This window comes from Muntiacus reevesi, chromosome 2 (assembly GCF_963930625.1).
Source record: "Muntiacus reevesi chromosome 2, mMunRee1.1, whole genome shotgun sequence".
In the NCBI taxonomy this organism is placed as follows: domain Eukaryota; kingdom Metazoa; phylum Chordata; class Mammalia; order Artiodactyla; family Cervidae; genus Muntiacus; species Muntiacus reevesi.
In genome coordinates, this window is record NC_089250.1 from 42,733,320 (window position 1) to 42,794,071 (window position 60,752).

General features: G+C 39.7%; 2 protein-coding genes across 3 annotated transcripts; both read left to right on the forward strand.

The window, feature by feature from the left end:
* Positions 1–6,931: 6,931 nt before the first annotated feature.
* Positions 6,932–22,152, forward strand: LOC136157856 (prostaglandin F synthase 1-like). Of its 2 annotated transcripts, none has more exons than XM_065919616.1 (9): positions 6,932–7,015; positions 9,859–10,026; positions 10,862–10,978; positions 11,812–11,958; positions 12,309–12,431; positions 15,128–15,237; positions 18,042–18,207; positions 19,742–19,824; positions 21,910–22,152. In XM_065919616.1, exons 1-9 carry the CDS (start codon positions 6,932–6,934, stop codon positions 21,950–21,952), a joined length of 1,041 nt encoding a protein of 346 aa, XP_065775688.1. In that variant the 3' UTR covers positions 21,953–22,152. The 2 variants fall into 2 exon arrangements, with proteins under 2 accessions (XP_065775688.1, XP_065775689.1); XM_065919617.1 differs by having other exon boundaries at positions 11,812–11,889.
* Positions 22,153–35,868: 13,716 nt separating this feature from the next.
* Positions 35,869–50,435, forward strand: LOC136157857 (dihydrodiol dehydrogenase 3-like). The gene is made up of 9 exons (XM_065919618.1): positions 35,869–35,952; positions 38,271–38,438; positions 40,407–40,523; positions 41,846–41,923; positions 42,335–42,457; positions 44,977–45,086; positions 45,974–46,139; positions 48,430–48,512; positions 50,393–50,435. The coding sequence occupies exons 1-9, from the start codon at positions 35,869–35,871 to the stop codon at positions 50,433–50,435; spliced, it is 972 nt and encodes a 323-aa protein (XP_065775690.1).
* Positions 50,436–60,752: the final 10,317 nt, after the last annotated feature.

Here is a 60,752-nt window from a genome sequence, read left to right on the forward strand (position 1 = left end):
CATCCCTCACTGACGTCCAGCTCTTCACTTCGCTTGCCTCTGATGCCACCCGGGGTGCAATCAGAGTAACCTTCTGGAATGCTTCCCAAACTTAGACTTCTGAGGGAAACATTCGTCACCTGAGTGCCTGTGCACGGCCCTGAGTACATTCCTGACCACAATAAGACCGATACAAACATGAAACTGAGATGTTCCTTCTAAGCGTCACCACACCGGTATAAGAGCCTCCTCTGGTCCACTAAGAGCCAGTGTTACCAAAGGAAAAAAAAAAAAAAAAAAACATTGCAGTTCTAATCCGAGTAACCTTTAACCTTAGAGATGCTTTTGGAGTTAGAGCTCCATCTAGCTTCCGAACTTTCCATGCCTAGCGAGGCTAGGCGCCTCCTGACTACCAATCCAGGTTTGAGACCTAGACAACAGTACAGTAGCAACATAGATCACAAGTCCCTGGAAAGTCTATGATCCAATAGATAAGGTTAGTACTCCTAATTCCCAAGGAGTTATGAAATGGTCAAAGAGACCGAAAAGTTTGACTGAGAAAGGAGAGTTCAGTCCACACGCTTTGCCCATTTCTGGTCGGTTCCCGAAGGAGACATTGGTAGCCTCTTGGCATTGGCAGGTCGGTATAAACCCCCTGACAGGTTTCTGCCATAAGCCTTATGAGGTCGCCATGGAACCGCAGAGCAGGGCTCCTCACTTGCTTCACACAGGGCATTTCATTCATTCACACAAGCACACCGTAGAGTTAGTAAAGTACAGCAGAAAACATGCTCGCTAGGAGAACAAAGAATTAGAGCTCCAAGCATCCTTACCTTGTCCTGAAGGATCCCGGACGAGCCCCCAAGATGAAAGGTTGTTGCTGAATGATAAGACGCGGGATTCTTGGCCTCCAGAGGAGACGAATTCAATCCGGGGCCAGAGACGAGGCTGGATCGCTCAGAGCTTTTGTGTAATAAAGTTTTATTAAAGTATAAAGGAGATAGAGAAAGCTTCTGACATAGGCATCAGAAGGGGGCAAAAGAGTACCCCCCTCCTAGTCTTTAGCTGTATGTTATATAGTCACTCACAGTCTGTTAATGAAAAGAAAGGAATGTCATAAAATTTAGAATGGCACCAGATAATTCATCCCTGGCCATAAAACGATTGACTTGAATCTTGTAGAAGAGCAGAATGCCAACAAATAGTTCTGTTTACATAGATTAGGGGAACAATACCTGAGTAAGTAAGTTAGGCGGTTTGGCGGAACCAACTTGAAGATAGAGTCTGGGGTTCATTAACATAGCTTAAGACAACATTTCCATATGAAAAAGAAATGTATTGGTTAACTCAAGGTTTGAGAGTAGTTAGCTTTAGGTGAGACCAGGTGTCCTGGCAAAACAGCATGTTAAGAGAAACCTCCTTTTAAATTTGTATAGAGAAGGAAAAACAGATCGCTGGTTTGTTTCTTCCTGCCGCTTAAGAGAGAGACAAATGTCTGGCATTTGCAGCCTCTTTCCTCCATTTGGAGACCCCTGGCCTTCCTGCCTGCTACCCTCTCAAAGGGCAATGCCAAAGAACATTCAAACTACCACACAAGTGCACTGATCTCAAATGCTAGCAAAGTAACGCTCATAATTCTCCAAGCCAAGCTTCAATAGTATGTGAAACGTGAACTTCCAGGTCTTCAAGCTGGATTTAGAAAAGGCAGAGGAACCAGAGATCAAATTGCCAGCATCCAATTTGATCATCAAAAAAGCAGGAAAATTCCAGAAAAACATGTACTTCTGCTTTATTGATAACACCAAAACCTTTGACTGTGAAGATAACAATAAACTGCGGAAAATACTTCAAGAGATGGGAATACAAGACCACCTTACCTGCCACCTGAAAAATCTATATGCAGATCAAGAAACAACAGATAGAACCGGACATGGAAAAATGGACTGGTTCCAAATTGGGAAAGGAGTTCGTCAACACTGTATAATGTCACCCTGCTTATTTAACTTATATGGAGAGTATATCATGTGAAATACCAGGCTGAATGAAACACAAGTTGGAAATAAGACTGCCAATAGAAATATCAATAATCTCAGATATGCAGATGAGACCACCCTTATGGCAGAAAGTGAAGAAGACCTAAAGAGCCTCTTGATGAAGTGAAAGATGAAGTGAAAGAGGAGAGTGGAAAAGTTGGCTTAAAACTCAATATTCAAAAGGGTAAGATCATGGCATCCAGTCCCATCACTTCACAGTAAATAGATTGGAAACAATGGAAACAGTGAGAGACTTCATTTTCTTGGGCTCCAAAATCACCACAGATGGTGACTGCAGCCATGAAATTAAAAGACACTTGCTCCTTGGAAGAAAAGCTATGGCCAACCTAAGTAGCATATTACAAAGCAGAGACATTACTTTGCCAACAAAGGTCTGTCTAATCAAAGCTCTGATTTTTCCAGTAGTCATGTGTAGATGTGAATTACTATAAAGAAAGCTGAGTGCCAAAGAATTGATGCTGTTGAGCTGTGATGTTGCAGAAGACTCTTGAGAGTCCCTTGGACTGCAAGGAGATCCAACCAGGCCATCCTAAAGGAGATCAGTCCTGAATATTCATTGGAAGGATTGATGCTGAAGCTGAAACTCCAATACTTTGGCCACCTGATGCAAAGAATTGACTCTTTGGAAAAGACCCTGATGCTTGAAAAGATTGAAGGCAGGAAGAGAAAGGGACTACAGAGGAAGAGATCATTGTTGGATGGCATCATCAACTCAATGGACTTGAGTTTGAGAAAGCTTTGGGAGTTGGTGGTGGACAGAGAAGCCTGGCATGTTGCAGTTCATGGGGTCGCAGAGTCAGACAAGACTTAGCGACTGAACTGAACTGAGTGTGGTCACACCAGCTCTCCTTTAGTTACTGTGTGCATAGAATGTCTTTTGTCACTTTTTCCTTTCAAAGAACTTGTGTCCTTAGAATTACAGTAAATCACTTATAATGACAGAAATGCTATATATTTTTAAAAAATCTATTCTGACAAAATATACTATTTGAACATGGAGTTAAATTTATTTACATTAAAAGTAATGACTGATAGGAAAATACTTTGTCTTTTTATTTTTTTTTTGATGTGACTTAGTTCCTTATTTCCTCCATTACCACTTTCCTTTATGTTCAGATGATTATTCATAGTGACATCTTTGATTCTCATCTCTTTTATATTTATGTTCCATATACTCTATTTTATTTTCTTTGTTGTTACCATAGGAATTGCATATAACACTGTTAAGTTACAATAATATATTTTGAAAAGACTAGAGAAACACAGTGAGAACTTCAACAAAGAGCTAGAAAATATAAAAAAGACTCAACGAGAGCTGAATAAGACAACAAATGAGATAAAAGTACTTTCAAAAGAGTTAACAACAGGTTAGCTGATACAGAATAATGTGTAAGCAACCTAGAAGACGGAATAATGGAAATCACTCAATCAGAACAGTAAAAAAAAAAAGCAATTGTTCACAAGCGTGGTCTCCTGGGACAACATCAAGTGTAGTAACATTCACATAGCAGTAGTCCTAGGAGAAGAGTGAGAGAAAGATACAGAAAAATGCATTTGATGAAATTATGACAGAGAATTTCCCAAACCTAAAGAAAGGAAAAGACATCCAGGTGCCAGAAATACAGAGAGTCCCAAACAAATGAAACCGAGGAGACCCACACCAAGACTTAAAGCTGTCAAATATTAAAGAGAAAATTTCAAAGGGAGCAAGAGAAAAACTGAGTCTCATGTAAGGGAATCCCCATAAGGCTCTCAACTGATTTGCAACTGAAATATTGTAGGCCAGAATGGAGTTACAAAATATATTTAAAATACTGAAAGGATAAAAATATCTACAGCCAAGGACTTTCTACCCAGTGATATTGTCATGCAGAATTGAAGAAGAGACAAAGAGTTTCCTAGAGAAGCACAGCTGAGATCCTCATTAAACTGACCCTACAGTAAATGGTGAGTGTCAGCCTCTCAGGCACGTCAGACTCTTTGCAAGCCACCCCATGAACTGTAGCCGGCCAGGCTCCTATGTCCATGGGATTTCCCAAGCAAGAATAATGGAGTGGGTTGCCATTTGCTTTTCCAGGGAATTTTCCCAACTCAGGTATCAAACCCAGGCCTCCTTCACTGCAGGTAGATTCTTTACCAACTGAGCTACAAGGGAAACCCAGATCTTTCAGAGTGTGCATGAACTTAAATGACATCTGTTTTAAATAGATAGATACAGTTATGAAGGACAGTCTTTTCAACTACCAGTGATGGGAAAACTAGATATCCACATCCAAAAAGAAGTTGGGAGTTGACCTTATAGAAAAAGGAACTCCAAATGCTTCTGAGATCTAGACATACAATATACAAGTATGAAACTTGCAAAAGAAAACCTCTGGAAAAAATTTCTCATCATTGGATATGGTCACAACTTGGGGGATTTGACACCAAAAGTACAGGCAATAAAGAAAAAATTATTATTAGTCTTTATCCAAATTCAAAACTGCTTCACACTGAAACAAATTACCAGAGGGGGGAAAGACAAACCACAGGATGGAAAAAAAAATCATTGCAAATCATATTTGTGATAAAGCTGAATAGAATAACATTTTCTGTCAACACTTTACACACATTGTCTTTGCTCAACTGACAGACATTACATGGTATCCCTTAGTCGTTTTTGTTTACTATTTCCATAATATTATTCCTGGTTATGCCTGCCGATTGATACAACATTGAGATTTTTTTATATTTAATCACTATAATTGAGTTTATCTTGAATACCACCTCTTCTCTCTTAAACTCAGAATGTTTTCTATAGTGTTTGGATTTATGCCTTGAACTAATCCTTGAGCTAATCTTCGGCCATCTAGGGTTTGGAGCTGAGGTTCTTGCAGATCTCCTTTGTGTCCCCCTGGGTTCACAGCAGTATGGGGTCGTGACCTCCTGGGGTCATCCCAGGGCTGCAGTGCCCAGTGCGTGGTGTGCACGGGTCTCTCCAGGGAGGACCTCTGAGCCCCTGTCCCCCCTTCTCATCTGGGGCCCTCCTGGGGGCTCAGTCCTGACCTGACAGCTTCTCTTCCCTTCCCACCCAGCTCTGTGAGGACAGTTCTGTACAGCCTTGGAGTGGACGAGGCCTCCTGCTGCTGTCGTGTGTTTTCAGGTGATGTGACCCTGATGTGCTTCTGGGGGAGCTGTGCTCAGCGTCCTCATGCCCACCTGGAGCTCCTCCCTAGGACAGCGTGTGACACTCACTGTTCGCTAACTGTGGCTCCTATGACTGTTGAGGAAGAGTTGGTGCCAATTTATTATCTTCCTTTCCTGGACCATGGTTTCCTTTTTCTTTTTTTCTTTCTTTCTGCTTCCTTCCTTCTTTTCTTTCTGTCATGTGTGTGTGTGTGTGTGTGTGTGTGTGTGTTCCTCTGTGTGTGTGTATGCATTCATCATTGGGTACTGAAACAACAGGCAACTACTCACTCTTGGTTGATTTCCTCCACGTCATGACTGGACTTCGCTAGTTAACTTGGCAGGCTCCTTTCCTGGGATCAGTCCAAAGGAAAGCTAAGGGCTGCTCAGTTTATGTCTGAGTCAACATCTTGCCTGGCCCATGGGTGGCTATTTTATTCCCATGAATATATGGCTGTTTTTGAACGCCCTATATCCCCCAAATCCACAGGCCAGTTCTTCTCAGGGTTTTACATGGTTTAGTCTAGGTCTCCACCCTTAATCCTTTGTCCCTGGTCCCACATATGTATAGTCCCCCTGCAGCTGTAATGAGACACGACAGCTGCTCTTCAGTTTAAGCTTCTTTAGGTAAAGCAGACATTCATCTTCAGGCTGTCCCCAAGTAGGTTGGAACATTGCATTAAGGCTTTCTGTGATCACTCTGGTTTGAGGGAGCTGAGCCGCTGCTCTTTACAGATCAAGATTGCACTGCCCCAGGCAGGAGGAGGGTACAGGTGAGTAAAACCACTGCGAAATGTCCTTCCATCCTGTTCCGGATTTTTCATAATTTTGTGTTCACTTTGTTGCCATAGATTTTGTTTGACTGTTCTCTAGCGCTCATATGATATTTTTCATCTGGGTTATGATTGTTTACTCATGTTTCTAAGGGAGAATTCAATACATCCTAGCCCACCATTTTGCTCACGTCACTCTGTTAAATTTTATTTGGTTTCACAACGTTTCATGATATCAGTGCCCCACAATTTCCCTTACTCATTCCAAAGTTGTTACAATTTAACTTGCTTACAAGTTTTTCTTTCATGGATAAGGTTGAGCAAAATAGCAAAGTATATAAAATATGTATAATTTACACTATGATAGCTTTCTAAAAGTTATATAACTAAGTTCAAAGTATAAACCCTCTAAGAGTCTGCTTGCACACTGCACATGGTATCCAAAAACTGGCCAGAATGTGTGGTTTTGGTGTCCTTTTCAGGATTTCACCACTGTCAGGTCTGTAAAGCAAAATAATTTTGCTGGTGGGAAAAATAAAAGGCAAATTTATTTTCATTTGAAGTTTTCGTTCTTTATGAAGGGATAAGATTTTTTTAAATGCTTATTAATCATTCCTTTAAATTGTGTGACTGTGCGTATTTGTACCATAAGATTCAGCTTCATAATTAGAAAAATGGAAAAAGATTGCTATGTGGAAATTTCTAGTCTAATATACAGTTAATGCCTGTTCAGCCAACCTCATCGAAATGTATCTTAAGATTATACTGATAAAAAACCCAAGCAAGTTAACTGGCTTTAATTCTCTTTTCACTCCATGGGAACTGATGTAATCATGCTCCTCCTACAATGTATCTGCTAACATTGGACAGTGCAGCTGGGGTGTTACCTTCCTATTATTTATAACCTGTGAAGGCAGAAGAAAAAAATCAGAGTCTGCTTACTCAGAGGAGCAATAGGCAATGGATCCCAAATACCAAAGGGTGAAGCTTAATGATGGCCACTTCATTCCTATCCTGGGATTTGGAACTTATGCACCTGAGGAGGTAAGAGTAGTGGTTGTGGGTTGAGATATAAATAGTAGTGGATGTGACATGAGAGGAAGGGGACTTGGGTTGTCAACCACTGAGCTCCTGTGTGACTCTGGGAGGATCGCGTGGCTCCAATAACCAGGATGGAACCATGCCCTGTGAATCGGGAGAGAGTATCCAGTCTCCACTCCGCATCAGGGTCTGAGGCTGTGCTCACCTGCAAATTTCTCTGGGTTCCCCTCCAGTTTCCTTCTCTTTCCCAGTTTGGCAGAGAGGTGAGACTCGGCTGTCAAGAACACTGACTGTCAGCTGCTTTTCTTTGAGGGGCATTGTAATGGTGGGATTTCTCTGTATGTTTCATTAATTTCAGAACACTTTCCTTCTTCCAAAAAACATGATCCAGAGAAGTATTTGAGGTGGAAGGTCCTGAAGATGAGGTGACTGAAAACTAATGGGAGAGATTGCTTTTCTACTGTGAGATACCTGCTCAGTGCCAGGCAAGAAACACTCCAGTGTTTTGCCCGGTACTTCTGTTTCTGCCTGGAAACTTCTTCTAATGGAAAGTATAGCTTCATTAGAGGGGGTAAGCTACATTCTTTCAGGCAAGGTTTCAATTGTAGCATTTGTATTTTATTTTTACTATACTCTTCAGTCCTTGTGCATAAGAGGGCCTAGTGGACAAGACTCTAGACTGGAAGCCAGAAAATTGGCTGTCCATCTTGTCCTTAAGAGTATGTGGTTGTAACAAGGAACTGGTCCTTAAAGTTTGAGTTCCGCTGTTTTCATCTACAAACAGAAGGAAATATTCAGAATTACTTTGGAGATAGAAGACAGTGCTTGTTTACTCTGTAGAGCAAATTGGAGTGAGGGTAGGGAAAGGTTCAGGCTGTTATTGAAGCTCACCGGTTCATTACTCAATACATCCCTGAGTGCCCCTGCATTTAAGGAAAACCGGGCCTAGAGCCAAAAGAGGGCAATTAGACCAAGGATCTACCTCCTTGAAAAAGGAAAGATTCTAAGTCACATAAAAACAAATGGAATATTATTCAGCCTTTATAAAAGAAGTTATCCTTTTTGCCATTTGCAACAACATGGAGGAACCTGGAGAATATTAAACTAAGTGAAGTAAGCCAGAACTAGGAAAACAAATACTGCCTAATCTCTTTGTTTGTGGAATCTAAACAAGTGAAACTCAGAAGCAGAGAGTAGAGGAATGGTGACCAGAAACTGAGTACATGCTGGGGAAAAGGGCAAGGTAATGGTCAAGGATACAGACCTCCAGTTATAAGTTATGAGATGTAGTGTAGAGCATGGTAAACATAGTTTAAAAAATGGATTCTATTCATGAGATTTGCTAAGAGACCTGATATTAAGTATTCTCCTCACAGCCAAAAGTTATCCATGTGTGAGGTAACAGATCTGTTATTAGCATGATTGTGTTAATCATTAACAATGGATCCTTATTGAGAACATCGCTTTGTACAACTTGAATAGATACAGATTTTAACTGGTGTCTTCTATGTGGCTTCACTGGTAGACAGAGGTCCCAGAAGCTTTCACCTGGTCTCTTGATGCTTTTCAGCTCAGTTCAGTCACTCAGTAGTGTCCAACTATTTGTGACCCCATGGACTGCAGCTTGCCAGGCTTCCCTATCCATTACCACCTCCTGGAGCTTGCTCAAACTCACGTCCACCAAGTCAGTGATGCCATCCAACCATCTCATCCTCTGTTGTCCCCTTCTCCTCCTACCTTGAATCTTTCCCAGCATCAGGGGCTTTTCCAATGAGTCGGTTCTTCACAGCAGGTGGCCAAAATATTGGAGTTTCAGCTTCAAAATCAGTCCTTTCAATGAATATTCAGAACTGATTTTCTTTAGAATGGACTGGTTTGATCTCCTTGCAGTCCAAGGGTCTCAAGAGTCTTTTCCAATACCACAGTTCAAAAGCATCAATTCTTTGGCACTCAGCTTTATTTATAGTCCAAATCTCACATCCATACATGACTACCGGAAAAACTGGAACTTTGATTAGACAGACCTTTGCTGACAAAGTAATATCTCTGCTTTTTATTATGCTACTGAGGTTGGCTTCTTCTTCCAAGAAGCAAGCATTTTTTAATTTCATGGCTGCAATCACCATCTGCAGTGATTTTGAAGCCCAAGAAAATAAAGTCTGTCACTGTTTCCATTGTTCCTCCATCTACTTGCCATGTAGTGATGGGATTGGATGACATGAACTTAGTTTTTTGAATGTTGAGTTTTAAGCCACCTTTTTCACTCTCCTCTTTCACTTTCCTCAAGAGGTTCTTTAGTTCCCCTTACTTTCTGCCATAAGGGTGGTATCATCTGCCTGTCTGAAGTTACTGATATTTCTCAAGGCAATCTTGATTCTAGTTTGTGATTCACTCAGACCAACATTTTGCATGATGTACTGTGCATATGTTACACAAGCAGGGTGACAATATACAGCCTTGACGTACTCCTTTGTTTATGCTTTTACCAGGTACTTTATACCTTTGTGGATTTTGCTTCAAGCATCTCACAGTATAAATTGTATCCATGACTACAACTTTATGCTAAGTCTTACACTTTTTTCCAGAAAATCACTGAATCTGGAGTTTTTCCTGGGGTCATCTGATACCTGTGATCAACCACTGATCCCCTGGGATTGAAGGGTTCCTGGTCATCCATTTAATCACTGACCAGGAACATTCAGGAAAACTGTCATGGATTCATCACCACACATGCAGAATGAACCAGAAGCACAAAGAAAAGTTGACTCTTGGGAAGATCAAATCTTGTGGCTCAGCAATTTCTTAATCATGTGGATGTTCAATTCCTACCTTTGTTGCTTACGTAGGTTCCTAAGAGAGAAGCTCTGGAGGTCACCAAATTCGCTATAGAGGTTGGGTTCCGCCACATTGACTGTGCTCATGCGTACAAAAATGAAGAGTATGTTGGCCAGGCCATTCGAAGCAAGATTGCTGATGGCACTGTGAAGAGAGAAGACATATTCTATACTTCAAAGGTGCTTTGTGTGTTGTGTGTGTGCACATGTGCACAACTAGTTGTATGCAGGTGACAATTATGTAATAAGATCAGTAATTAGGTGAATGTTGTTTATTGATACAGCTTTCTTTCCACCCATATTTATATATTAAATGTAGTTTCCTCCTCCCCTGCCCCAAAATAGAAAGTGATAGCAACTTTCTTCACTGCCATGTTCAAATTTTAAAGTCACTTTCCTTCTCTGAGCCTAGATCAGAGAAGTGTGATTTAGTATGGTCTAAGGATTCATACAGAAGTGTGAATAGATTATAACTTTCCTTATCATCTGTGTGAGTTGCTCAAATTTCTTCACATTCTGAATTTCAGTTCTCAACTCCAAGAGTAAGAGAGAACATTAGGAGAGGCACTTTGTATACTACACAAGATCTAGCCAAAGTGTCTTGAATTATGTTCTGCTCATGTTAATATGCTCAAAATACTTTTTTTCCTACAGTTGTGTAAACAAAATGCTAATTAATTCTGAGAGGACTGATTGATTGAATTAAACTAAGTTTGTGTTTTTACGCTCTATCAAACACAATTCAGATGATAGGCATGGTAATTATTTTATAATGTTATTTATCTTGATTAATTTCATTCTATTATGAATTATATACTGATGATATGTTCAGTCAAATAATAAAGTTTGCATAGGTAGGTTAGATAAAAAATGGAACTCTAGAAAAAAAGGAGCATTTTCCCCAGTGGTCATCCATGTCTAACCAATAAAAATGTTTAATCATTAAATGAAACAAGACAAACAAAATTACCTACTGCCTTCATTTAATGTAACATCTATTATTTAATCTCTGCAGCTTTGGACCACATGCCTTCAACCAGAGTTGGTCCAATCAGCCTTGGAAAAGTCACTGAAAAGCCTTCAACTGGACTATGTTGATCTCTATCTTATTCATACTCCAGTGGCTCTGAAGGTTGGCAATTTGTGTGATCACCTCTATCTTATTTCATGTGTCACAATGTCTGTCAGCTTCCATGGGTGGTTGGCTTAAGATTTTTCATAATACTTCACTACTTGAGTACTTAAGACTTTTCATAGTATATTTTTTTCATGGTACTTAATTACTTAAGTATTTTCCATAGTACAGTGTAGGATGTACTCTACACTGAGGAAGGTTGAGTTGCAGGACTTTTAGAAATGGCTCCATTTTTCTATTTCTTATCATGACATTACTCTTGGTTTACTTTATTTTCACTGAACATTGTCGATTGGTGGCAAATATGGCCTTGGGGCCTCAAAGCTCATGGTTATGAACATTTGAGAGCATGTCTGGATCTTCCACATTCCATATCAACCTAAGGAGAGTCTTGCTGGTTCATATGCCTGCCCTAGGGCACCTGATGCTCAAAGGGAAAAGGAAGTCTGATATTTAGCCCAGATCAAGTTTGCAATTTTAATGCCAGAAATAAGGCATAACTTACAGTCACTCCCAGCACAATAGAGGTATTTTGCAAGAGTAAAGTAAAAGAGGCAGAAAAAAATTCAAATAAATCATTGATAGTCCCCATTAGAATGTAGGAAAATTGTATTTATCAAAACATAAGTGAAAGAGATTAGTGGAAAATTGCCTTCTAAACACATTCCTTAAAACTCCATTTGTAAAGCAGTTTGCAAATATTAGTATCTAGAATGTTGTAAATCTACCTCATAGAGGTTTGATGCCCAAGTCCTAGACGTGCCTGGCTATCTGGCTAAGTGTGGGGAAACTGTTTTGTAACATCTCTAGAATGATTGCTTCTATTCCAGCCAGGGGAAGAAATTTTGCCAACTGATGAAGATGGAAAACTGATATTTGACTTTGTGGATCTCTGTCACACGTGGGAAGTGAGTCCAAGGAGGAGAGAACCAGGGGAGGAGCCAGGAGAGAGGGAACCTCCTTCATTTCTTCCACTTGTGAGAATGGGCTGTGGATCATCAGATCCAGCGGTTCATGGATCTAAGGGCTGGGATGCTAGGGTTGTGGAGAGGAAACAATTGCTGAAATGTTCACAGAGAAGAACAGTGGAGGAGAATTTGTGATGGTAGCATAGGCATCTATTTCTTTCCATGTATTATGTCTTTTGCAGGGTTTTTCTAACTGTAATTCTTCTTGGGTCATGAACTTCTTCCACTTTTTTCTTCCTTTTAATCAATGCTAATTTTTGACAAGAGACATTTTTAACAATTTTTTTTCAGCCATTAATCTTGTTTTATTGCCCATTCCAAGTGACTGTTCATGACTGTTCACCACCCCTCCCTCCCAGGCCCTAGAGAAGTGTAAGGACGCAGGGCTGACCAAGTCCATCGGGGTGTCCAACTTCAACCACAAGCAGCTGGAGAAGATCCTGAATAAGCCGGGGCTCAAGTACAAGCCCGTCTGCAACCAGGTGAGCAGCCTTGACTCCTCTCCCTCCTGCTCTTCAGAACCTCCTTCTTGCACTGGAGCCAGATGTCTGTTTGTCCTTCCCTCCTGTTCATCTGACCTTTGTGGACAGAGGATTCTAAAGAGCAGAGCCTCTGTCTGGACAGTGTGAATAGAATCCATAACAGTATCTCTGACTGATAAAGTCTGGGTGGAGATGGTGGGGAGGGTTTCCTGCTAAATTGTGGATAGGAACTGAGGGAGGTGAAAGGGAGTTAGACTCAACACCCAGAACTTAGTGGAAGGGGTTTTCCCCTGAGCTTAAAGCATGACCAGAAGTCAGATGTGAAAGTGTCTCAGAGGGAACTATGTACATTAAGGAAACATGGAACAGGAAGTAAACAAAGAGAAAAATCAGCTGAGATGGGTGTTAAGAGTTTGTGTGGAGTATGAATGCCTGAATCCTTTGTCTTGATTTCTGCATTTATGGGTCTTCAGCAAAGTTTGCTGGAGGCTATGAAAGCTCATCAAGTTTGATGAATGATGTTAAAGGATTATGGTGATACTAACCACTGATGAAATATTCATTCAGGAATACTTACTCAATCGTAGAGCACACCTTGTGATTTACTCAAGCTTGGACAGGTTCTCCCATCAATGTCCACCACAAAATTAACTGATTAAACCATTTTTCTATTTCTGTTTCTATACTCGTACTTTTTTGGTTCTATTTTTTACCTTACTGTGGTAAAAGAAGACCATGAGACCTAACCTCATAGCAAGTTTTTAAGTATCCATATAATACAATGCAGTGTTGTTTATTATAGGGGCAGTGTTGGAAGCAGATCTAAAATTCATTCTTCTTGTATAATTGAGACTTCACATCATGCTTATGGATTCTGGATTCCCCACTCATCCCAGCCCCTGGCGACCATCACTCTGCTGTTTAATTCTAAGTTTGACAGATCAAGATATGCTATATAACTGAGATGTGATACTTGGGTCATGTAATCTTCACCCTTCTGCAATGGTCTTATTTCGTATGCACCATAATGTCTTTAATTTACAGTTTCGAGTCAAGGAAAAAGAATGTTATATGGAAAGTGCAGTTTATACAATTCAAGAAATATATATATATATTTTTCTTTAGTTATAAAAGTTAAGAGTTTTTTATAAAAGTTTTTTTTAGTTATATGAGTTAATGTCATTCTGGTATCAGTTTTACTTCCATATTTTCATTGAGAAAAATTTCAGATATTAGAACAGTTACAGATACAACAGTGTGTGTGTGTATATATATATATATATATAAGTATATAAATATATATATTTAATTCTATGCATTTATATAATAAATATATATGTATTATGTTTTGATGATCTGGACCTGATGTGGTTCACAAGTCACTTTGAGTCATATTTTTCATGGTTTTTAACCTAGAATGGTCACTCAATCATGTCATGAAGATAGCAAGACAAGTTCTCGACAACACACTGTATTTATCATCATTACTTTGTGACATTAATTAACTTGTTTGTTTCTAGTTTATGTAAATTAGTAGTTAAATCTGAACTTCTTACTACATTAAGGTTAAACATTTGACAAGAAAATACCCTTTTCTTCCCCCTTGTTCTGATGGGCAGGGACATTCTCCATAAATCTTTACTTTTTAAAAATTTATTTTAGTTGGAGGCTAATTACTTTACAATATTGTGGTGGTTTTTGCCATACGTTTACATGAATCAGTCATGGGTGTCCTTTGAGTGCTGTGCCTCTCACATACACCCGAGTAGGAAGCATGTGATGACAAGATGTCCTTTTGTGAGTAGTGATATTTTTTTCTCCTGGTAAAGCTACTGGTAGCTAGATTTTTTTGTTTGAAGTGTGTATTTTCCTGTTGAAATTATCGAGTCATGTTTTGGATAATAACTTTGATCAGGGGAATTTTGATTTCCCCCAAATTTTCACAAAAAGGTTGAGAATCCTTCAATGACTTCCACCTGCATTAATTATTTCATTGGGATGTTTTTCAGTATTTTCAATTTTAAGCAATATTTTTAATCTCCTGACCTGACATTTTACTATAAAGACAAAATTCCCTCATTAAATCAACATAAAATGCACTTATTCCTGTAAGACAGGGTAAAAACTTAACTCCTTCTCATTAACTGTCACTTTCTGAGAAAGGATTTATTGTAATACCATCCATGGAGGAAAATAGTTTTGTTCTTTCTCCTGCTCTCATCACTAGAGCCTCAGGGATTTTTATTGACTCTGTGTGCTACATTTGTTTTCACTCATGATTCTTTTTGATGCTCAAGTTTACCCAAATGTCACCAGTGGGACCTCCCCCTCCATCACACTAGATCCCCTCCCATCACATTAGATCCTATAGTCCCAAGATTCTAACAGCTCTTTTTCTGTCCGCAGTCTGGAATTAGGCATATGTCTTGGTGGGGTTCAGTGGTATTTAGTAACCAAGATCTGGTTCCTAGACATGCTTGTTCTCAGGAATTGTTATTATTTTTTTAATCTTTTCAGAGAACAGAGATAAAATTTGGTTTTTTTAAAAAAAATCATTACTTGAAGTTGACGTTTCCAGTTGTAATTTGATTTGCACAGTTATTTTTCTTTAGCATATGTAATTTTTGCTTTTAAGCTTCCTCTGGCATATTACTTTTTCATATAACTTGGCACCCTTGTCTGTTGGCATTCTGCAGGTGGAATGTCACCCTTACCTCAACCAGAGCAAACTGCTGGAGTTCTGCAAGTCACACGATATTGTCCTAGTTGCCTATGGTGCTCTGGGAGCCCAACGGTTATCACAATGGTACGAACATTACTGAAGGCCACAGGAAGTTACTCTGAAACTCAATTTTTTTAAGTCTTTACTGAATTTGTTACAATACTGTTTCTGTTTTCTGTTTTGGTTTTTGGGCTTCAAAGCATGTGGGATCTTAGCTCCCTGACCAGGGATCAAACCCCCAACTCCTGGATTGGAAGATGGTCTTAACCATTGGACAACCAGGGAAGTCCATAAAACTCAAATTTTGGTGAAATATTTTTATAATAATGTACACAGTGCTTTTTTCATACTGTTCATGGGGTCCCACAAGACTGGAAAAGGTCAGTTTTCATTCCAACCCCAAGGAAAGGCAACGCGAAAGAATGCTCAAATTACCACACAATTGCACTCATTGCACATGCTAGCAAAGTAATGTTCAAAATTCTCCAAGCTAGGCTTAAACAGTACATGAACTTTCAGATCTTCAACCTGGATTTAGAAAAGGCAGAGGAACCAGAGATCAAATTGACAGCATCCATTGGTCATTGAAAAAGCAAGAGAGTTCCAGAAAAACACCTATTTCTGCTTTATTGACTATACCAAAGTCTTTGACTGTATGGATCACAACACTGTGGAAAATTCTTAAAGAGACAGGAGTACCAGACCACATGAGTTGCCTACTGAGAAATCTGTAGGCAGGTCAAGAAGCAACAGTTAGAACTGTACATGGAACAAAAGAATGGTTCCAAATCAGTAAAGGAGTATATCAAACCTGTATATTGTCACCCTGCTTATTTAATTTATATGCAGAGAACACAATGCAGAATGCTGGGTTGGATGAAGCACAAGCTGGAATCAAGATTTCTGGGAGAAATATCAATAACCTCAGATATACATTTGACACCACTATTATGGCAGAAAGTGAAGAAGAGCTAAAGAGCTTCTTGATGAAAGTGAAAGAGGAGATTGAAAAAGCTGGCTTAAAACTCAACATTAAGAAAACTAATATGGCACCCAGTCCAATTACATCATGGCAAATAGATGGGGAAACAATGAAAACACTAAAAGTCTTTATTTTTTTTGGGGGGGGGGGCTCCAAAATCACTGCAGATGATTACTGCAGCCACGAAATTAAAAGACCCTTGCTCCTTGGAAGAAAAGTTATGACATACCTAGACAGAATATTAAAAAGCAGAGACATTACTTTGCCAACAAAGGTCCGTCTAGTCAAAGTTCTGGTTTTTCCAGTAATTATGCAAAGATGTGAAAGTTGGACTATAAATAAAGCTGAGTGCCGAAGAAATGATGCTTTTGAATTGTGGTGTTGGAGAAGACTCTTGACGGTCCTTTGGACTGCAAGGAGATCAAAATAGTCCATCCTAAAGGAAATCAGTCCTGAATATTCATTGGAAGGTCTGATGCTGAAGCTGAAACTCCAATACTTTGGCCACCTGATGCGAAAAGCTGACACATTTGAAAATACCCTGATGCTGGGAAAGATTGAAGACAAGAGGAGAAGGGGATGACAGAAGATGAGATGGTTTGATGGCATTATCAACTCAATAAACATGAGTTTGAGTAAACTCCGGGAGTTGGTGATGGACAGGGAGGACTAGCGTGCTGCAGTCCAAGGGGTTGCAGAGTCAAACATGACTGAGTGACTGAACTGAACTGAACTGAACACAGTGCTCTGCAGATAACTTTTAACTGACAGGGAAGAGAAGAGAGATGGGACATAATCCTTCTGTTTTGTCTTACCATCACAAGCCAAATTGATTTTTTTACATTTCATGTGTCTTGTTGTATGTAAATTTTAAAGCAAGTGTCTCTTCGTTGAACACTTAAGGGATAAACTTAAGTCATGACTTACTTATTTTTTAACAAATGAACATGGTGCTAGTAATAAACATTTCAAGTCTCCCTCACCTTATATCTAAAATCAGGATAAGAAATGTACCTCCCAGGGACTGTGAGGAGATCAAACCAGTCAATCCTAAAGGAAATCAGTCTTGAATATTCATTAGAAGGAATGATGTTGACTGAAGTTCCAATACTTTGGCCACATGATGCAAAGAACCAACTCATTAGAAAAGACATTGATTTGGGAAAGATTGAAAGCAGAAGAATGGGATGACAGAGGACAAGATGGTGGGATGGATAACTGACTCAATGGACATGAGTTTGAGCAAGCTCCAGGATATGGTGAAGGACAGATAAACCTGGAGTGCTGCAGTCCATGGGGTCGCAAATAGTCAGACATGACTGAGTGACTAAACAACAACCCAGATCTATGATGACAGAAAAAAAATAACAAATTGAATCATTTTAGTGAAAATTTATTTGTAGGAGTACTGCATATGCAAATAATCATGAAATAAAGAGTTGTCATTTTTGGACTACTCAATTTTTATCAACACTTGAGAAACGTGAAATTTGAAAACAAAAACATTTCCCTGGGTCCATCTCTTTTTATTTTATTGCCTTTGTACTTATTTTAGAGCTATGATTGTTAAAGAAAAAAACCCACTGAGAGGTAAAACAGAAAAAAGAAAAAATCTACAAGTTTGGCAGTACTGATCTCAGCTCAAGCATACATCCAAATGACTGGGAGAACTTTGTAAATGCAGATTGGGAAATGACACAGTTGAAGTTTTGATTCAGTTTGTCTTCTGCTAAGCCATGGAATTTGTATTTCTAACAAGATCCCAGGTGATACTGGTGCTTCTGGTCCCTGGACCACCCTTTGAGAAGCACTGGTCTAGAGTAGACTTATTTTGTCTATTTGAGAAGCCTCCTTAGAAACTGAGTATTCAGTCTCAACTCCTCAGCATTTTTGAATTTCCTTCCAGGATAAACCCAAACCACCCTCATCTTTTGGAGGACCCGGTTCTTTGTGCCATTGCCAAAAAGCACAAGCAAACCCCAGCTCTGGTTGCCCTTCGCTACCAGGTGCAACGTGGGGTTGTGGTTCTGGCCAAGAGTTTCAATAAGAAGCGGATCAAAGAGAACATACAGGTGATGATGAGTGGGGCTGTGGGCAGAGGGCTCCTAAGGAATATTCTTCACGAGGGTCATTCTTTGTCCAGCTCTCGGACTATCCTTGAATCTAGACAAGTTACCTGTTTTTCCTGGTGCATGAATGCCTTGTGTGTGTTTCTGATGGTTTTCTCCTCCTGCTGTGGCAATAGGAGAGGCGGCATGGTTGGAGAGGTTTCAGGTTGGACAGAAAATAGAGATTTTAGTTCCAGCACTGTGTCTCTAATTTATTCTGTCGCCTTGTACAAATGGCATCTTATTTTCTTCACTCTCAATTGACAAAATTACATTATTTGATTAGAGCAGACCATTTAGGCTGCTCTAACAAAATACTTAAGATCAGGTGGCTTAGAAAAAAATGGTATTTGTTTCTCACAGTTCTAAGCTGGAGGTCTGAGGTCAGAGTGCCTGTGTGGTCAGGTGAGGGCCCTCCTCCAGGTCACAGGCTTTCCCTTGTATCTTAACATGGTGGAGGGGGTAGCAGAGCTCTCCCAAGTCTGTTAGATGAATATGATATTGTTTAAATCTCATTCTTGAGGGCTCCACCATCATGACCTAATCACCCTCAAAGGCTCCAATTTGTAACACCATCTCAGTGGGGTGAGGTCCCATCATGTGAATTTGGGGCCATACAAATTATAGCAGTGATCTTGAACTTAACAAATCATTGTGGTATTGTTTTGCATTTCCCTGAATACTAATGTTTCACTTTCATGCATTTAATCTCCTTGAGTTTCTCCTCTTGCAAAGTTCCTATTCAAGACTGTCCATTTTTGCTGAGCTGTCTTTTGATTTGTGTGTAGGGGACCATTGTTGTACCCTTAGCCATAGCTGTACAGGAAACTCACCCCAATTTCAAGATTTAATGCAGAGATGAGTTACGTTTGTCTCTTGATTGTGTGGTTTGGCAAACAGCCTGCATTCAGCTTAGCTGTAGTCTTCTTGGCTGGGCTCTCTCGTGCATTTGCAGTTCAGTGCAGAGCAACTCAGCAGTTCTGCTTTAGCAGGTGGATGTGGCTCATGTCAGAGGAGCCTGAACACTTCTCTGTATATATTTTCATATATTTTTGGCTTAACTGTGGCAACTAACCGATTCTTCACAGGTTAGCGTGCTTCAGCACAGCACTATGCCCCCTCACCAGTGAATGGGGAAAAATCTTCACGTCTGGGCTCAGAAATGACTCACCACTTTTTCTGGGAGCAGACTCTCAGTCTGGAGTGTCCAAACGCTATGTGTTTGGAAAAAGAAGAGTTTAGTTTGTTTTCTGTCTCAAATGATTCACTTAGAAAGGCTGAAGCACTGTACTGTTTGTGAGGTGGACAGAGAAAGAGAAGGTGTGGGAAGAAGAGGTGAGAACTCAGCAGAGGGTCCCAGGCTTGTTCACCTGGAAGCTGAGGACAGACTCGGCTTCCCTGTTCCCTCTTCTTGTCTCCTCCGTGGAAACTCCTCCAGTCCCCAGGGGGAGGCCGGCTGCTTGGAGGAGAGGTTAATGTTATTCTTCCTTCCGTCCAGGTGTTTGACTTTGAACTGGCTCCAGAAGACATGGAAGCAATCGATGGCATCAAGAGAAATATAAGATATTATGAATTTCTACCGTAAGTGACTTGCAGATGTTTCACACATACACTGTTTACTCTAACAGGCAGGTCAGCAGGGGACGAGGATTTTTAAAAGCTTAATTCTAGGAAGACTGTTCTAATTTCCAGTTTAGGAGTAAACCAGGTGCTTCCTGTAGACCTCAGACCAGAGGTTTCCTCCAGGGCTCTGTCTCTGACCAACAGAAATGTGACTGGGGCCCAGGACAGCCCATCAGCAAAATCCCCAGAGTTGACACTGTGGTGAATTCACTACTTTGTGCCCCTAATTGCTGGGCCTGGTGTGCCAGCTTGCAGGGCTGAGGGACCCAGTAGACACATGGAGCACAGTGCCTCGTACTTTAAAGCTCTATGAAAAAATGTTCATATTTAATTCTTTTTAAAATCAAGTGAAATGATGATATTAATAGTGACTGTGTAATAATGAATCTGTCCTGGATTATAATCCTGTTTGCAATTGAAAATGAAAGTGTTAGTTGTTCAGTTGTATCTGACTCTTTTGTGACCCCATGGACTGTAGCCCCACCAGGTTCCTCTGTTCATGGAATTCTCCAAGCAAGAATATTGGAGTGGGTTGCCATTCCCTCCTCCAGGGGATCTTCCCAACCTAGGGATTGAACACTGGTGTCCCATATAGCAGGCAGATTCTCTACAGTCTGAGATGTCAGAGAAGCCCATATTCAATTTTATCCTAACACAATTGTAAAATGTCATGTCAATGTTTTTATGGAGGGGAGCCCATGAAGGGTAACATGCATCAGTGCTGAGAATTCACAGTGGACCTGCCTCCACCCTTCCTTCTAGTGTCTGGTGGATTTTCTCCATAAAGGGCATTTCTTTTCCAAGACACCATCCATATATGTCATGTTTATCTCTTCATTGGGCTTTTACCCCTATTACAATTCCCATGTCCTCATCCTTGTTATCTCACAAAGCTGAATTACCCATAGAGCATGAGCTTAACTGACCGTCTAGTGGGTGACTGCTGTGTCCTTAGCAGGACACACCCGGGTAAGATCATCCAGGTCTCTGGTTTCCTGAGTCAAGACTCACCCCAGTGTAGCCTTTGTCCATCACTGGTCCATCCCCTGGGGAGCTTCCACCTCCTGGACTTTGACTTATTTACTAATGCAGAATTCCAGCTAATTACTGCAGAAAGATGCCAGGATTGAAGTTATAGAAGACTAATCAGAGAGAAGCTGGAAGGGAGTTTAGAGAGAAGGGAACACAAATTAGCGATAAAATGAAGACAGTTTCAAATGAAAGATCTCAAAACTCCCCTTCTTATTTGTAAAGCTATATCATAATTCTAAGAAAACAAATGATAAATGAATAAAATGTGTAAAGCTACTTTTCTGTACTCAAAAGGTTTTAAGTATAAATCTATGTTCTCCCTCATTAGTCTTGAATGCCTATACTAATTTATCTTTGTGAATTTATGTCAACAGCACAGCTTCTGGCACATGGATTTGCTCAGAATACACTTTTTAATGAATTGAACTGAAAAGGACAAATTTAGAAAGAAAAATTAGAACATGAGAAAAAACAGAAAATAGCAGTAATACTAACAAATGAATAAGAAGTGTTCTCATAAATTATAAATTAAGAAAGCAGTAATCATATTTGGTAGTTATGATTATTTGGGTGTACTTGGTATCTCTTCAATAAATTGGAAATTCTTTAATGGACACACCCTGTATTTTTGGGTGATGCTTGATATTTTTTTTTGATGGATGTATGAAAAAGAGCAACTAATTCTTTAACTGTGATTATTCTCATCATTTTGGGTCAAAAGTTACACCTAGGACTGAAATGACCTCCACAGTTAGCCATAGGTCTTGTACTATCATACCTGAGTCAAACTACCTGTCACTATGGAGTGAATATTACACGTGAGTGTTGGGACTGGATGTGCAGGTGCCGTGTGCACATGGAGCAAACACCTGCATGTGTGCTTGCTGTGGGAGAAGGAGGGATGTGTTTCGTAGATTTCAAGTTTTAACCCATCGTGACCACATCACAGAGTAATACTCACTATGACAACATGACTGATTTAATAAATTAGTACTCCTCTTTCTCTTCCAGTGTTATCGATCACCCTGAGTACCCATATTCTGAAGAATATTAGCTATGAGATATCTTCCATGCATTCTACTAGAATTTCTGGCTTCTAGGGCTGTGAAGAGCATTTCTGTACTTGGTGGAGGTGTTTAAAAGAAGTGTCTGGACTTCTGAAAGCTTGCTTTTATTAAAAAAAAATATTGTGTGAAATAATAAAGACTTCAAATAAGGATATTAGTTTTTCCTGATAACAATATATTTGGAAAATAAAAGGGAAATGATAGAAAATAAAGATAACCTCTGATTAACCCATTTAATAAGTTTGGTGTGTTTTCCTGTGTGGAAAAATGCATCAGTCAATCTAAGAAAGAAATGGAAAATTTTATTTGAGTCAAATTTGAGAACTGTAACCCAGGAAGCTCTGAGAACTGTTCTGTCCTCTAGAAGTCAGGCACAGCTATGTAAGGTTTTGAGACAGAAGGCTCTGCATGAAAACACATTATTAACACTATACATAATCCAGATCTAAGCATCATTATGGTGGATCATGTGAGCACTTACAAGGTCAAGAAGGAATTTGCCTTTTAAGGAGCTGTCTTACTGATGCTGGGAGAAAGTTGCTTTTCATGGTTGAGTAGGTGTTCCCACTGATGGGGGAGGTCTGGTCCATGCATAATGCAGACACACAACTCACAGTGAGGGAGAGATGAAGTCAAAGGGCAGAGAAGAACATTTTATGCTTAAAATTTTTTGTCATGAAATAAATACATTTCATTTCATGCTTTCATGACTTACCTATACAAATGTGTGTGTTTACTTATTTACAATTTGAAATCATCTTCAATATAAAGGTTGTATACTTATTTTTTACTTAACATAAGTATTTTTGTAAGCTGTCAAGTATTACCTGGTGGTTTCCAAGGGGGAAGGGGGTATGAGAGGGTTGGATTGGGAGTTTGGGGTGAGCGGATGCAAATTGGTATATATAGAATGGATAAACAACAAAGTCCTACTGTTGTAGGAGCTATTATAATCACATAGGGAGCTATTACATATTCAATATCTTATGGTAAATATAAAGGAAAAGAATATGAAAAAGAATATATATATATTTGTATGTATAACTGAATCACTTTGCTGCACAGCAGAAATTAACACAACATTGTAAATCAACTCTCTCACAAGCTACAACTGAAGATCCTGTGTGCCCCAATGAAGACCCAGTGCAGCCAAATAAATATTAAAAAACAAAACCCCAAAACTATTAGAAGTTCTTTATTATTTAAAAAGCTTTACTGAAGTATAGTTGACTTAAAATGTTGTGTTAATTTCTGCTCTACAGCAATATGATTCAGACATATGTATACATATATATATATATTTTTTTTTGCTCAGTATTTTAGTTAGTTCTTACCTGTTTTGTCATTCATTTATTTAGTCAGCGAACTTTATTGAACATTCTTTAGTAGGACATTGTTTTATCAATAAATATCAATAATTAAAATAAGAAATGTCTTTAGTTGATAGTCTAGTGGAGGATAACACTATGAATGAAATCAGGAGTACTTAGCTGTTAGAGATGGGTAAGTGTTTCTTGGAGATAATTCTGCATAATCTCTCACATTTCTGTACATCTGTTAGGCACCAACTACCCTTCATCCCACACAACTTTTCATGTGTACAAGAAACAGCTTTGAAACAGAGATACTGGCTCCTTTCATTTCCCTGGAACAGAAAATGCTAAGTTAAGGAAGAAAGAGTGTTATGTAACATTTAAGGGCCAGAAAGTCAGCTGATGTGTGTGGAGTTCAGTGAGGCGGAGAGATAGGAATTGAAGATAAGGCCAGAGGACCAGTGGGGCCAGGGGGGCTGTGTCATTAGGCTTTAGAAAGGAGTTTAGTCACAGAGAAATGGAAAATAATACAGGTGTTGAGCAGAATAGTGACATGAACTGACAGGTTAGAAGGACTTTAAGATAAAGATTCATGTCAATGTATGACAAAACCCACTACAATATTGTAAAGTAATTAGCCTCCAACTAATAAAAATAAATGAAAAATAAATTAAAAAAAATTTTTTTAAAAAGAGTTAATTATCTTTATCTTATATAGATAAAGAAATTATCTGTAAAGATAATTAAGATAAAGGAATTGGAATGTTCCTGGATTACCTGGGTAAGCCTAGTGTCATCATGAATCTCTCATACATGGGATCTGGGAGGGTTATAGTCACAGAGGAGGTGGGAATATAGGAGCTTCAGAGGAGAGACTCAAAGAGGCTATCAGTTCAGTTCAGTTCATGCCCTCAGGCATGCCAGACTCTTTGCGACCCCATGCACTGCAGCACACCAGGCTTCCCTGTCCATTACCAACTTCAGAGTTTACCCGAACTCATGTCCATTGAGTTGGTGATGCCATTGAAAAATCTCATCCTCTGTCGACACCTTCTCCTCCCACCATCAATCTTCCCCAGCATCAGGGTCTTTTCAAATGAGTCAGCTCTTTGCATCAGGTGGCCAAAGGATTGGAGTTTCAGCTTCAACATCAGTCCTTACAATGAACACTCAGGACTGATCTCCTTTAGGATGGACTGGTTGGGATTTCTTGCAGTCCAAGGGACTCTCAAGAGTATTCTCCAATACCACAGTTCAAAAGCATCGATTGTTCGGCGCTCAGCTTTCTTATAGTCCAACTCTCACATCCTTACATGACTACTTTAAAAACCATAGTCCTAACTAGATGGACCTTTGTTGGCAAATGTTGTCTCTACTTTTTAATATGTTGTCGAGGTTGGTCACAACTTTCCTTCCAAGGAGCAAGTGTCTTTTAATTTCATGGCTGCAGTCACCATCTGCAATGATTTTGGAGCCCTCCCAAAAAAATCTGACACTGTTTCCACTGTTTCCCCATCTATTTGCCATGAAGTGATGGGACCGGATAGTGTTATCTTAGTTTTCTGAATGTTGAGCTTTACGCCAACTAAGCCAAAGAGGCTATGCAGATGGCTTTGAAGATGGTGAAATTGTCCCCAAGGCAATGGATGAAGGAGATTTCTAGGAGCTGGAAAAGGCAACCAAGTAGGTTGTCCCCTAAGAACTCAAGAAGACATGCAGACCTGCTAGCCCATTGAACAGGATGTTGAATTTCTGAACTCCAGAAATGTAACAGTATTGTTGTTTCAGGCCACAAAGTTTTTGGTCATTTGTTGGAGCAGCTACAGTAGCTAATGTGGATGTGGTTCAAATCAGCCCACCTCCATCTGCTGCATCATAGGTTTTCCCTTCTCTGGGGACTGTTTCTCTGATCTCAGAGGCAGGCAGTCATCTCCCCTAACAAGGAACCTCACCTCTTGATTCCACTTTCTTCTTCAACAACTGCCAACACAGTATCAGCCCACTCACACCACTGAAAGCCACTAAACAAGACCACCTCTTAGAGACAAATAATACTGGCCTCAGAATTTTATTTCTTAAAAAAATCCACATCAGCATACCATTTGATGAGCAAATATTTGCTGTTCTATGTACACTGATGAGTCTCTTCAAGGGCGTGATTGAGGAGAAATAAAAGTAATTATTTACGTGTGGCACAAGAGAATGCTTGTATATAACTCAAGACTCCTCTTTCCTCCCTGACTTCTTCTTGTCCTCTTTCTTCACTCTGAAAAGTATTTCTTTTTTTTTTTTTTAATTGCCTAGTAATTTATCAACTTTATTTATCTCATTGTGCTCATTTAACATCCATCTGTATGGCATCTTTATTTTATATTAACCTACGATACAGATAAGATGAATAGTATGAAATTTTTCTTGCATTGCCTCTTCTAGTCAACATAGAATTGGTAGTTTCAACTAAAATAAGAAGACAAACAAAAAAGAAATACTATACTTCAAAATAACTAAAATTATCTCTGTTCTGAGATGACACAATCATGTGTGTAGAAATCCATAAAGATAAAATTAAAAAAAAAACTGCTTAGAGCTAAAGAACAATTACAGCAAAAGTGTAGTATAAAATGTCAACACAGAAAAATCATTTCCATTCTATATACAAATGATGAACAGTCTGGGAAGATAATTTAAAGACCAATTTCATTGAAAATATTATCAAAAATACTCAGAAATAACCAAAAGAGAAAAGAAATGTGTCATTTTAAAATTTTGTTTGAAGAAAATAAAGATGCAAATATTAGTAAGTTAAACATGTTCATGAATATTAAAATGACAACACTAACCAAAGTGATTTATACATTTGATAGAACTTTATATATACCCCAACAAGTCTTGGAAAAGAAAAAATAAAAAGAGAGCACATTTAGATTTCTCACAATTACAGATTTCATAACTTACAACAAAACTATTATCATCAAAATAAAATGAATAATGGGGTAAAGTCAGCTAGAAAGACCAGTGAAATAGAACAGAATACAAAAATTAACACAAATTAATGTTGTTTGACAAGGTTGTCTAAGACCATTTATGGGAAAAGTGCAGTTTTTTCAACAAACAATGCTGATAAAACTACGCATCAATCTACAAAAGAATAAAGTTAGACCTCTCTACCTTAAACCACACAGACACACGTACACACAGAAACCTCAAAATGCGTCCAAGACCCAAACTTGCAAGATACAGGTATGAAGCCCTTAGAAGAAAACATTGCGGAATGGTTTGGATTTGGCTATGATTTCTTGGGTATGTCACCAAAGGAAAAACTAGATAAATCAGCATTTGTCAAAATTCAAATATTTTTCATATCAAAGGAAATTATGAAGAAAGTGAGAAGTCAATCCACAGAATGAGATGAAAAATCTTTGCAAATTATATTTCTGATAGAGTTGAATGGAGTGGAACTTCCTGGAAACACCCTAAAACTTTCGCTCAAATTGCTTGACTCAGTTGCCAAGGTCACCTGGTGATCTTTGCTCATCAAAGCTTAATATTTCCAAAATTAATATTTTGATTATCCCTCCTGGTGGTGCAAAATTTAAAGTTTTCTCTATTTCCTCACTCTGAGTTTGTCTTGACTACCACCATTTCTCTTCCCTACTGAATTCAAAGTGTTTCCTAAGAGCATTTGGATTTACATCTTGACCTGGCAGACTTAGACATGGTAGAAATTTGAACAGCCGACACACAAGAATGGAAACACTTTGTTCCACAAACAGTACACCAAGCACTCTGGTGTATTCTCTCCACACCCTTCAGTACCCACTTCTGTTTCTCTTTGACTCCAGTTCTCTACACAGTGCATCGCAAACCATAGTGATTGTGGGGAGAGAATGATGGTAAGCTCCAGGTGATGGTGGTCCAGGTGCTTTGGTCACATTTCCCCAATCCTGCTTCCGTTCCCTCCCCTCCACAGCTCAGAACCACCACCTGTTCTTCTTCATCTTTGTATTCTTGCACTTACCTGATCTCAGTGTTTGAGGGAACTTGAAGGCCAGTCACAGTCACAGAATAATTGTGATCAGATCACAACAGGAGTAAAGTGTTACATCAATAAACATCATATTTGTTATAGAAAGTGAGAGTTAAAGTTGCTCAGTTGTGTCTCACTCTTTGTGTCCCCATGGACTATACAATCCATGAAATTCTCCAGGCCAGAATACTGGAGTGGGTAGCCTTTCCCTTCTCCAGGGGATATTCCCAACCCAGGGATCGAACCCAGGTCTCCCACATTGCAGGCAGATTCTTTACCAGCTGAGCCACAAGGGAAACCCAAGAATACTGGAGTGGGTAGCCTACCCCTTCTTCAGCAGATCTTCCTGACCCAGGAATCAAACTGTGGTCTCTTGCCTTGCAGGAGGATTCTTTTCCAACTGAGCTAGAAGGGGTTGATAAGAAGGTATAAGAAATGCTCAGATTCGCAAGCCAGCATTCAAGGAGCTCTTCTCAGGTAACATGCATTCTAACATCTGCTGGGTGTTCATCCACTCCATCTTCAATCAGAACAATTTCTTCAAGTCCTGGGGCAAGGACACCTATTGTTCTGATAACTAGGAAAGTCTTCTCAGAATAGTGTCCATGGTTTCCACCTACAAATTCAGATGAATAAAAAGAAAACACAGCTATTCATTCTTCTTCAAATTGATCTGAAAATTGTAGCTGAAGACCATACTCTAGTCTACATACAGAACCAAGACTTGGGAGTACACGCATCATCAGGGACTAGCTCCACAGAGACAGTCATTGTCATAAGGCCTTTGTGCATTCAGGTTCAGCTGCCTGCATTGAGGTCAGCTCAGCTCCAGATGGAAAAGAGAGGGTTACTGCTTTGAGGTCTCAATGTTTAATTGTTGATACAATACAGAAACAAGAAAAAAGCTTACCATATTGGCCTATTGTGAATGGAGGACAGCTTGGATCTGTGCTGGGAGAAAAGACCTCCACATCGGAAGATCTTTTTCTTATTCTCCAGATCAGAGAGAGTCTCTCTCAGACAGAATCTGGAAAATTTCACATGTGAAATTTGGCATTCACAGTAGAAACAGATATCAAGGACCATTGCTCAAATGTACAGAAATTCAGGGTCATTTATCTTATTATTTGGTCACAAACTTTTGAAATTGCTTCTAATCAAGTCTATGTTCCTTATCTCTAAAACATCTTTAGTTCTCTCTTACAGGGAAGAACCCTGACCTCATGGTTACACAACATGTCTAAGGTACCCAACACAACTGGTGGATCCAAGGGAGATGGCTCATTCTTCACTCGACACCCAGCAAACACAAGATTTACTGTCACATGTATGCAATATAATAAAAAAGAGATGCCCCAAGGACTTGGGACAATGGTTGTCTCTGTGGAGCTAATCCCTGATGATGGGGTACTCCCAAGTCTTGGTTCTGTATCAAGAATAGAGTATGTTCTTCAGCTACTATTTTCCAAGAAAGATCAATTCCAAGAAGTACGAATAACTGTGTTTTCTTTTCTATACCTCAGCATTTATTTGCCACAGAAACTCTATATTCTACAGAAAATGAGAAACAGACATTTTGACTTTCTGTATCTTCAGAAATTAATGAAAATTAGAACTGCTGTCCCTTCATAAAGCATGGAAAACTGCTCTGCTCATGCCTTAGATCTGTGAAGCGGAAAAACAAAAAGAAACAAAAATAATTTTAATCACAGACACACTGGAGCAGAAATGTTGTGTTGATGGAGCAACAGCATCAATTATATTACCCAATAGTTTGAGTGGTTGCTGTTTTCCAGGAAGCAGTCTCAATGACTCAAACACCCTATGAAGTAAGTTCAACTATTATCTCATTTTACAGATAAAGAAACCACAGAGGTTATTGACTTGTCCAAGGTCACATGGAGGGTGATTGTTTCTGTTGTTTTTGTAAACCTGAAGAGGCACTGTATTATACAGATGGTTACAGATTTCCCCTCCTTTTCTACTTCTTGCTTCCCCCCTTATCTGATAACAGTGTGAGTAAGGTGGATAATTTTGAGAAGGGGCAAGGGGAACATTGGCAGAAATCTTCTTGCTTTACATGTCAACTCTATGGAAAATGGGCAGCTACTTGGAAGAAGGGAGATGGCTCAAGCTCTGATTTTCCAACTTTTCCCAAGGGCACCTCATGGGTAAGTTGTGGACACCTGTTCCAGCAGCACACCTGGATTGACACTGCAAGTTGAGCAAGATGGGCTTGGTGTTTGACACATATGTGCGTCATGCAAGGTACAACTCCAATCTTCTCCTAACGGACCATCTGCACCAGCTTTTAATGAACCTATGGAGAGTCACCATGTCTGGTGAGGAAGTTACACAGAACTAGGTCATCCTAACGTCTCCCTCCTATGGAGGACGGTCAGAATTTGTCCCATGATCTCAATTATAGAGACCACAAATGGATGTGAGTAGGGTGAAGAATGCACTAGTTGGTGTCTGACAGTCTTGTGCTCTCTGATCCTGGATGTTGTTTGGATTTCAGCTGATGACTTTTCTTCTCTGGTCAGTCCTCTTGAGTATTCGACTCCCCTGCCTCTGTATCACTGAAGTCACTCATTCAAATGGCAGGTGTCTGGTCAGAATGTTGTGGAATTTTAATATCCAGACACACTCAAGAGCCATTATAGTGTTGCTGGTAGCAGTTTGGAGCTGCCCAATTCTCTCTTTGTAAGGAAGCTAACATTCCCCGATGTAATGCTATTTTCTAAACTTTGTCCTGTTCTAACCTTTGGTTCAGTCATATTGTGTTCTCTCAAGAAACATGAAGAATATAAGATTTCAACCTAATTTGTGAGCTAACAAATCAGCTTGCCCTGGTTTCACAGATGCTGGTAAAGGAAAGAATGTTTATTACTCATAACAAATGCTGTAGCCAAATAAGAGTATCATTTTCCAGCTTTGTTGAGCCATTATTGGCAAAGAACATTGTATAGGATTAAGGTTTACAAGGTAATGAGTTCATGTACAGAGTATATTATGGAAATCTTCTCCACAAAAATGTGTGTTGTGCTAGTTCTTTGGGTTCCCATTTCCAAAGTTGAAGTGAAAGTCCCAGGTGATGCCTGAATATTCAGTGAGTTGAGTGACAAGAATAAAACCTTGAGTCTAGGGGTCCTGGGTCAATGACAGTATGCTCTCAGCATCCCTCCTTTTCTCAGGAGGGATAGGTTTTCTTTACATGACTGCACAGCAAACATGCCCTCCATGTCTCTGCAGGGAACCACTGTCTCTATATTGCAAGGATGTTCACTGTACAAATGTCTTGAAAACTTAGTGTGAGATGAAGCGTGGTCAGAGCCTCCACTTATCAAGTGCACAGAAATGGGAGAAACTGCAGGGTTATCTCTCAAGGGGAACTGTCCCACTCCTAACAGCTACATACTTCTGATTTTTTCCATAGTATTTATTCTCCACTAGACTATCAACTCAAGTCATTTAAAAATTTTATTTCCTGTTTTTGTTACTTGTGGATAAAAGTATCTGGCACATAAAATATTTTCAATAACGTTTTGCTGTATGAATCTATGAATGAGTGGCAAAATATGCAAAAATTAATCTAAATGCTAAAGCAAACCTAAATGATGAAGGAATGAAGTAAATTAAGACCATACACTACTCAAAACAAGCAAAATATAATACTGAATTTTGAAAATAATATTTGATAGCTTCAGAAGATACTTAAGTCAAAAGGAAAGCATACAATTTTCATGTTGGAGATTATCTGATTTGTAAATAAAATACAAATTCACACATTTGTAAAGGAAAATCATGACAAAAAAATGTATCAAATGTTAAAAATTTTCTAACAGGCTAATTGGGTTTACCTTGTGGCTCAGATGGTAAGGAATATGTCTGCAATGCAGGAGACCCAGGTTTTATCCCTGGGTTGGGAAGATACCCTGGAGAAAGGTATGGCAACCCGCTCCAGTATTCTTGCCTGGAAAATCCCAAAAACAGAGACACCTGTGGGCCACTGTCCATGGGGTTGCAAAGAGCTGGACACAACTGAGTGACTAAGCACAAGCACAACAGGCTAATTGTAGGTTATATTTATTCTCTAACCTCTCCTTTCTTCCCCTAAACTCTGTAATTTGTATGTATGATTTTGGAGAAGGCAATGGCACCCCACTCCAGTACTCTTGCCTGGAAAATCCCATGGACGGAGAAACCTGGTGGGCTGCAGCCCATGGGGTCGCGAAGAGTCAGACATGACTGAGCGACTTCACTTTCACTTTTCACTTTCATGCACTGGGGAAGGAAATGGCAACCCACTCCAGTGTTCTTGCCTGGAGAATCCCAGGGACAGGGGAGCCTGGTGGGCTGCGGGAACCTGGTGGGCTGCCATCTATGGGGTCTCATAGAGTCGGACATGACTGAAGTGACTTAGCAGCATGTATGATTTTAATGATCAGGAAAGCAAACATTCTTGTCTTTTTCATTGGAATATAGTCGACAAAATATTATATTATTTCAGATGTACAACTGAGTGATTTGTTATTTTATAGATTATACTTCGTTTAAGGTTATTATACATTATTGGATCTATTTCCTAGTATCCTAGGTTGTAGGTTTTTCCCTTTCAGCACTTTAGAAACATCATGCTACACAGTTGTGCCTAATTTCTGCAGAATAATCAGCCAACAGCCTGATGTCTTTTTCTTTGTATGTGACTCATCATTTTTCCCTTGCTGCCTTTAGAATCCTCTCTTTATCTTTAACGTCTGCCTTTTTAATTTTGATGTGTCTTGGTCTGGGCCTCTTTGCTTTTATCTTACTTGGGGCTCTCTGTGCATCTTGCACCTGGATAGCTTTTCCCTTCTGCGGGTTCAGGATACTTTTAGCCATAATTTCATCAAATGCCTTTTCTGCCTCTTTCTCTCTCTCTCTCTCTCTCTCTCTCTCTTTCTTCTAGGACTCTTATCATGAGGATGTTAGTACACTTGATGTTGTCCAAGAGGCTTTTTAAATGGTTGTCTTTTTTAAAGTTTGTTTCCCTTTTTGCTGTTATTAATGCTAAATTAATAAGAGAGACTCACATAAATCTCTCCTAAATCTCACATAAAATAATAAGAGACTCACATAAATCTCTCTTCCAGGTCACTTATGAATTTTTCTGTAACACCTAATCTGATATTAATTCTTTCTAGAGTGTTTTTTTAGTCTGCGTTATTGCATTATTCAGTTTTGACTGGTTATTTTTAAAAATATGTTTTAGATACTTGTTAACAGTCTCACTGTGTTCATTTACTCTTTTCCCTACTTCAGCTAGCATTTGTATTACTTACACTTTGAATTCTGGTAAATTACTTTGGTAAGTAATATACCGGTTTTATTAGCTGATTTTGCAGGTGTTATTTTCTTATTCTTTCATTTGAAACAAATTACTCTGTCTTTTCAATTTGTTTAACTTTCTCCATTTCTACGAAACTAGTTATCCATCCATGTCTTGCAGGTGTGTCCTTGTATGGGCACTGCCCACTCTGCCCAGCATGGGCATCACGGGGAGGTGAACTGGATCCAGAGGCACTGGGGGAGCATCTGTGGCCTTGGGGCACATGGGTTGTCCACTAAACCAGCCCAAGTCCTGGGCAGTGTCCTGACACCCCCTCAGCCTGTTCCAGGAGCAGGAGCGGGTACATGTCTCAGGAGAGGAGTCAGGTCCCCGGGCCTCCTGCAGGTCCCCCTGGGCTCACAGCAACTGTGGGACTGCAACCTCATGGGGTCGTTCCAGGGCTGCGGTGCCCAGTGCGTGGTGTGCACGGGTCTCTCCATGGAGGACCTCCGAGCCCCTGTCCCCAGTCCTCGTCTGGGACCCTCCCGGGGGCTCAGTCCTGATCTGATGGCTTCTCTTCCCTTCCCACCCAGCTCCATGGGGACGGTTCTGTACAGCCTTGGAGTGAACGAGGGTTCCTGCTGGTGTCGTGTGTTTTCAGAAGATGTGACCCTGACGTGCTCCTAGGGGAGCTGAGCTCAGCGTCCTCTTGCCCACCTGGAGCTCCTCCCCAGGACAGTGTGTGACACTCACTGTTCGCTAACTGTGGCTCCTGTGACTGTTCAGGAAGAGTCAGTGCCAATTTATTATCTTCCTTTCCTGGACCATGGTTTCCTCTTTCTCTTTTTCTTTCTTTCTCCTTCCTTCCTTTCTCTCTTTCTGTCGTGTGTGTGTATGTGTTCTTGCGTGTGTGTGTGTTCCTGCGTGTGTTCATAGTTGGGTACTTGAAACAATGGGCATGCACTCACTGCTGGTAGATTTGTTTCATGTCCTGACAGTCCTTCACTAGTTTGCTTGGCATACTCCTAGTCCTGGGATCAGCCCAAAGGAAAACTGAGGACAACTTGATTCATTTCTGAGTCATAATCTTGCCTGGCATATGTAAACCTTTTTTATTCTCCTGAATTTATGATTGTTTTTGAAATGCCCTACTATCCCTCAAATGCACACTCCAGTTCTACTCAGGGTTTTACATGGTCTAGTCTAGGTCTCCACTCTTATCCTTTGTCGCTGGCCCCACATATGTATAGTTCCCCTGCAGCTGTAATGAGATACTCTAGCTGCTCTTCAGTTTAAGCTTAGACACCAGTCTCCAGGCAGCCCCCAAGTAGGTTGGAACATTGCAGATAAGATTTTCTGTGATCATTCTGGTTTGAAGGAGGCAACTGGGAGACTGCATTTCCCCAAGCAGAAGGAGGGTACAGGTGAGTAAATGCATGAGGAAATTTCCTGCCATTCTGTCCTGAATTTTTCTTAATTGGGTGTTCATTTGTTGTTGTTTAGTCATTAAGTTGTGTCTGACTCTTTTGAGACCCTATGGACTAGCCCGCCAGGTTCCACTGTCCATGGAATTCCCCAGGCAAGAATATTGGAATGGGTTTTCATTTCCTTCTCCAGGATATCTTCCTGACCCAGGGATTGAACCTGTGTCTCCTGCATTGCAGGCAGATTCTTTACCACTCCATCACCTGGGAAGCTGGTTCATTTGTCACTCTAGGTGTTCCTCTGACTGTTTCCCAGGGCTCCTGTGAGGTTGTATAGCTAGTTTATAGCTAGTTTCTTTAATTTTCTTTATGCTTTCATGTGAAAATCCAGCAGTTCATAGCTCACTCTTTAACTAACTTTACTTTCCATGTTAAATTTTAATTGGCTTCACAACATTCCATTGTAGCAATTTTTGATGATTTCCCTCACTCTTCCAGATATATTATAATTTAATTTGTTTACAGGTTTTCCTTTTATGAATAATGTTGAGCAAGATAATAAATTATATAAAATGTCATTTATGTCACGGCAATTTTAAAAGTTCTCTAACTAGCCAACTCATTAGAAAAGACCCTGATGCTGGGAAATATTGAAGGCAGGAGGAGAACAGGATGACAAAGGAAGAGATGGTTGAATGACATCAATAACTCAATGGACATGAGTTTGAGCAAGTTCCGGGAGATGGTGAAGGACAGGGAAGCCTGACGTGCTACAGTCCATGGGGTCAGAGAGTCAGACATGACTGAGCAACTGAACAACAAAGCTAGCTAAAAGATTTGAACAGAGTCTGTTAACATATTGCACACAGTAAAAACCATTAATAACTAACCTCTAATAAGACCTTTGCCAGAATGTATGATTTTCACATCATTTTCAGGATTTCACTCCCATCTATAAGCAAAATAATTTTGCTGGTAGGATATATAAAAAGGCAAATTTATATTCATTTGAAGTTTTCATTCTTTATTAAATGTTAGCATTTTGAGAAATCCTTAATAGTCATTACTTTAAATTCTGTGATTGTGTGTATAAGTATGTGTGTGTATGCTCTGTAATATAGATAATTGTTTCAATTGACGTTTGCTCAAGATTGGGCTTCATAATTAGAAAATTTAAAAAATTGGTGCATGTGATTTATGTCGGAGAGTGTTTTGCCTATGTTCTCCTCTAGGAGTTTTATAGTTTCTGGTCTTACATTTAGATCTTTAATCCATTTTGAGTTTATTTTTGTGTATGGTGTTAGAAAGTGTTCTAGTTTCATTCTCTTACAAGTGGTTGACCAGTTTTCCCAGCACCACTTGTTAAAGAGGTTGTCTTTTTTCCATTGTATATCCTTGCCTCCTTTGTCGAAGATAAGGTATCCATAGGTTCGTGGATTTATCTCTGGGCTTTCTATTCTGTTCCATTGATCTATATTTCTGTCTCTGTGGTTAATAATTATTCAGCAAATCCCATGAAATAATTTACAATAATGTAAGTGGATCCAGAATTAAAAATTTATTTATAAAAATAAAGTAAAATTTTCCAAGAAATTAATGATTTATATCATTATATAATGTGACTATTATTCTTATATAAAAGTGAACAAGTTAAATTAACACCCTTTGTTTATTTCTTACTCCATGGCTATTGGTTTAATCATGCTCCTCCTACAATGTATCTGCTAACATTTGACAGTGCAGCTGGGGCGTTACCTTCCTAATAATTATAACCTGTGAAGGCAGAAGAAAAAAATCAGAGTCTGCTTACTCAGAGGAGCAATAAGCAATGGATCCCAAATACCAGAGGGTGAAGCTTAATGATGGCCACTTCATTCCTATCCTGGGATTTGGAACCTATGCACCTGAGGAGGTAAGAGTAGTGGTTGTGGGTTGACATAAATTGCAGTGGATGTGACAATAGTGGAAGGAATTTGAGTTGTCAAGCACTGAGCTCCTGTGTGACTCTGGGAGGGTCACGTGGTTTCACTAACCTGGCTAGAACCACGCCCTGTGAAAGGGGAGAGAGCATCCAGTCTCCACTCCGCATCGGGGTCTGAGGCTGTGCTCACCTGCAGATTTCTCTGGGTTCCCCTCCAGTTTCCTTCTCTTTCCCAGCTTGGCAGAGAGGTGAGACTCAGCAGTCGAGAACACTGACTGTCAGCTGCTTTGCTTTGAGGGCGATTGTAGTGGCCGGGTTTGTCTGTATATTTCATTAATTACAGAACCGTTTCCTCCTTCCAAAAAGACATGACCCAGAGACGTATTCGAGGTAAAAGCTCCTGAAGATGAGGTGACTGAAAACTAAAGGGAGAAAATTGCTTTTCTACTGTGGAATACCTACTAGGTCACAGGGAAGAAACACTTCAACTGTGTTTTGCCCTGTACTTCTATTTCTGTGTGGAAACTTCTAATGGAAAGTTCAGTGCCATTTGAGGAAACAAGCTATAGTCTTACAGGGAAAGGTTTAAAAGGCTTTTGTTATATATTTTTATCTAACTATGGTCTTCAGTGCTTGAGTGTAAGAGGGACAAAGAGGATAATTTACTAGACTGGAATCCAGAAAATTTGCTACCCATCTTGTCTTTATAGTATGTATTGACTAGTCATATGACAAGGGACTGGCCCTTAAACTTTGAATATCACTTTTTTAATGTATGAAACAGAAGGAAATATTCAGAGAAATTTTGAAGACAGAAGTCAGGACTTTGTAGTGCAAACTAGGATGAGGAGAGGGAAGGGTTCAGCTATTACTGAAGCTCACTAGTTCATGCCTCAGCATACCCCTGAATGCCCCTGCGTTTAAGGAAAGCCAGAACTAGACCCAACAGATGGAAGTTAGACAAGCACCTCCTTGAAAAAGAAAAGATTACAAATCACATAAAAAGAAGCAAAATATCATTCAGGCTTATAAAAGAAATTATCCATCATTTGCAACAACATTAAGCTGAGTAAAATAAGTCAGACATAAAGAACAAACACTGCATGATCTCTCTATGATTACGATCTATTAAAAAAAAAGTTGAACTCATAGAAGCAGAGAGTAGAATCACAGTGACCAAGAGCTGGGGATAAAGTTGGGGAAAATGGAAAGATGCTGGTCAAATGGCAAAGGCCTTCAGTTGTAAGATAAATAAGTCTGGAGACCTGATGTACAGCACAGTGGCTACTGTTAATAATAATGGGTTATATTCTTGAGATTTGCCAGGAGGGTAGACCTTAAAGGTCTCACAAACACAAAAGTTAACTATGAGAGGTGATGGAGCTGTTAACTAGCTTGGTTGTGATATTCATCATACAGGGAAAGAAAGCATAAGTGGTAGTCCATCAGTTGTGTCCAACTCTTTGTGAACCCAAGGACTATAACCTGCTAGGCTCCTCTCTCCTAGGACTTTCCAGACACAAATACTGGAGTGGGTTGCCATCCCCTTCTCTAAGGGATGTTCCTGACCCAGAGATCAAGCCCACATCTCCTGCATTGCAGGCAGATTCTTTCCCATCTGAGCCACCAGGATAGGCATTAAAAAAAATCACTTAGTACACTTTGAATAGGTATAGTTTTTATTTTGTGTATTCTGCATGACTATATTGGCAGAGCACTCTTAGAAGATTTCACCTTGTTTCTTGGTGCTTTGTATCATGAACTTTTACCCTTATTGACTTTGCTTAAAATATCTCACTGTATAAATCATATCCATGGCTCAGATGGTAAAGAATCACTTGCAATTCAGGAGACACAGGTTTGATCCCTGTGTCAGGAAGATCCCCTGGAGAAGGGGATCTTCCTTGCCTGGAGAGTTCCATGGACAGAGGAGCCTAGCAGACTACAGTCCATGAAGTCGCAAAGAGTCGGACACAACTGAGCAACTAACACACTCACTTTTTTTTCACTTTTATGAGTTCCTCCAGCACATCACTGAACCTGGAGGTGGCATTTGGGGTCCTCTGATGCCTTTGATCAACCACTGATCACCTGGGATTGAAGACTTCCTGGGTATTCATTTAATAACTTTACAGGAAATTTCAAGTAAACTATCATGGGTTCAACACCACACATGCAGAACTAACCAAAAGCACAAAGAAACATTAAAGCTTTTGTTTGTTTCTTTTTCTTGGGAAAAATCAAAGCTTGTGCATCAGCAGTTTCTTTATCATATGAATATTCAACTACCACCTTTGTTGCTTATGTAGGTTCCTAAGAGTGAAGCTCTGGAGGTCACCCAATTGGCTATAGACGTTGGGTTCCGCCATATTGACTGTGCTCATTTGTACCAAAATGAAGAGCAAGTTGGACAAGCCATTCGGAGCAAGATTGCAGATGGCACTGTGAAGAGAGAAGACATATTCTACACTTCAAAGGTGCTGTGTGTTTGTGTGTGCACATGTATGCAAGTAATGGTGTGCAGGTAATAGTTATGTAGTCAGATCAATAGCTGGTTGGTGAACACTGCTTATTGGTACAACTTTTTTCACACATATTTGTGTATTAAATCTGGTATCCAAAAAGAAAGTGAGAGTGATGATGGCTTTCCCATCATTGGTTCAAATTTTAATTTTAAATTAAAGTCACTTTATTTTTCTGAGCCTAGACCAGAGCAGTGTGATTTAGTATGGGCTAATGAATCAGACAGAAATAATTAGATTATATCTTTCCTTATCATCTAGGGAACTTTCTAAATTTTCTTCAAATTCTAAATCTCAGTTCTTACTTCCATCTAAGAGGTGAAAATAAGAGGCACTGTTTTTTTTTTTTTTTTTTTTAATATTATTTTATTAGTTGGAGGCCAATCACTTTACAACATTTCAGTGGGTTTTGTCATACATTGACATGAATCAGCCATATAGTTACATGTATTCCCCATCCCGATCCCCCCTCCCACCTCCCTCCCCACCCGACTCCTCAGGGTCCTCCCAGTGCACCAGGCCCGAGCACCTGACTCATGTATCCCACCTGGGCTGGTGGTCCGTTTCACCATAGATAATATACATGCTGTTCTTTCAAAACATCCCACCCTCACGTTCTCCCCCAGAGTTCAAAAGTCTGTTCTGTATTTCTGTGTCTCTTTTTCTGTTTTGCATATAGGGTTATCGCCACCATCTATCTAAATTCCGTATATATGTGTTAGTATACTGTAATGTTCTTTATCTTTCTGACTTACTTCACTCTGTATAATGGGCTCCAGTTTCATCCATCTCATTAGAACTGATTCAAATGAATTCTTTTTAACGGCTGAGTAATATTCCATGGTGTATATGTACCACAGCTTCCTTATCCATTCATCTGCTGATGGGCATCTAGGTTGCTTCCATGTCCTGGCTATTATAAACAGTGCTGCGATGAACATTGGGGTGCACGTGTCTCTTTCAGATCTGGATTCCTCAGTGTGTATGCCCAGAAGTGGTATTGCTGGGTCATATGGCAGTTCTATTTCCAGTTTTTTAAGAAATCTCCACACTGTTTTCCATAGTGGCTGTACTAGTTTGCATTCCCACCAACAGTGTAAGAGGGTTCCCTTTTCTCCACACCCTCTCCAGCATTTATTGCTTGTAGACTTTTGGATAGCAGCCATCCTGACTGGCGTGTAATGGTACCTCATTGTGGTTTTGATTTGCATTTCTCTGATGATGAGTGATGTTGAGCATCTTTTCATGTGTTTGTTAGCCATCTGTATGTCTTCTTTGGAGAAATGTCTGTTTAGTTCTTTGGCCCATTTTTTGATTGGGTCGTTTATTTTTCTGGAATTGAGCTTCAGGAGTTGCTTGTATATTTTTGAGATTAATCCTTTGTCTGTTTCCTCATTTGTTATTATTTTCTCCCAATCTGAGGGCTGTCTTTTCACCTTACTTATAGTTTCCTTTGTTGGAGGCACTGTTTTTTATTACGTAAGATCTAACCAAATGTCTTGAATTATGTTCTGCACATAATACTATGTTCAAAACACTTCCTACAGCTACATAAACAAAAAGATTCTAATTACTCCTAAGAGGATTGATTCTTTAATAGAATTAGATTGACTTTGTGAACTGCTTTTAAACTTTATTAAACATTATTCAGATGATGGGTATATTAGCTATTTGATAATACCCTTTATTTCTTGGATCATTTTCTTCCATTGTGAATTATGTACTAGTGATAAATTCAATCAAATAACAAAGCTTACATGGGTTGGTTAGATAAAAAATGGAACTGAAAAAGAAACAGGGTGGTTTTCCTCTGCGATCATCCATTTCTAATCAGGAAAAATCTCTGATTTTTAGATGAAAGCATAAAAGCAAAGTTACCTACAATGTTAATTTCATGCAGCTCCCTTTCTTTAATCTCTGCAGCTTTGGTCCACTTCCCTTCAACCAGAGTTGGTCCGACCAGCCTTGGAAAAGTCATTGAAAAATCTTCAACTGGACTATGTTGATCTCTACATTATTCATTTTCCACTGGCTCTGAAGGTTGGTAATTTGTATGATTATAACTATTTTAATTCTTGTGTCAGAATGTCTATCAACCTGCATGGATGGTTGACTTCAGATTTTTCATAGTAGGATATACTCTTCACTAGAGTAGAATTCCCAAATAATCATTTATGGTTATCTTTTTATTGAGGTTTTTTTTAATTTTTAATTTGTCATTCCTCCCAGAGAAAAAAGCTCAACAATCTCATGTTCTTTGCTCAAAACCTTGAGGGAATAGAAATAGGTGAGTTCTGCACACAGTACTGAGTATGACTCTTGAGTCCCTTGGGGATTTTAAGAACACAGAGTTTGGTGCAGCCGTGGTGAGCATGACACTGCCTTACACTTGAACAAGATGAGTTTATCTCATCTTTCACCCTTTCAAGTTGAGCAGTTTTGATGGTGCTCTCTCTAGGTGAGTCTAAACATTTATTGGGACTTAGGAGACCTTGCCTACACTGTTACCTGTCTTCATAATGAGGTTTGTGGACTGCACTTAGCCATTAAGAACTGTATTACTTAGAACTGCTTTTTTAAAAATTATTTATTTATTTTAATTGGAGGTTAATTACTTTACAATATTGTGATGATTTTGCCATACATAAACATGAATAGGCCAAAGGTATACATGTGTCCCTCCCATCCTGAACCCCCCCTCCCACCTCCCTCCGCATCCTATCCTTCTAGATTGTCCCAGAGTTCTAGGTTGATTTTAAGTTGCAGAAATCAACTCAAGCCAAGTTATCCTATGCAGAAGAGTTTATTAGTTTATGTAGATGGCAAGGCCCAGGTATGGAAGATTTAAGGATTTGCAGTACTCTTCAGAAAAGTTTCCTTTCTCCCTCTACCACTTAACTTTCCATTACTCTTGGTTGGCTTTATTTTTATATCATTATTTTCCATCAGTGGTAAATTAACCATGATTTATTTAAGGCTCATGATCATGAACATTTGAGAGCATGTCTGGATCTTTCACATCCCATATCAACCTAAGGAGAGTCTTGTTGGTTCATGTGTTTGCCCTAGGACTATCAGATGCTCAGAGAGAAAAGAAATTCTATCACATCTAAGTCAAGATTGCAATTTTTATTCTGGAAATAAAGTCATGTAATATTGCCATTCTTTACATCAGTAACAATGAGTCCCCTTTAGGACCTAGGAAAATTCTATTTATTAAAACATACGGTAAGTGTAAGAGATCCGGAATGTTGTAAACGTATCTTATGGAAGTTAATGTCCTGGTCCTAGATGTGCCTGGCAGACTGACTAAATGGAGAAATTATTTTGTGACATCTCTAAAATTACTGCTTCTATTCCAGCCAGGAGAGGAACTTTTTCCAAAAGATGAAAATGGAAAAGTGATATATGACTCTGTAGATTTCTGCCTCACATGGGAGGTGAGTCCAGGAAGGAGAAAACCAGCGGAGGAGCCAGGAGACTGGGAACCTCCTTTCTTTCTTCCACCTGTGAGAATGGGCTGTGGACTATCAGACTCAGCAGTTCATGAATCTAAGGACTGGGATGTTGGGGTTGTGGGGAGAAAACCATTGCTGAAATGTTTACAGGAAAGGACAGAATCTGGGATGGTGAAGCCAGGCTTCTATTTCCTTCCATGTGATATGTATTCTCCAGGGTTTTCTAGGGAGGAGATGGTTAATTCTTCTTCTTTTGTCATGACCTTCTCATTTTTTCTTTCTTAAAATCAATGTCAATTCTTGACATGAGACACTTTTTACAGATTTTTTTTGAGCATTTATTCTTGATCTATCACTCATTTCAAATGACTACTCACCACCCCCGCTCCCCAGGCCCTGGAGACATGTAAAGATGCAGGGCTGGCTAAGTCCATCGGGGTGTCCAACTTCAACCACAAGCAGCTGGAGAAGATCCTGAACAAGCCGGGGCTCAAGTACAAGCCTGTCTGCAACCAGGTGAGGCTCCTCTCCCTCCTGCTCTTCAGAACTTCCTTCTTGGCCTGATGTCTGTCTGTCCCCACCTCCTGTTCATCCAACCTTTGTGGACAGATGATTCTAGAGATCAGAGCCTCTGTCTGGATGGTGTGAATAGAACCCAAAAAGGTATCTTTGTCTGATACAGTCTGGGTGGAAAATCTGGGGATGGCTTCCTGCTAAACTGTGGTGAACACTGAGGGAAGGTACTGGAGGTGAAGGGGGTTAGACTAGTCCCCTAGAACTTAGAGGGAGGAGGTGTTTCCCTGAGCTGAAAGGATCTCCAGAAATCAGATGGTAAAAGTGCCTCAGAGGGAACTGTGTACAGAAGAAAGACCATTAAAACATAGAATAGGAAGTAAATAGAGGTAAATCAGCTGAGACAAGTGTTAAGAGTTTGTGTGGGGTTTGGATACTCAAATCCTTAGTCTTGGTGTCTCTGTGCTTATGGGTCTTCAACAGGAAGCATAGTATAGAAAAATTTACTGGAGGTTATGAAAATCATTCAGGTTATAGAGTGAAATCAGCATCTTACAGCAATACTAACAGTAGATGAAATAGTCAGGAATTAGCGCACACACTGTGATTTACTCAGTCTTGATCTTTTTCTCCCATTGATGTCTATCATAAAATTAACTGTTTAAATACTTTTTTCTTTGTTTGATTCTGTACTCTTATATTTTTGTTATATTTTTACTTTATTGCTATAAGAAAAGCAATATATATATACCTATATATATATAGGTTTCCCTAGTAGCTCAGTTGGTAAAGAATCCTCCTGCAAAGCAGGAGACACTGGTTTGATTCATGGGTAGGAAAGATCCCCTGGAGAAGGGGTAGGCTACCCAATCCAATATTCTTGAGCTTCCCTAGTGGCTCAGATGGTAAAGAACCTGCCTGCAGTGCGGGAGACCTAGGTTTGACCCCTGGGTGAGGAAGAACCCCTGGAAGAGGGCATGGCAACCCATTCCAGTATTCTTGTCTGGAGAATCCCCATGGACAGAGGATGCTGGCAAGTTACAGTTCATGGGGTCGCAAGGAGTTGGACATGATTGAACAGCTAATCACAGCACAGCATATATGTATAATCACTATTCTAAATTTAAAATGCTTCAAAACTGTTGTGACTTTAGCATTAATTTTACCTCCAAGTTTTCATTGTGAAAATTTTCAGATATTAGAAAAGTTAAGGGTACGATCAAGGACACCCATATTTTCCCTCTTGTATGCAAAATGTTTCACATTTTGCCACAATGGCAGATGTGTATGTGGGTGTGTGTATATATATGTATATTTACATGTGTAATATTAGGTGGAACTGATCTCATTGTGGCTCACATGTCACTTTGAGTCATGTATATCAAGCTCTTTTAACCTGTCATGGTCATTCAATTATATTTTTTAACCATGATATCCAAACAGTTTTTCAACAAATATAATAGATTTATCAGACTATCATCTTACATTATTAATTTGCTTCTCAATTCCTGTAAACAGATAGATCTGAACCCCTTACTCATGCTCATAAATTTTGGGACTGTGTCCTTTGCATGCTGTGCCCCTCAATAGGCACCCAGTAGGAAGCACGTGATCATCGGCTGTCCCACTGTGATGATGGCATTTTTGTTCTCCTAGTAAAGTTACTGGCAGCTAGATTTTTAATTTGGAAATGCGTATTTCCCATGTTGAAATTACCTAGTCATCTACTAGATAATAATTGTCATCAGAGGAAGTTCATTTTCCCCCAAATTTTCATATAATGTTTGAAAATCCATCAGTAATGTTCACATGAATTAATTATTTCATTGGGACAGTTTTCAATATTTTCAATGTAAGCACTTTTTAATCTTCTTACCTGACATTTTATTGTAAAAATATAATTCCCTCATTAAGTCAGGATAAAATACACCTATTCCTATAAGGCAAGGCGAAAACTTCCCTTCTTCCCTTTAATTGTCAGTTTCTGAGAAAGGAGTTTTCATAATAATCATCCGTAGAGGGAAACGTTTTTGCTCTTTTTCTCTATCAGGGATTTTTGTTGACTCTGTGTGCTACATTTGCTCTCATTTTTCATGATTTCCTTTGGTGTTAAAATCTACTCAGATGTTACCATGGGAACCCATCAATCTGATTCTTTTGTCCTGCAGATGTGTAGGAGCAAATTCTTGCATTTTGCAAGACTTGATGTCCAAGACTCAAACAAGTTGTTTTCTTGTCCCAGATCTGGAGTTAGGTATGTCCCCTGGTAGTGTATTCAGTAACTGAGTTCTGGTTCCTAGAGTTGTTTGCTCTCAGGAATGTTTTATACTTTTTCTGTTTTGGGGAATATAGATATAATATGTATTCCTTAAAAAAATTACTTGATACTGATATTTTCAGTTCCAATTTAGTGTTCCATAGTTTATTTTTTCTTTAGATGTTTTAAACTTTTTTCCTTTCTCTGTCATGTTGATATCACCTTCCTATATAACCTGACACTCTTCTATGTTGACATTCTATAGGTGGAATGTCACCCTTACCTCAATCAGAACAAACTGTTGGAGTTCTGCAAGTCACATGATATTGTTCTTGTTGCCTATGGTGCTCTGGGATCCCAACGACTGGAAAATTGGTAAGGAACGCTAATGAAGACAACAGAGAGTTTACCTAGAATTCAATTTTTCATGGAATATGTTTTGTTATGTTGTACTCAGTGCTCTCAACTGGCAGGGGGTAGAGAGAGGAAACGAAAGAGCCTTCTCTTTTGTCTTCTCATCACTCAGCCAATTATTTTTCACATTATATGTGTCTTGTTGTAGATTAATCAATAACAAGTGACTGCATTAAAATCTATATATAATCCCCCAGTTGAGATCTAAGACATAAGCTTAAGTCATGATTTACTTACTTATTAACTAATGAACACATTGCTAGTGAAAAAACTCTCTGAGCCTCCCTTACCTGTGTCTAAAGTCAGTATAATAAACCTCCCAGGTCAATGATGATCAACCATTGATGAACCATTTTTGTAAACATCTGTACAAGTACTGCACACTGTAAATAGTGATGAAAAGAATAGTTACTATGAGACTACTCAATTTTTATCAATATTGAGAAAGTTAAGCTAAAAAGTATCCCAGTCTTTTCCTTCTCCTTTTATGCTCTTGTACTTACTTTGGGGCTATGATTGGAGAAGAAAAACAACCCCCGAGATAGACAAGAACAAAACCACAGCTGTGGAAGCATTGATCTCAACTCAGCATACACCCAGGTGACCAGGAGAGCTTTGTAAACACAGATTGGGAGGTGACAGAGTCGAGTTTCTGATTCAGTTTGTCTGCAGCTAAGCCATGGGATTTGTATTTCTAACAAGACTCCAGGTGAAACTGATGCTGCTGGTCCCTGGATCACACTTTGAGAAGCACTGGTCTAGAGCGGACCTCCTTGGTCTGTTTGAGAAGCCTCTTAGAAACTGAGTACTCACTCTCAGCTCCTCAGGATTTCTTAATTTCTTTCCAGGGTGAACCCGAACTACCCTGTTCTCTTGGAGGACCCGGTTCTCTGTGCCATTGCCAAAAAGCACAAGCAAACCCCAGCTCTGGTTGCCCTTCGCTACCAGATACAACGTGGGGTTGTGGTTCTGGCCAAGAGTTACAACAGGAAGCGGATCAAAGAGAACATGCAGGTGATGAGCGGGGCTGTAGGCAGAGAGTTCCTAAGGAATATCCTTCACAAGGGTCATTTTTGTCCAGCTGTCGGGCTATTTTTGACTCAAAATGAGTTACCTGTTCTTTCCTATGCATGAATGCCTTGTGTGTATTTCAGTGGTTTTCTCCTCCTGATGTGGCAACAAGAGAGGTGGCATGGCTGGAGAGGGTCAAGGTTGGACAGAAAATAGAGATTTTAGATCCAACATTACGTCTGCAACTTATTCTGTCACCTCATGCAAATGACATCTTATTTTCTTTGTTTTTAATTGACAAAATTGCATTACGTGATTTTCTTAAACTGTTTAGGCTGCTCTAACAAAATACCACAGATTGAGTGGCTTAGAAAAAAAATTGAAATTTATTCCTCACAGTTCTAAAGCTGAAAGACGACTCAGGGTGCCCGGGTGATCAGGTGAGGGCTCTCCTCCAGGTCACAGGCTTCTCCTTGTATCTTAACACGGTGGAGGGGGCAGCAGAGCTCTCTCAAGTCTCTTATATGAATATGATACTGTTCAACTCTCGTTCGTAAAAACTCCACTATCATGATCTAATCACCCCTCAAAAGCTCCATTTCTAGCACCATCACAGTGGGGTAAGGTTAACAACGTGTGAATTTGGGGACATGCGAGTGAGAGCAGTCATCCTGAACCAATTCATCATGATTTCATTTTACATTTCTCTGAATATTAATGTAGTTTCATTTTCATGCATTTCAGTTTCTGCCTTTGTACATGTACATGTACAAATGTACATAATTTTGTACATTTTTATTAGATTGTATGTCTTTTTATTTTTATATTATACCATTAGCCATAGTTATACAGGAAATCTCCCCCATTTAGGGGTTTAAGGCAGAGATCGTCTATGTATCTCTTGATTCTGTGGTTTCACAATAAACCTGCACTCAGCTAAGCTGTTGTCCTCTTGGCTGAGCTCTTTTGGGCATTTGTAGTTTAATGCAGAGCAGCTCAGCAGTTCTGCTTTAGCAGGTGGGTGAGGCTATTGTCACAGGAGACTGCATGCTTCTCTGTATATTTTTTCATATATATTTGGCTAGACTGTTGTCAATCTACTTGGTCTTTATCTCATCACAGTGTTATTAGCCCCAGTAAGTGAGTGGGGGAAAATCCTCTTCCTGTCTGGGCTCAGATCTGACTCACCACTTCTGGGAAATATCACTGTCCAGTGGAAGTTACAGGTCAAACTAAGTCAAGGGTAAGGGAAATGTTCCCTGATAAACTGGCTTTTCGTTTCTACTCAAATCTCGATCTGTAATACACTTAAACTGATTTTTGAATATGACATGAAAAGGTATATACATATAGTTAAACAGAAATCTGTCCGTATTTTCCCACAGATTTTCACTGTCAACTCTGTCATGTATCAAATGTCCATAAGTACATTCCTGGCCTCTCTCTATTCTATTTAACTATTCACTTCTCTGTACTACTTTATTATAGTGGAAAATAATCTGGCTTTAAATAACATTATTTTTTTTTCCTTTAAGTATGTTTTTACTGCTCTTGACTAGCTGTTCTTTTACATAAAATTTAGTACCAATCTACCAACTTCCACAAACGAATAATTGTTTAAGACTTTGGTTCACATTGCATTTCTCACTTTGAAGAAAACTGATTTCTATACAAAATTGACATTTCCATTTTGTGACTATGATATGCATTTCTAATTATTTAAGTATCCTTTAATATTTTAAATGCATTTCATAACTTCCTCACAGAGACATATACATATTCAATATTTTAGATTTATTCATAGGTAATGAATAAGTTTGTTATCAGATTCTTGATTAGGTTTTCACAGGGGGATCCTCTTTTCCATACTTGTTTAAGCTCTATGCTGTGTCATATTTTAGGGGATGTTGAGAAGAAAAAAAACAGTCTAGTGTTCAGTCAAGTGCACGTATTTTGTCCAGGTTGTCCAACAGTGCTTTTGTTTGCAAAAAAGTTGATTTTTGTTTGCTTGTCTTCTGTCAAAAGAAACTCATGTAGAAAGATAGGGGATTGATGCCTTGCCACCTGTGTGTGTGTGTGTGTCTGTCTGAGAACTGGAGCAGAAAAGTAGAGGGTACAGAAAGGAGAAGTGAGAACACTGCAGAGGGTCCCAGGTTGCTCACCTGGGAGGTGAAGAGAGACATGGCTTCCCTGTCTCCTCTTCTTGTCTCCATCCAGCTGGAAAGTCCTCCAGTCCCCAGGGGAAGGCCAGCTCCTTGGGAGAGAAGTCATTGTGATTCTTCCTTTATTCCAGGTTCTTGACTTTGAATTGACTCCGGAAGACATGGAAGCAATTGATGGCCTCAACAGTAACATACGATATTATGATTTAGTCTTGTAAGTGACTTGTGTATATTTCACACATATACTGCTTTCTGTAGCAGGCAGGTCAGCAGGAGAACTGAGCTTTTTAAAAGCTTAATTCTCAGAAGATAGTCCTGGTTTCCAGGGTAGCTGTAAAACTGGGGCTTCCTGCAGACCTCAGACCAAAGGTTTTCTTTAGAGCTCCATCTCTGACCAACAGAAATGTGACTGGGGCCCAGGACAGCCCATCAGTAAAATCCCCAGATTTGACGTGGTGGGTGAATTCACTACTTTGTGCTCCTAACCCTGTGCCTGATGTACCTCCTCTCAGGGCCCAGGAATCCAGTAGACACAAAGGGGACAGTGGCTGCAACCCACTATTCTTTTAGGGACCTGTGAACATATTTTATCTTTAAACTTTTTATAAAATTGGGAGGAAATGATTAATAATGACTATGTAATAATGAATCCAGCTTGGACTACATTTGTGTTTATCCTAACACAATTGTAAAATATATTGCTGATATTTTTTATGGAGGAAAGTCTCATGAAAGGCAAAATGCATCAGTACTGAGAGGTCACATGGCCCGGCCTCCACCCCCTTCCCTAAGTGTCTGGTGAATTTTCTCCCTAATGGGAGAAACCATCTTTACCGAGACACCATCCATTTCTTTCAAATAGATCTCTTCATTGACCTTTTCCCCCTATTACAAATCTCATGTCCTCATCCTTATAATCTCACAAAACTGAGTTACAAGGAGATCATGAGCTTAAATGACCCTCCAGTGAGTGATGGCCATGTCCTTAGCAGGACACACCCAGGTAAGATCTTCTGGGTCTCTCTGGTTTCTTGAGTCAAGACTTGCTCCAGTGTTGCCTTTGTTCATCGGGGATCATCCCCTAGGGTACCCCTAACTCCTTGACTTTGACTTAGTCACTAACATGAAATTCTAGCTGCCTAATTACTGCAGGAGGATGTCAGGATTGAAGAGAAAGAAGGCTAATCAAACAGAGAGATATTAGAAGAGAGTTTAGAGAGAAGGTAATGCAAAGTATTAGCAAAAGGAAGATTTAGTTTTAAATGAAAGATGTCAAAACTTTGTCTCCTGTTTGTAAAGCTCTATTATGATTCTGAAAAAAAGATATTATAAATAAAACAAAAAGATGAAAATTTACTTTTCTGTACTCAAAAACTTTTCAGTATACTTCTCTGTTCACCTTCCTCAGGCTGTCAGTGCTTGGACTTACTCATGTATGTGGGTTTAGGTCAAAATCATAACTCTTGGCATATGGAATCACTCAGAATGTACTCTTTAATGAAATAAATGGAAAGGAATGAATTTAGGAAGAAAAGTAAAAACATAGGGAAAAAGGAAAGTAGCAGTAATACTAATTATTAATTAACCACTATTTTAATCTGTTGTAAATTAAGAAAGTAGTCATCTCACTTTATCAGTATTGTTGCTTATGCGTCTATGACGCATGATCAAGAGATCAGAAGTGTCTTAATGGAATGCCCTCTATTTGGGCGGGGGGGGGGGGTGCTCAGTACTTACTTGTTGAATGGATGTGTTAAAAAGATCTGCACAGTTGTTACTGAGATCATCATCACATCCAGGACCAAATGTTCCACCTGAGGCTGAAATGACCTTAATGTTTTAGCTGTAGTTCTCAGACCTTCTTATAAACTGTAATTCCAATCAAGGTAAATATCACTGTGATGTTTATATTGCTTATGACTGTGGGAATCGGGCACGCAGGCACCATTCACACGTGGACTGGATGCCTGGGGTAGAAGGTGGGATGTGGTTGTAGACTGAGGTTTAGGCCATCCTGGCTATATCCACAGAGAAGCACTCTCCTTGGCCATGTGATACAGAATTAATAAATTGACATCCCTCTTTCTCTTTCAGCCTTGCTGATCACCCTGACTATCCATTTTCTGAAGAATACTGATTGTGAGCAATCCATCATGGTTCTATCAGAATTTACTGATCACTGGGGTGTGGAGAGAATTGTTATGATTGGTGGAGCTAATTAAAAGCTGTGTCTTTAGTTTAAAGCTTCTTGCTTTTTGTGTATGTGAAATAACAAGGACTTCAAAACGAGGATACTTGGGAGGGGATTAAAAGGCAGAGTTGGAGACTTCCCTGGTGGTCCAGTGGTTAAGAATCCATGCTTCCACTGCAGGGGGCATAGGTTTGATCCCTGGTTGTGTAATTAGATTCCCCAAGCTGAGCTGTGCAATAAAAAAAAGAAAAAAAATACCACTATATATAGAGTAACTCTTGCTGCAAAAAATTTGAAGAGTAGCAGAAGAGTAGTGGCTCTTCTACACCTGAGGCCATCAAGAAAGAACCTCACTGAGTATAACTGGCAGGTAGGAGAAGAAATCTAGTCAGGACCCACACCCCTAACAGGTGACACAGAAGAGGAGAAGTACCAACAGGCTCAGAGATTGTCCTTAAAGATCAAGGGGTATAAGATCCATGTTAGGCACCCCAGGTCTGAGAACTGGCCCTCGGAAAATGAGCCCCCTCAACTCATTTGAAACCTTGTGGGGCTTTACCAGAGGATGCAAGGAGCCAAGACTCCACTTTGCAAGCGCATGTGCACACGTGACTGCTCTCAAGTCCATGGGGCAGCTGACTGGCACTGCTCGATGCTCCGACCAGCCTGTAGGACCACCTCAGTCCAGGCCATCCCCCTCCAGCTGCTCTTGCTTGGCACTGATGTCTACTGAGGGGAGACGGCCATCAGCCATCACAGGCACTGGGGAAAGTGGGGCCAACTCAGAAGTGTGTCTCCAGCCCCAGTCCTGTCCCCAACAGGTCACCAGTCACCATTAAGCCCAGAAGAAGCCTCAGCTCATCCTTGTCTCATCCTAACTCCAGTCCTATCTCCCATGGAAATAGCAGCTGCCAGCTCACCTTGGGGAGACATGGCCTCCCATCCTGTTCACTCACCAAAGTCACTGGTCACTGGCAGGCCACACAGAGACACCCTGGGTGGGGTGTCCCATACAAGACTTTGGACTAAGTAAGTAAGTAAGTGTTAGTCGCTCAGTCATGCCCAACTCTTTGTGACCCCATGGACAGCAGCCCACCAAGCTCCTCTGTCCATGAGATTTACCAGGTAATGAAACTGGAGTGGTTCGCCATTTCCTTCTCCAGGGAATCTTCTCAACCCAGGGATTGAACCTGGGTCTCCTGCACTGCAGGCAGATTCTTTACTTACTGAGCTACAAGGGAAGCCCAGACTCTGGACTAGATAACTACTTAACCTCATAGAGACAAAAAAAAAAAAAAAAAAAAAGACTAAACAGATTAGAGGAAACACACACACACACATCCCAAGTGAAAGACCAAAATAAAAGCTCATTGTAAAAAAAAACCAAACTAACCTATTGAAAGAGAGATAAATACTTTACTTGAAGAAAACTCAAAACAACAGTAATAAAGGTGCCTATTGAATGTGTGTAATAGAGAAATATAATGAGAACTTCAAAGAACTAGAAAATATTAAAAATACTTAATCAGAGCTGAAAAACATAGTAACAAATGCAATATACACCAGGAGGAATCAGCAAGAGGTTAGGTGATACAGGAGAATGCATTAGCAACCTGGAAGACAGAAATAGTGGAAATCACTCAATATGAACAGCAATAAAGAATAAAAATTTTTTCATGAGAATAACTTAAGGGATCTCTAGGATAACATCAAGTGCACTAGTATTTGCGTTATAGAGGTCTTAGAGAAAAAAAGACAGATGCAGCAAACATATTTGATGAAATTATGGTAGAAAGATTTCCAAACCTGAGAAGGGTAAAAGATATCGAGGTGTAGGAAGAACAGAGGGTCCCAAGAAAGATGAAACCAAAGAGGCCCGCGCCAAGACACATCATAATTAAAATGGCAAAAGTTAAAAATAGAAAACTCTAAAGACAGAATTCTGTAATTGTAATAGCCATTCCAGATGCTCTTCACATTAAGCTCAGAGTTAAGTGGAACAGACACCAGTCTCCAGGCAGCTCCTACATAGGTTGGAACATTGCACATAAGGATTTCTGCGATCACTCTGGTTTGAGGGAGGCAGCAGAGAACTGAACTGCCACCCTTTACAGATCAAGACTCCACTGTACAAGTCAGGGGAGAGATGAGTGTGAATTAAAACATAAGAAAATCATAGAATAGAGAAGCAGACTTAGAGAATGCACCTGTGGACACCATGGGGGAAGGAGATGGCAGGATGAGTTGAGAGTAGCATTGACATATATACACTACCATGTGTGAAATAGCTAGTGGGAAGCTGCTGAATAGCACAGGGAGCTCAGCTCAGTGCTCTGTGATGACCTAGAGGGTGGGATAAGGGTGTGGGAGGAAAGCTCAAGAGGGAAGGGATATATGTACACTTACAACTGAGTCACACAACATTGTAAAGCAATTATCCTCCAATTAAAAGAACTAAAAAAAATTTTAAGGAAACATGCAAGAAATTATCCTTCCACTCTTTTCCAGATTTCTCTTAATTACATGTTCACTTTGTTTCTGAAGATCTTTGCTTGATTCTTTCCCAAAGTTCCTGAGAGATTTTTCACATAGGTTTTGTTTCTTTTCTTACCTTTCCATGGGAGAATTCAGCACTTTCCAGCTCACCATTTTGCTGACATTGCTGTACATGTTAAATTTTTTTCCCATTTATTTTTTATTAGTTGGAGGCTAATTACCTTACAATATTGTAGTGGTTTTTGTCATACATTGACATGAATCAGCCATGGATTTACATGTATTTCCCATCCCGATCCCCCCTCCCACCTCCCTCTCTACCCTATCCCTCTGGGTCTTCCCAGTGCACCAGGCCCGAGCACTTGTCTCATGCATCCAACCTGGGCTGGTGATCTGTTTCACCCTAGATAATATACATGTTTCGATGCTGTTCTCTCGAAACATCCCACCCTTGCCTTCTCCCACAGAGTCCAAAAGTCTTTTCTGTACATCTGTGTCTCTTTTCCTGTTTTGCATATAGGGTTATTGTTACCATCTTTCTAAATTCCATATATATATGTGTTAGTATACTGTATTGGTCTTTATCTTTCTGGCTTACTTCACTCTGTATACTGGGATCCAGTTTCATCCATCTCATTAGAACTGATTCAAATGAATTCTTTTTAATGATTGAGCAATATTCCATGGTGTATATGTACCACAGCTTCCTTATCCATTCGTCTGCTGATGGACATCTAGGTTGCTTCCATGTCCTGGCTATTATAAACAGTGCTGCGATGAACATTGGGGTGCATGTGTCTCTTTCAGATCTGGTTTCCTCAGTGTGTATGCCCAGCAGTGGGATTGCTGGGTCATATGGCAGTTCTATTTCCAGTTTTTTAAGAAATCTCCACACTGTACATGTTAAATTTTAATTGACTTCAGAAAATTTCACTGTATGACTCACAGTGTCATAAATTCCCTAACTCCTCTCAAATTTACTATAATTTAACTTTTTCTTTACAAGTTTTTCTTTTATAGATAATTTGAGAAAGATAATAAATTAAATAAAATATTTATCATTTGGGAGAGTTACACTGTGATAGTTCTTTAAAAGTTATATACTGGGTGAAAGATATACCCCCTCCCCGCCCCGATCTGTTTGCACACTGCAAAAACTATTAATAATTAATCTCCACTAAGCTCCTTGCCAGAGTGTCTTCTTTTGTTGTTGTTACCTTCTTTAGGATTGCATTCTTGTCAGGACTGAATGTTCTTATTATAAAGCAATGAAGAAGAAACAAGATTTTTTTCTCATGGAAGAAAAAGGTAAAAAAAGCAAAGCAAATTTTCTTTCAATTGTAAGTTTTACTTTCTTATTAAGGGTTAACATTTCAAAAAATGTTCATTAATCATTCTTTTAAGTTGTTATAAAAACAGAAACTGGTTCACAGACTGAGAGAACTATCTTATGATTACCAGGTAGAAAGTGTGGTGGGGGGGAAGGGATAGTCAGGGAGTTTGGGATTGACATGTACACTCTGCTATATTTTAAAAGGAAAACAAATAAGATCCTACTGCGTAGCACAGGCAACTCTGCTCAATGTTACGTGGCAGCCTGGATGGGAGGGGAGTTTGCAGAAGAATGGACATATATATATGTACGGCTGAGTCCCTTCACTGTTCAACTGAAATTATCACATTGTTAATTGGATATACTCCATCATAAAATAAAAATTTATCTAAATAAACATTGTGTGTGTGTGTGTGTGTGTGTGTGTGTGTATTGTAGTGTGAGGTAACTAACTGTTTCAAATAATATTTGGTCAAGAAGGGGCTTCATCATTGGAAAAATAAGAAAGCGACTTGTATGTTGAGGTTTCTAGTCTAACACATGATTAATAATTGCTGGACATTGTCTTATAATAATTTGCAGTAAGGTAAGTGTATCTAGAATGTATATATCTACTCATTAAACATGAGTTTAAGTTTTGCAAGAAATTAATGATCTTTATTACTACACAATAATTTACTCAGGTAGATGCTACCTGGCTTCAATTCTGTTCTGACTCCATGGGCACTGCCTTAACACTGCTTCTCCTACAGCTTGTTTCCTAATAGTTGGTCATTGCGGTTGGGGTGTTACTTTCCTGTTATTGATGACCCGAGAAGGCAGAAGAGAAAGAAAGCAGCCTGTGTAGTCTGTGGAGCAACAGGTAATGGATGCAAATGCCAGTGTCTGGAACTTGATGACCTTCACTTCTCTCTTGTATGGAATTTGGCATCTGTTTACTTAAGAAAGTAACAATAAGTGGTTTGGGGTTGAGGATTCAAAAGAGACTAGACAGACTGTGAATGGAAACCGACGTGGGTTGTCAAGTCATTGAGTTTCGATGACTCTGGAGGGCTCCCTTGGTTTTTCTAATCAGTCTAGAAACATTCCTTGTGACAAGGGAGAAAGCTTTCAGTCTTCACTCTGGATCATGGTCTGAGATCATGCAGTCACCTACAGATTACTCTGGGATCCTCTCCAGTTTCCATCTTTTTCTTAGCTTGGCAGAAGAGGTAAAACGCGGCTGTCTAGAACACTGGCTGTCAGCCTCTTTGTTTTGAGGTTGATTGTAATGGGAGTGGTTTCCCTGAATATTTCATCAATTCAAGAAATATTGCCTCCTTCCAAGAAGACATGACCCAGAGAAACAGTTGAGCTACAGGGTTCTAACGATGAGGTGACGGGAAAATGATGAGAGAACTGTTGTGCACCTATAGGGTATCTGCTTGTAGGGTAAGAGAGTTAGAGAAGGTGAGGTTCAGAAAAAGAACCAGACTGGAACTTTACAGGAACAGATCACCTTTAATGAGGTGAGAAGGGGCAGCAGTCAGATTAGTGAGCTGCTGCACTAACCCAAGAAAAGAGTAAGTATATATAGGCATATATGTGGAAGCTACTGTCTTAAGGGGGCCTGTTCTTCTCCAAGGTTGTTTGGACTAGTTATCTCTTAAATGTCTGGGCATGGAATTCTGGAGATCGGCCAAAGGCTGGATGGACTGGTAGTTGGGCATAATCAACCTTAAAGTCCCATTTTTTTTCCTTCCGGTGAGAGAGTTCTTTGTTTTGCCTAGAATGGGGGGTGGGGGGGGGGGTGGGCGGGGAGGACCTGGAGGGGAGTTTTAACCAGGCTATTTTGAGCCATGTAACTTTCTTTTACTGCTGAGTGTTGGATGAGAATCACTGCACCTGAGTTTTGCCTCATACTCTTGTTACTGCTAGGGAACTTATCTTGAGTAGAAAATATATTATCATTTGTAGGAATAAGCTGCAATCTTACAGGGCAAGGTCTCAGTTCTTGGTCCTTGTTACTGTATTTTAATGGAAATATAACTTCAGTGCTTGTATTTAAGAGGGGCTAGTGAACAAGTCTCTATACTGGAAGCCAGAAAGTTTTCTGTCCATTGTGACTTTAGAGTGTGCAGTTGTATGACCAGGGACTGGTCCTTAATTTTTGAATCTCACTTTTATCCTCTGGAAATACAAAAAGAAATATTCATGGACACTTTACCAAAGAAGATACTCAGCTGACAAATATGCATATGAAAAATATTCAAAGTCATTTGTCATTTGGACTTGCAAACTAAAAAAAAAACAAAACTATTAGGTTCTCCTACATACCTATTAGAATGGCTAGACTCAAAGCAATGACAACATTGAATGCTGCAATAGAATCTCTCCTTCATGAGTCCTGGGAATGCAAAATGGTACTGTTCTTTTTGGTCAATAGTTTGGGGTTTCTTACAAAACTAAACATACTCTTACTAAGAGATCCAGCTATTGTGCTTTTGGATATTTACACAAATAAGCTGAAAACTTATGTCCACACATAATCTTGCACATGAATGGTTATGCTAGTTTTAATAATTGCTGCTTAGTCACTAATTGTGTCCAACTCTTTGCAACTCCTTGACTGTAGCCCACCAGGCTCCCATGTCCACAGGATTTCCCAGGCAAGAACATTGGATGGATTGCCACTTCCTTCTCTAGGGAATCTTCCTGGACCAAGGACTGAACCTGAGTCTCCTGCTAGGCAGGCGAATTCTTTACCACTGAGCCACCCAAGTTATAAATATAGAGATTCATTGGATACAGAGACATAATTTTATCCATCAGTAGAATCTTATTCAGTGATAAGAAGAAATAAACTATCAGGATATGAAAAGCCACGGAGGAAAATTAAATACATATTGCTATGTGAAAAAAGCCGTATACTATATATATGATTCCAACTGTATGACATTCTGGAAAAAGCAAAATATAAAGACAGTAAAAAGATCAATGTTGCCAGGGATTTAGAAGAGGAAAGAAAGGGAAACATGGATACTGGAGCACACAGAATGTTCAGGGTGAAACTATTCTATATTATGTATACAGTAATGGTGGATTCTTATGTCGATATGCATTTTTCAGTATGCACAGAGCTCCTGTACTCAAACTAAAAGTTTGAATTGTTTTGAAGTCTATGGTCCTTGCTTAATAGTAAAGTATCGATCTTACCTCATCAGTTTTAACAAATGTTGCACAGCAATGCAAAATGCTAATAACAGGGCAAAGTGCTGCGGGGAAGGGGAGGAGAGGAGGGATTTCCCTGTCAATCCAACAACTGCTCTAAAAATAGTCTAGTGTTAAGATAAACAATGTAGGGTCCAATTTTTATTCCTTCAAACAGTTTGAAAGCGAAAGTGTTAGTTGCTCAGGGGTCCGACTCTTTGCCATCCCAAGGACTGTAACCCTCCCGGCTCCTCTGTCCATGGGACTCTCCAGGTAAGAATACTGGAGTGGGTTGCCATTCCCTTCTCCAGTGAATCTTCCGATCCAGGGATCAAACCCAGGTCTCCTGCATTGCAGACAGATTTTTTACTGTCTGAACCACCAGGGAAGCCCTAAACAGACAGCAGAGGGTGGTTTTGATCCATCAACTTCTGTGTTATGGACCCAGCACACTTCTGTTATACCACTCTGTTGAACCCTCTAACAGTTTATTTCTTTTAGCTTTTTAAAGAACCCTTTTGAGGGTCTGCTAAGAATCAGATTTTGTGATTATCTCATGACACCACTGTTAAAGAATTTGACACTCAAATTGTCAGTGTTTCTAATAGTTTTCAGATCTATGGAGGTGAGCTAGAATGGCAAATAGGCTATTTTGTGGTCATCACCTATGTCTTAGCAAAGCAGGTTAGCAGACTTCCAGGTGATCTACATGAAACTGTGTGGAATAGTTCTGGATAAACTGGTTTTCAAAGGGGTATTTCCCTCCTAAGGAAAGTGGAATTTGACTTCAAAGGACCTTCCATGTCTGTAAATTGACTTGCCTACCTCTACAAATTTGTGGCAGTTCTCTTCATCTAGAATTAAACGGATAGGCTGGAGAAGGGATAGGCTATCCACTCCAGTATTCTTGGGCTTCCCTTATGGCTCAGCTAGTAAAGAATCCACCTGCAGTGTGGAAGACCTGGGTTTGATCCCTGGGTTTGGAAGATCCCCTGGAAGAGGGAAAGGTTACCCACTCCAGAATGCTGGCCTGGAGAATTCGGGTTCACAAAAGAGTTGGACATGACTGAGCAAGTTTCACTTTCCTCATCTAGTCATTTTCTGCCTGAACAGCAGTTGGAGGTGCCAGATTCTTTCATAACTCACACGGGGAAGTAACTACTTTAATCCATGCTGACCTATAGTAACCCAAAGATGAAGAACGGATATTCACTGGACTGTAAAAAGGTTCAGAGATAAAATCTAAGATGGTATAGTCTCTGAATGTCACCCATGCCCGAGGCAGACTGAAAGAAGAGCCTTGTAATTGTAGAACTCAACCAACTAGGGCAAAATTCCTAGTTCAATAATAATTTCTATATTTTATTCTTTGGAATCAAAGTCACCAAAAAGAGTTTTTGCCAACAAGGACCCATGGGAATTGCAGTGCCAAACACTATGGATTTGAAAAACCATGGGATTCATTCAGAAATTCAGCTAAGATTCTCCCAGCAAAATACTAAAAGATCATAGTAATACTGGCCTGTTTGGAACGGATGTTAAGAAACCTGACATTCAGACTGAATAATCCTGAACCTTAACCTAAGATCTGGAACCACAAGAGTTACCATCAACCCCATGACAAGCAGTCACAGGGTTGCTTCTAAAATTAAGAATAATGGATGCAAATGAGGAAATCTAATACTTCTCCTTTTAACATTTATGCTATAATAAAGTGTTTTTATTTATTTATTTGGCTGCACCCCATGGCAGCATGTGAGACCTTAATTTCCAGACCAGGGATCAAACTTACACCTTCTACATTGGAGTCTTAACCAGTGGACTCCCAGGGAAGTCTCTATAATAAAGTGTTTTTTTTTGAAAACTTACTTTGATATAAATCTTTAACTTCCTGATTATGTCTGTCATTATCTACTCAAAGTTTTGCCTTTTGTTTCTAGTAGAAGAGGTCCTTTTGACATTTTATGTAATGCAGGAAAAGTTAATGAAACTTGATGAACTTCCTCAACATTTTTTTTTGTCTGAGAAAAATCCTTATTTTGCCTTTATATCTGAATGATAATTTTTCTAGGTAGGGTATCCTTGACTGACAGCTTTTGTCTTTTAGTATCTTGAAAATGATACTTCCATCCTTCTCCCCTCCTCCCTGCCTATTAAGTTTCTGTTGAGAAATCTGCTGATAGTCTAATGGCAGTTCCTTGGAAGGTGTCATCCGTTGTTCCCTGGCAGCCTTTAAAATTCTTTCTTTGTCACTGACTTTTGAAAGTGTTTTTAAAATGTGTTTTGGAGAAAGTCTTTTTGCAAATACAATGTGGGTTGAGTCACTGATTCTTCCTTTTATTTTCTTAGAGTCTTGGTGAATCCAGTAGCCCTATACCCCACCTACCACACACAGCACATTGTTGAAAATACAGAGGAAAGAGAAAAAACAATGTGCGAAGGATTTTCAGAGGACTTGCTCTCTTAGTAGTCAGGGGCGAAAAGTTAACCAATGAAGTAACATTTTTCTCATTGTTTATTCACTTTATTCATAGCATGATATCTGTAGGTTTTCTTTCTTTTCTTTTCTAAGTTTTATCTTTGCTGTGTCTTTGTTGCTGCTAGGGCTTTTCTCTAGTTGCATCAAGTGGGGGCTACTCTCTAGTTGTGGTCCCTGGACTTCTCATTGTGGTAACTTCTCTTGCTGCAGAGCATGGGCTTTAGTAGTTGTGGTTCCCAGGCACTAAAGCACAGGCTCAGTAGCTGTGGTTCTCAGGCTTTGTTGCTCCATGGCATGTGGAATCTTCCCAGATCAGGGATTGAATTCATGTCTCCTGAATTGGCAGGCAGATTCTTTACCACTGAGCCACCAGGGAAGCCCAGTATCCCTAGTTTTAACTCTGCAAATGATAGCCTGATTGTATCCATATTAGAATAGTCAGTACTCTCCAACAGAATAAAGTGTCTGCGTATACTCTCCTTTTCCAGATCAGACTCAGACCTGTTCCTGAAAGACAGGTTCTTGGTGGTTCTCACAGTCTGAGAAGGGCTGGTGTTTGCCATGTGCAACACCATAGATGCTTTTATTTACCCTTCCTAACATTTGCAACTGTGCTTGACTATTTCCTGTTTGATTGTAATACATAGTTTGCTTTGTGACTTTAATTGTACTTAGAAGAGAGTCTTAAAAACAGTGTACTGCCAATCAGCATCGATGTAAGTTTGCACACAAAAGTCAAGGGCAGCTGGGCACATAAATGCCTTCC

Bases quoted from the DNA above. Each gene is read 5' to 3' on its own strand.
- LOC136157856 (XM_065919616.1), top strand. From the start codon at position 6,932: ATGGATCCCAAATACCAAAGGGTGAAGCTTAATGATGGCCACTTCATT. The intron at 12,432-15,127 runs GTGAGCAGCCTT...GGCATTCTGCAG, and splicing joins ACAAGCCCGTCTGCAACCAG to GTGGAATGTCACCCTTACCT. The intron at 19,825-21,909 runs GTAAGTGACTTG...TTTCTCTTCCAG, and splicing joins AGATATTATGAATTTCTACC to TGTTATCGATCACCCTGAGT.
- LOC136157857 (XM_065919618.1), top strand. From the start codon at position 35,869: ATGGATCCCAAATACCAGAGGGTGAAGCTTAATGATGGCCACTTCATT. The intron at 38,439-40,406 runs GTGCTGTGTGTT...TAATCTCTGCAG, and splicing joins ACATATTCTACACTTCAAAG to CTTTGGTCCACTTCCCTTCA. The intron at 40,524-41,845 runs GTTGGTAATTTG...CTTCTATTCCAG, and splicing joins ATTTTCCACTGGCTCTGAAG to CCAGGAGAGGAACTTTTTCC.